The sequence below is a fragment of the Hyperoodon ampullatus genome (assembly GCF_949752795.1).
Source record: "Hyperoodon ampullatus genome assembly, chromosome: 12".
Classification (NCBI taxonomy): Eukaryota; Metazoa; Chordata; class Mammalia; order Artiodactyla; family Ziphiidae; genus Hyperoodon; species Hyperoodon ampullatus.
This window is the reverse complement of record NC_136925.1, coordinates 41,302,390-41,374,478: the sequence shown is the minus strand read 5'-3', so window position 1 is coordinate 41,374,478 and position 72,089 is coordinate 41,302,390. Positions and strand designations below refer to the sequence as shown.

General features: G+C 39.6%; 1 protein-coding gene and 1 pseudogene across 4 annotated transcripts; one reads left to right on the top strand and one right to left on the bottom strand.

Moving 5' to 3' along the window:
* Window positions 1-16,195: 16,195 nt before the first annotated feature.
* Window positions 16,196-37,909, bottom strand: AMD1 (adenosylmethionine decarboxylase 1). 3 transcript variants are annotated; one of them, XM_079716698.1, is made up of 9 exons: window positions 37,592-37,909; window positions 21,632-21,718; window positions 20,505-20,631; window positions 18,686-18,788; window positions 17,627-17,669; window positions 17,384-17,528; window positions 17,179-17,271; window positions 16,917-17,072; window positions 16,196-16,495 (listed from the first exon to the last, which is right to left on the bottom strand). In XM_079716698.1, the coding sequence occupies exons 1-9, from the start codon at window positions 37,756-37,758 to the stop codon at window positions 16,355-16,357; spliced, it is 1,062 nt and encodes a 353-aa protein (XP_079572824.1). In that variant the 5' UTR covers window positions 37,759-37,909; the 3' UTR covers window positions 16,196-16,354. The 3 variants fall into 3 exon arrangements, with proteins under 3 accessions (XP_079572824.1, XP_079572825.1, XP_079572826.1); XM_079716699.1 differs by having other exon boundaries at window positions 37,649-37,909; XM_079716700.1 differs by lacking the exon at window positions 21,632-21,718 and having other exon boundaries at window positions 37,649-37,909.
* Window positions 37,910-65,158: 27,249 nt separating this feature from the next.
* Window positions 65,159-66,457, top strand: LOC307061184 (small ribosomal subunit protein uS5-like; annotated as a pseudogene). Its single transcript has 2 exons — window positions 65,159-65,885; window positions 66,267-66,457. The product of its transcript is annotated as a small ribosomal subunit protein uS5-like (transcript).
* Window positions 66,458-72,089: the final 5,632 nt, after the last annotated feature.

Genomic DNA, 72,089 nt, shown 5'->3' with positions numbered 1-72,089 from the left:
GGCAAGAAGAGGGGAGAAGGAAGGGAGGGAGGGAGGAAGGAAGGAAGGAAGGGAGGGAGGTGAGATGAGATGAGATGAGAATGGGTCCTAGGAAGGAGGGATGGTGCTGTGTGAAGCTTTGGGGTGAGTGGGGATGACCTCTGTGTGGTATATTTAAATGACTGGGTTACTGGAGTGGCGCTCACGTGCCACAGCAGGTTAAGAGACTGGTAGAGTAAGGAGGAAGAGGTAAACTGAAAAGGGACCAGAAGGCTCAGTGTAAATTGTGGACAGTGTCTATGAGGAGCTGCTTACAGATGTGTGATGTATTCAAAACAGCACTTGAGGAAGATGAATTGCACTATAACAATAATAGCTAACATTTATTGAACACTTACTATGTGCCAGATGCATATATGTAAGTGATTTATGTATTAGCCCATTTCATCTTACAACAGCCCTATGAGGAAGACACTGACATCTCTATTGTACAGGCAAGGAAACTGAGGTGAAGATCTGTTAAAGTACTTCTGAATAGCAGACCTATAATGTGAACTTGGGCTGTCTGACTCTAAATCTGGTGTTCCTACCCCTTATGTGATGTGGCCTCTCTTTCCATAGAGCTCTTTTTTTAAAAAATTTATTCATTTTATTTATTTTTGGCTGCATTGGGCCTTCGTTGCTGTGCGTGGCTGTCTCTAGTTGCGGCAAGCGGGGGCTACTCTTTGTTGCGGTGCATGGGCTTCTCATTGCGGTGGCTTCTCTTGTTGCAGAGCACGGGCTCTAGGCATGCAGGCTTCAGTAGTTGTGGCGCGTGGGCTCAGTAGTCGTGGCTCACAGGCTCTAGAGCGCAGGCTCAGTAGTTGTGGTGCACTGGCTTAGTTGCTCCGTGGCATGTGGGATCTTCCCGGACTAGGGTTTGAACCCGTGTCCCCTGCATTGGCAGGTGGATTCTTAACCACTTCGCCACCAGGGAAGCCCTCCATAGAGCTCTTTACCTATGTGACAGAGAGCTAGGAGATTCCTGAGGAGGTTGTGGTAGTCTGAGGCATATAGTGATTAGACCCTGAGCATGAACTGTGATCACAGAAAAAGTGAGGAAGGGATGAAATTCTCCCATTGGAGAATCAATCAGACTTGCTAGATATATTTGAAAATGCAGAAGAGTGAGATTAGGAAGGTAAGGATGTTTGTGTCTATATGACTTAATTCCAAAAATATTTATTGAGCACTAACTATATGCCAGGGACTGTGTTACATGCTGGGGCAGGAAGAGTGACCCAAGTAGGCAAAGTCCCTGCATTTATGGAGCAAGATTGTGTTATTAGTTAAAAAAAAAAAACAGAAAAACAGTTATATGCATAGACTAAGTCTAGAAGGAATCCAACAAACTGGTAACACTGGTTGTTTAGGAGGGGAAGAAGATGGAAACGGGCATGTGTAGAAGGGAAACCAGTGTTATGCCTACTGGATTTTAACACATCATGTGTAATCTATGCAAAAGTCATAATTGTTTTTTAAAAACTGAGATAATAAGACTGTGTACTAAGACATATATGTGTATGTGTGTGTGTTTGTGTATATTTGCCTGTGTATGCATAGACTTTCTGGCATTTCATATGAAGAACTAGCAAAACTGGACGCTCTTGGAGAGGGGAATTGGGCAGGTGGGGAACAGAGGTAGGAGGGTGACCTTACATTCTACACTCTTTTGTATGATTTGCATTTTTATGAATTCAGTTACTGAATATATTATATATATATAAGTATTAATTTAAAATTTGAGATTTGAAAATAGTAAGCAGAAACCTAGGAATAGAGGTTTTATATACAAAGAAAGTCACTCAAATTTTTGACACGTTTTATGTACTAGAGTGCTTTCTCCAAGTTGTAACATTCAAGTTACAAACTTAACATTCAAAGAAATAGTATGTGTGTGTGCACATTTGGTGTAGGGAAACAAGCAAAAACGTTGGTGTTTGTGAAAATAAGGGAACTGAAGTATTCTGGCCTTTGGCTAATGTAGGAAAAACTTCTCAGCTATCAAAATTCTCTAGATAAGGTTTCAAAAGACGCCTGAGGCAGTTTCACTTCATACAATAGACACACTGTTGAAATAGGTTCAGCTGGTGGCCAACCTCCACCGAAGGCTTCAGGGGTTTTGTGCTTTCTCGTACAACTAACCCTGACAGGACAGCTTGTACTGGGCTTTTAATCTGAATTGATCCACTCAGTCCCAAACAAAGTTTGGATCATGAACCCCCTTATTCTTTCACAGAACTAGGAGGGCCAAATTTGGTGAAATCATGATTAGAAAATTTAGTTTTGTTGCAGATATTTTAACTTTCAGAGTTTTGTTTTTTTTTTGTGGCCTCTTCTGTTGTGGAGCACAGGCTCCGGACGCGCAGGCTCAGAGGCCATGGCTCACGGGCCCAGCCGCTCCACAGCATGCGGGATCCTCCCGGACCGGGGCACAACCCCGTGTCCCCTGCATCGGCAGGCAGACTCCCAACCACTGCGCCACCAGGGAAGCCCTAACTTTCAGAGTTTTAAACAGCTTTACTGAAGTATAATTGATGTACAAAAATTGCGCATGTTTTGGTATGGCTACAGCTATCACCACGGTCAAGATAACAGACATATCCATGCCTGTAAAAATTGTGCCATTTTGTAATCCCTCCCTCCTGTCACTCCAGGCCCTCTCCCCTCCCTAGGCAACCACTGATCGGCTTTCTATCACTATAGAATAGTTTGCATTTTCTAGAATTTTATATAAATGGAATCATTCAGTATGTACTCTTTTGTCTTCTTCTTACACTCAGCATAATTATTTAGAGGTTTATCTATGTTGTAAGTACATTAAAATATTTGAGATTATAGGTCCACATACAGTTGTAAGAAATAATACAGTGAGATCTTGTATACTCTTTACCCAGTTTACCCCAATGGTAACTTTTTTTTTTTGTGGTACGTGGGCCTCTCACTGTTGTGGCCTCTCCCATTGCGGAGCACAGGCTCCGGACGCGCAGGCTCAGCGGCCACGGCTCACGGGCCCAGCCGCTCTGTGGCATGTGGGATCTTCCCGGACCGGGACACGAACCCTTGTCCCCTGCATCGGCAGGCGGACGCTCAACCACTGTGCCACCAGGGAAGCCCATAACATCTTATAAAACTATAGTACAATATGACAACCAGGATTTTGGCATTGATACAATCTACTAATCTTATAGTCTTTTGTGTGGGTACATTTAGTTCTATAGTTTTTTCTAAATTTAAGAGTAATTTATTTGTTATTGATTCTTTTTTAATTTAATTTTTATTTTATATTGGAGTATAGTTGATTTACAATGTTGTGTTAGTGTCAGCAAAGTGATTCAATTATACGTATACATATATCCATTCTTTTTCAGATTCTTTTTGCATATAGGTTATTACAGAATACTGAGTTTCCTGTGCTATGCAGTAGGTCCTTGTTGATTATCTATTTTATATAAAGTAGTGTGTATATGTTAATCTCAAACTCCTAATTTGTCCTCCCCCCACACCAGTTCTATACAGTTTATCACAAGTAGGTTCATGTATCCACTACCCCCTCCAAGATACAGAACAGTTTTATCACTATAGAAGGGAAACCAGTGTTATGCCTACTGGATTTTAATACATCATGTGTAATCTATGCAAAAGTCATAATTGTTTTTTAAAAACTGAGATAATAAGACTGTGTACTAAGACATATATGTGTATGTGTGTGTGTTTGTGTATATTTGCCTGTGTATGCATAGACTTTCTATGTTCTCATTTTGCCCTCCTATAACCTCACCAACCTCCCAACCATACCACTCACATCAGTTTATTCCTTTTCATTGCTGAGTAGTATTCCATTGTGTGAATATACCATAATTTGTTTTTTCATTTACCTATTGCTGGACATTTGGGTTGTTTCCAGATTTTGACTGTTACAAATAAGGCTACTATAAACATTGCACCACATGTACAAGTCTTTGAATGAACATATGCTTTCACCTCTCTTGTGTAAATATATAAGAATGGAATGGCTGATTCATGTGGTAGTTGTATTCTTAACTTTTTAAGTAACTGACAAACTTTTGCAAAGTGGTTGTACCCACTAGCAGTACATGGGAGTTCTAGTGGCTACACATTCTCTCCAACACTTCAAACTTTTTTAAAAATCAGCTTTGAGGGACTTCCCTGGTGGCGCAGTCGTTAAGAATCCACCTGCCAATGCAGGGGACACGGGTTCGACCCGTGGTCCAGGAAGATCCCACATGCCGCGGAGCAACTAAGCCCATGCACCACAACTACTGAGCCTGTGCTCTAGAGCCTGTGAGCCACAACTACTGAGCCTGCGTGCCACAACTACTGAAGCCCACGTGCCTAGAGCCAGATCTCCACAACAAGAGAAGCCACTGCAATCAGAAGCCCACGCACAGCAACAAAGAGTAGCCCCCTCTCGTTGCAGTTAGTTAGAGAAAGCCCATGTGCAGCAACGAAGACCCAATGCAGCCAAAAATAAATAAATAAATAAATAAATGTATTTATAAAAAAATCAGTTTTGAGATATGATTCACATACCATACAATTCACCCATTTATTTAAAGTATACAATTACCTTGTCTTTAGTGTATTTACAGAGCTGTGCATCTGTCACCACAGTCAATTTTAAAACATTTTCATCATCCCCAAAAGAAACCCCACATCACAGCAAGGTCACTGCTCCTCATTTGCTCCCCAGCCCTCAACACCAGTCATATGCAACCATTAATCTACGTTCTGTCTGAGTGGATTTGCCTATTCTGGACATTTTACGTAAATGGAATCGTACAATATGTGGACTTCTGTGACTGGCATCTTACACACATTAGTGTTTTCAAGGTTCATTCCTGTTGCAGCATGTATCCGTACTTCATTCCCGTTTATTCCATTGTATGGTTATACCAGAAACCCACTCACTAGTGTATGGACATTTGGGTTAATTCTACACTGCAGCCTTTTATTTTTTAATTTTTAAATTATTATTATTTTTTGCTTTTTAAAATTTTATTTTATTTATTTATTTTTGGCTGCGTTGGGTCTTCGTTGCTGCATGCATGCGTTCTCTAGTTGGGGCGAGCGGGAGCTACTCTTTGTTGCAGTGCGCGGGCTTCTCATTGCAGAGCACAGGCTCTAGGCACGCAGGCTTCAGTAGTTGTGACATGTGGGCTCAGTAGTTGTGGCTCACGGGCTCTAGAGTGCAGGCTTCAGTAGTTGTGGCGCACAGGCTTAGCTGCTCAACAGCATGTGGGATCTTCCCAGACCAGGGCTCAGACCCACGTACCCTGCATTGGCAGGCGGATTCTTAACCACTGCGCCACCAGGGAAGCCCTACACTGCAGCCTTTTAAATTGAAGCCATTTTTATAAGTATGTAGTGATACCTCATTGTGATTTTTAGTTTGCATTTTCCTAATGATTAATAATGCTGTATGTCTGAAAAAGTCTTTATTTCATTTTGGTTTTGAAAGGTATTTTCAAAATACTGTGTAGAGAATTCTAGGTTTAGAAGTTTTTCTTTCATGCCTTTGAAAACGTTCCAGCTTGCACTAACAGGATATTTGTTCCCATCTTTAGCTTTGTTCCTCTGTAGGTAATGTATCTTTTTTCCCTTGGCTGTTTTTAAGATCTTTTTTATCACTGATTTTAAGCAATTTGATGTTTCTTCATGTTTCCTGTGTTTGGGGGTTATTAAAATTCTTGGAACTGTGAGATTTTAGTTTTTATGACACTTGGGAAACTTCTAGCCAGTCTTCCTTCAAATATCTTCGCCCTTCAGGAACTCCAGTTACATGTACATTTGGCCTCTTGAAGTTGTCCTGTGGCTCACTGATGCTATCTCTTTTTTCTAGTCTTTTTTGTTCCATTTTGGATCTTTTCTATTGCTATGTCTTCAAAATTTGATCATCTGAATTACTTCTAGGTCCATTTTGATTGATTTTTTCTTCTCAGTATGGTTGTATTTTCCTGCTTCTTTGCATGCCTGGTAATGTATTGGATGATAGCATTTCTTGAGCTTTGTTCTGGGACCCAGTTATCAATACTTAGAAGCAATTAGATCCCTTTGGGTCTTGCTTTGCAGGAAGCACTTGGTCAAGGGCTCACTATTGAAGCAAAAGCCTTCAGTCTATCCAATGTCCTGTGAAGTATATTGTTTTTTACTTGTTTCAGGTGAGAGGGTAAATCCTTTCCTTGTTATTCCATCTTGGCCAGAAGCATAAGTTTATCTCCAACTTTTACAGAAATAATATTATGTGTTTATAATACCATATTTAATTTATAATTTACATACGCAAAATGGCAGAGATGGTACCCTAGGCAACTTTATTAATGCTCAAAAATTAATGAACTCTTAGGTGTAAGACATGATTGGCAATAAAAGATGGGAGGGAATTCTGAGGAAGAATAACATTCCTTTCTACTTCATGTTACATCTCAAACTCAGCTTCTCTTCCTAAAATTTACCTACTGTATATCTGCTTACCTCAAAGCCTACGTCACTTTCTGCTAAGTGACAATAATCCTGGCTATTATTGATGAAAGTTGGGTTATTTCTGGCAGTTTTGTTCCTTCCTTCGTCTGTTATTTCTTAAATGCCTACTATGTGCCAGGTAAGTAGTTCTAGGTGCTTGGTACATTAGCTCTTACTATGTTAAATAGCCCCGAATTTAGCAGCTTAAAACAATAAACTTTCAATAAGTCTGAAATCTGGGAGCAGCTTAATTGGTCCTGGGTCAGGGTTTCCTGAGGTTGTAGAAAAGATGTTGTTGACCAGGACTGCAGTTATCCAATGGCTTGACTGGGTCTAGAGGATTTACTTCCAAGATGCCTTTTATGACCTTTCTTTGGAAGTCATACTCTATAATTTCTGCAATATCATACTGGCTACTTAAATCAGCCCTATCAATGTGAGAATAACTGGGGGCCATCTTGGAAGGTAGCCTCCACACTTGAGAAATAGAGAAACAAAACAGACAAAACCCCCTACCCTCAAAGTTTACATCCTAGTAGAAGCAGCTGGACAATGAATAATAACATGATAAATTACTCAGCATCTAATGGAAAAAAACTATTTAATAAAAATTAAGTGGTATTAGGATTGCTTTGGGGTCAGTTTGCAATTTTAAAATAAGATGTTCACAGTAGGTCTTACTGATATATTTAAACAAAGACTTGGGGTGGGGAGTGAGTGAGCTATGTAGGTATCTAAAGGAAGAACATTCTAGGGCACAGTGCAAAGGTCCTGAGACAGAATCATGCCTGATGTGTTCTAGGAGCAGCAAGGAGCCAGCATACCTGGAGTGGAGTGTGCAAGGGGAAAGTAGATGAGGTTAGAGATGAGGGAATAAAATTGAGTGAAATGGGAAACTATTGGAAGATTCTGAGCAGAGGGTTTTATACTTTTTTCATTCCTTCTTACAATGTCTTGCACTTCTGTTCAGCAAGTATTTGCGGACTGATTTCAATGGGAGCCATATGTGAAAATGCTGACTTAAGAGTTACATACTAATAGTGACGACTGCCGGATAGTCCTAGGGTAGCCAGAAGGGGAGTTGTTTTGAGGCAGATAAAACATAGTGGAACCTTCAGGCTACACCACGTAGCTAAAAATAATTTAGAAATACCATTAAGATAATTTACACACTTAAAAAAAGGTCTTCAGTCCCACTGTCTCATTCTTTTGAATGGAAATAAAGGAGGCTTCCCTTTGTCTACTCTGACAACACACGATAGCTTTTTATACTATGACCACAAGCAGTGCATCACAAATATAGTGTCATTGAGTCACAATGTAGTGTTTTTAAAAGGAGAGTACAATGTTAAGATCTGATAATTTAATAAGAAAGAATCTGATCAAATTTCCTTCCAGGGCATAGAACAGTTAGCTACTAGATTAGTGACTTATTGGTCATAATTGTCAGGTGCAAGAAAGGTTAGACTGTGAAGCAACCACTTTAATTAGGTTCTACAATGATAATTATTTGAAATGTGATGACCTGCTTTTCAGCTGTAAGAACTTTATGTTCTAGGAAGTGTGTTGTTACACTTGTTTATATGTATTTTAATAACATGTTTTATAAATGCCTAATAAATAAAATCTTCAAAAAATTACTCAGAATTATTCTGCCTTAGCATAGAGTTCATCTCCTCAGGACAGGTGGTACCAGAACTTCAGTGTTTTTTGAACAACCTCATGAATGAGTGAGCTGTGTGGTGGGTTAGCATCTGCCCCCAAATGCATTTGGATCCCTGTTTTCTTTATCAGGGTGGCACGGCTTCCACAAAGATGGGAAGATGACACTCGTGTCATGTCTCCCCTCCCCTATTCCCCAGTTTCTACATTCTAAAGTACAGAGCTATCAGCGCTACAAAACGGCTGACTCCTATCAGTCCCAAACTGTTACCAGCTTGCAACCAGATAAGTACAGAAACTGAGGGCAAGCGTTTAAGAGCTTTTATAATACTTGGCAGAGTAATTTTGTTGGTTGAACTTTTAAAAATCAGGCTATATCTTTTTAAAAATTCATTTTCATAGTAATTGACTTATAGCAGTTTACACAGTCATCCGTCCATGACAGATTGGAAACAAAAACTGGTCCTTCATGTCAAAAATTTTAACAAACACTGCTCTAGATGACCCTTTAGCCCAGATACCAACAGAAAAAAGGCCTAGTGATTCCTGCATCAATCCAGCCTTGTCTTTTTTAACGTGTGAATTCCACTGGCCTGTCTCTGAACCCACCTGGCCTTACTGCAACCGTGGCCTCCATCCTATATTTGCATCTGGGCTGAAACGCAATATACTCAGCCCAGCATGTCTTCACAGGGCTGTGCCTGCCCAGAGGGAGCTGTCTTCTAAATTCACACTACTGTCCCTGCATGGTATAAAGTATGGTAGGTGGCTCAAGGGGAGCAGTGAGCAACAGCAGGAACTTTTCTGTTAGATACTCTTATTTACTAGTTAGTTCTGTAACTTACTTTTCTCACTTAACATGTTACAAAAGTGTTATCATGCCAACATAGACCTATAAATTTTGATAGCTTCAACACATTTCAATGTACGATTATTTAACCAGTTCCCTACAGGCCCACAGGCCTATGTTAGGCAATTCTTTCAAATTATAAGTAAATAAATTGAAGAAGTTTGCATAAAAGTTTATTCTTTATGAAAGTGCCCATAATCTCACAATCTCAGCAGAGAAAATTTGGGTTCCTTTATCCACCTTTTGGCTCATTAAACTCAACATGTCCAAAAGCAGACCTGTTATCTCCTACCCCAGTCCTCTTCCTTTTCCCGAACTGTCAGTAGAGCCAAGCCAGAGAACACTAGGTCTTCTACTTACCTCTTTAGTGTCTCATGTTTATCATTTTCTGTTGCAGTGACTTCACTGCATTAGTTGTAACATTTCTTACCTCTCCTCTTGAAGGAGTCTAACTGGTCTCCTGATACCGTTTTTTTTCTCCCCCCTTGGCCGCATTTCACGGCTTGCAGGATCTCAGTTCCTTGACCAGGATCGAACCTGGGTTGTGGCAGTGAAAGCCTGGAATCCTAACCACTAGGCCACCAGGGAACTCCCCAGCCTAACTTTCTGCAATCCATTTTGAAGCTCCCTCCAGGACTTTTTGCCCCCAAATTAAGTTTCTTCAAAAATTTTTCCTTATTATACAGAACTCTTTAGCTGAGAACAATTTCTAGAGTCAGCTATGAGCCGCCAGTAGCCAGTACTGGGGTGGGGGTGGGGGGCAAGCCAAGGGGGAAATGAAATTCAACTTTAGCACCAAAGTACCCACTGGCAATCTTTCCACCATCTTAATCACTTTCCCTCCTCCCTCCACCTAAATGGAGATTCTTGCTATTTCTATAGCAATTCACCTGGAACTCTTTCAAAAAAGATCTGCTTAGAAGGCTACATCCTTGTTACTTAGTATATTCCCACAGCTCTTAGCTCAAAGATGACCTTCGTCCGTTACATCTTTCCTAACCTCCCTGGGTAAGAGGCTCTTGCAGAACGTCACTATCAGATCACTGTTTTTTGTTTTTAAATACAGCAGGTTCTTATTAGTTATCTATTTTATACATATCAGTGTATACGTGTCAATCCCAATCTCCCAGTTCATCCCACCACCACCCCCATCCCACTTTCCCCGCCTGGTGTCCATACGTTTGTTCTCTACAGCAGATCACCTTTTATAATCTACTTCCTCTACTAGAATGAGATCCTAGGAGGGACAGTGATTATGTCTTACTCATTTCTATATTCTCAGCATCTAGCACTATGTCCTGCATTGAATTCACACCCAGCATTTTTAACTATTCATGTAGTTTTACCTAGTTAGTATAGTGAGCACATTTCCTTTAAAATTTTAATGTACTTGCATAGACATTATGACCAGATTAACTGGGACCCTAATTTTTTACATCTAGGTTGTTTCTACAAGTGACTCTGTATATGGCTATCTACCTACATATTCCCTCAAGTTAAAAATGCACTGCCAGATCATCCTTCTGAGGAACTATTTTCCAAGTTACCATCATTGAATTGGTATATATTTCCATAAAAGCTTCACCAGCATTAGATTTCATTATTTTCCCTTATTTTGCAGGCTTTTAATCCTTGCAAAATATTGAGGGCTGGTTGGGGAAAAAGTTGACTGGGAGATACCATGAGCCTGTGTGGAGCATCAGGGTGAAGGACATCACAGGGTTAATGAAGGCGGCGAACTTCCAGGGTTCACCTCAACCTTACTACTAAAATGCTAAAACTGAAGTCAAAAGAAGCAAATGTACTACCAAGAATGGGGAACTAATTCTTGAATTGTAAATAAAGTAGGTGAAATAACTGAATCCCCAAGTTTTAGGTAGCTATAAAAGGGAGACTTATTTGGAAAAGAAGGTTTAGCTGAGAGGCTGCATAGTCATTAAGAAAATGAGCCAGAGTTTTGAATCTAGACATTTCTACTTGTGCAACCTTGGGCAAGTTACTTTAAACAGGAATTTGGGGAATGTGTTTCAGTCTTAAGTTTCCATTAACTAAATCCTCCTCCCCAAGGACAGGAATAGTATGTTATCAGAATAAAGGAGACAAACCATATGGTCATTTCAGTGGATGCAAAAAGTGGGTGGGGGGGACAGGGGGAAGGAGTCTGCCAAAATTCAGTACCCATTTATGAGAAAAACAGAGCAAACTAAACAGAAGTAGACTATGTAAAAGGTATCCATCTAGGCATCTACATAAAACCAATAGCATTTTTCTTATTTAATAAATATTTATTTAATACAAATACATTTTTAAAAATTTAGTTGGAGTAAAATTGCTTTACAATGTTGTGTTAGTTTCTGCTGTACAATGAAGTGAATCAGCTATATGTATACCTATATCCCCTCACTCTTGGGCCTCCCTCCCACCTCCCCCCATCCCACCCATCTAGGTTGTCACAGAGCACCACACAGAGCTGAGCTCCCTGTGCTATACAGCAGGTTCCCACTAGCTACCAATAGCATTCTTGATGGACTGCTCTTTTCTTCCTAAAATTGGGATGAGCATGCCTTAACAGAAGACCAGGATAAGGCTGAGGTGAGGAAAGCCCCTAGGGAGCAAAATGCAAGGATGCACTCACTCCCAGATGCCCACTTACATCACCCTGACACTACCTCCTTGAATTTTGCTCCCTAGGTTGTCTTCCCAACCTCATCTTAGTAGGCCTGCTCTTACCACTTATACTCAACATGTATTAGAGGTCCTAACAGGGCAATAGAGAAGAAAATAAAAAAATTGTAAAACCAGTGAGCTTAAGCAAGGTCTCATGATACAAGAAAAAAAAATTTTTTTAATTGTGTAAGTTAGCAATTGGAAAAAAAAACAATCCCATTGATAGGTTTTTAGCATCAAGAAACCTAAAATAGTTATGACATAATCAAAATCACACATTACACAAAATATTGCTGAGAAAAATTAAAGATGACAGATGGATTCAACTCAATGCTAATTAATCATAATGCCCATCAGGCTTTTAAAAAATAGAAATCAACAGGCTTACTTTAATATTTACACAGAAATACAAAGTACACGAAATAGTCAAAGCAATAAGCAGACCTACACTTATATAGTCAACCTAATTTATTAAAAGGCACCAAAGTAATTAAATGGAAAAAGCACAAATGGTGTTGGATTAACTGATCATATGGATAAAAATGAACCTCGATCCCTACTTTGTATCACTTAGAAAAATTTGAGATGGATCATAGATGTAAAAGCCAAAAATTATAAACTTTTACAAGAAAACAATACCATCACAATGTGGAGGAAGGCAGATTTATCCACAGAAAAGATCCATTAAAAAAGTTGATAAATTAAGACTGTTGAAATTAAGAACTTCTACTCATCAAAACACTTAGAAAAATGAAGAAGACAGACTAGAAGATATCTGCAAAATACTAGACCAAAAAATTGTATCCAAAATATATAAAAGTCCTGTATCTCATTAATAAAAAGCCAACCTAATTTTAAAATATACAAAACTTATTTTCATTCAAATATAGTAATGGCTAATTGACACAGAGCATGTTCATTAGAGAAATGTAGATTAATACAAGATACTATTACATACTCAGAAGCCACAATGCTTATATGCAAATGTTCATAGCAGCTTTATTCATATTTTCCCAAAACTGGAAACAAAATGTTCATTAACAGAATAGCTAAACAAATTGTGGTACATTCATACAATGGAATACTACTCAGCAATAAGAAATACATGGTTCAACCTCTCAAAACTTTATACTAATGAAAGCATTAAGTGATTCAATTTAGTTTCAGAGCTGGGGGGGGGAGGGAAACCCTAGTCTATGGTGAAATAATATGGATAGTAGTTAAACTACCAACTAAAGTAGGGGTAGTGCTTTGTCACTTAGGTAGGGGTATAAGGGAACCTTCCCTTGTCCTGATATGGCTGTGGGCTGAAAGTATCCATTTTCAAAATTGTAGTTAAAATTTGTGTATTTCAATTTTTTTAATAAACCTTACCTAATAAGAGGTGTGCATAGTGGACAGATGAATGTACCAAAGCAGAACTGAGGACTATCAAAGCTAGGGTGTGAAGGTTCAAGGTACAATTTTTTTAATATACATCCAATTAAGATGTTTAATTACAAATCTCGACCTATTTTTATGGGCTCCTAGCTCACATATCCAACAGCATATTGGACATCTCTTGACTCTGCCAATGGTTTTCTTCCAATCTTAGTCACATAACAGATATCTCTATGACCCTGCCTCAATTTCATCCTAGGTTTCTGGTTTCAACAACTCAGGAAAATGCTAGATTGCAAGAAGTAGTCTGAAGAGGGTTCAGTCTGGGGTAAGAATGGACACTTGTCATCTTGTGAAGGACTAATAAAGTAGACACTAAGGAGCAAACACAAGTGGGAAGAAACTAGAAAAGTAAAACAAACTGATGGTGATCAACAGTGGACATGCTTGCAGTGAACTCAGAAAGTCTCTGAAGGTAGGAATGGGTGGATAGAATCCAAAGGACCAATACTTCTTCCATTATGACAAAAAGGGTAGATGAGAATGTCAAGTTTGAAGGTGGGTAGCCAGGAAATGGTGAGTTATCTGGCTAGGACAATAAAAGCCTTTTATCTTTCATAGTGTGATATCACATTTACCATATTTTTCAGATTATGTCCCTGAATCTGATTAACACCAAGTGTCTGCCAAACTCAGTTACCTGTTCATGTAAAAGAATCTGGTGCTGTAAGTATTGCACACATATGTAACAACCTGCTTTTCTACGATCAACCCTTTTTAACTCAGATGATGAGATATGTACCTGCATGGCACAATGATCAAAAGCTTGTAACTCTGTTCTAGTTAATAGAAATAACCATGAGTTAAACTCTGCTCCCACCCCACCATCAAGAGCCTATTTCATAATAAATGTTAGACTATTCCACCTTCAAACTTTTCACTTTTCTAGCTCCAAACTCTAGCATTCTTATTCTTACTACTTACACCCTTCCTGGTATATAGCCCGGATGATTTCCTTTGAGCTTCAGGTATGAAGCCACTAACAAAAAAGTGTTTAAATCTGTTCTCCCAGAAGCTTAGAGATCTTATCTTTATGACAACTCCCATAAATCTTAAAAAATGATCATTAAATATTGATTTACTCAATTAATTATAAAAACTTTAGATGTCTAGTATTTGGTCATGTATACAATTTTAAAAAATACATCAACAGAAAACTTTCTGAATGTCACTAGACAATGAATTAGGCAAACCTTTATTGAAGCTTAAATTGTGGTACAGAAATACATTTCAACTGATTTAAGTTCAACACCATGAAGAGAGAAATTATGGCACCAAAATTTTCCCTCCTCTATCATACACACTAGGATTAATTTAGATTACTATTCAATCTATAGTTTTTATTTTTCTAGGCTTTGTTCCATACAAATTTGTGGAGTTTCTCAACATTAAATAGAAATCTTAAATCTATTGGGCTGGGGCAGGGATCAGACCTCAAGCCAATAAATGTTCATCAAATCTACTGGGACACTGTTCAAGAACAAAATCCACTTTGAGCATTGGTCCTCATAATAGCACCAAAACATTAGGTACTGTGCACTAATTACAGAATCGGACTGATCCATTGATTGAAAGCTTCTTCAATGAAGCTCTGAATCAACATGTTTAAAAGTCAAAAGTGTTCCAACCACTTGATTTCAAACCAAGTAGAATTTATGTTTAGAAACACTAAAAAAAAGTGTTTCATTTATAAATACGGAAGGAACAAAAACATCACTGCATCAATCCAGAAAGAATCAAAAATTGTTTGAGGACAAGAAAAAATACAAAACTGAGTCAACTTTGCTGTTTTCTCAGCTGCTTAAATAAATGTCCGTATTAGCAAATACAGCTAAAAGATGCCAACTCTTTTAAGCCTGTATTTCTAGTCATTTCCCATTGACCATTTTGGAATTTTGTATGTTATGTTTTATGGATAGCACTCTGCTTCACTATGTAGTATGTCTGAATAACCTGAACAGTCCTTGTTCATCACTTGATGTTACTCCATATGGAGAAAGAAAATACCAGTGAGAGGAACCGTCAGAACACTATCACATGCATCACAAAGTCACAGAACTTTTTAAGTCACAAAGATGGCAAAGACATCGATTCTGCTTTGAACGAAAGTTTATGGCATATCATTAATAGAAATTAGTGGAAATGGCTATCAAAGTAAAAGTTGAGGTGAATCATCTGAGCTGACTTAACTTGTTGAATCCAACACAACCTTTATCTTAAATCTCCTTGCTAACAAACTTAGTGATTATTTTTTTATACTACTACTTAGCAAGTTAATAAAGACATGGTACCCATGAGAAGCTAATCTCATTTAATGGGGGGCACAGAATGGCATACAGTTTCCATACAGTTCTGCCAATATTCCCTAGTATCAATCTACACCTTCTTCGCTAATCAACACCAGCTTATTCCAAAAGAGCTCATGGTAACGAAAAATGCCAAACTCCCTTGACCTTAAAAGAAAATTAAGCCCAGGGTCCACCCCCACCCCCGTTCCCCCTCTGGGGTAATAAGGTTAGTGTAAACCCACAGTGTAACAGTGTATTGCTTTATGGAGGGGGTGTGGTTGGGAGGGAGACACCATGGTGAGGAATGAATCAAAGTCACACTAGTATAGGAAGCAGTGAGATAGTAATACACAAAATGGATAACTGCAGTCATTTTCGTAGAGGACTCGACTCGTGGAAGAAGAACTTTGATTGGTGCTGCAAAAACATCTGTATGAAGTAGAAATTGGTTTCAATAACATTAGTAAAGAATATGTTCTAGAAAGTGGAGGTAACTGGATGCAAAATCCTGGTAGCAATTTAATCGAACAGTCCCAGATGGCTAGGCTGAGGCCAACACCTAATGAGGACGAAAGCCTTGTCTGTGGGGAATTTTGGATGATACCTGGAGAAATATTACACTGTGCATAAACCAAATTGAGTTGTTTTCACAAGTGTTGTAAAGTTTCATACAGTAAAAGGTTTTTTCTACATGCACTTCAATTTCACAGCAAGAGTGGCATAGGATACCTAAACACAGAAGAGAGCATTCATGCAAGATATCTAACTCCTTGATATAATAATGCATACAATTCAAAATGATTACACTATCATTACATCTAGGGCTTTCTGCAACTACAAGGTGGTGGTTATGGAAAGCATGGCCCTTGGTATCAATATCTAAAAAGCAGCCACCACCTTCTTCTATGTGTGTTCTCTTTTTGCGTTTTTTCTTCATTTTTCTTAATCAACTCTGCTGTTGTTGCTGCTTCTTAGCAAAACTGGTAAAAACAAAATTGTAATCATTGAACATAGCGCTCTGGCAATCAAGACGTTTAAAACCTTCAATCTTCTGGGGTGAAGAAAGCACTGTGCGACATTTAGAACTCTGGGGAAAAAATTAAATTAACCATGAGTGCTTCCAATCTGCAGAAGTATTTTCAAACAAATCAGTCATGCAATAAATATTTAAGACTACTATTTTAGTCAAACTGTGGCACTGAAATATTTTAGCTGACTTCTTAGGGGTGGGAGGAAGTGGGGTACCTTATGTCCCCCGGCACCCCCCACCCCAAGGTCTATCAACAGGGAAAATAGGACAAGAGGAGCCCATGAACTGGGTTAGATATAAAAACAAGGACCAACAGAAGTCTAATGAAACACATAAAGCTTCTCATCTACCAAACACCTCAATTAGTAGTACCTCTGAATACATGACTGATTACGTGCCATCTCAGAATACATTTTATGACATGCCTCACTATCTTTATTTTCTGTAAGATTTTATTGTTGATAATAAAATACATTACCTGATTTACAAACAGGGTGGTCACAAATTTTCCTGGCTTGAAGACTTCCACAACTTTCCTGATCAGGTCATCATAGGAGGTCTGACTTAAGTTTGTTTCAAAGCTAACATAAGAAAATTCTGGTTCTGGAGTGATGTGAATAGTCCAATAAGTTCCCTTCGAGAAATAGTTTTGTATTAATAATGGAAAGGGCTTTAAATATTTCAATTATTTCAAATTATTTCAAAATATTTCAATTATTAAGCAAGATATTCTTACTTACATCCGATTTCATTCCATTCATTGAATACCCACAAGGATTGAACAGTGTGGCATCAATGACAGAACCTGGTATCAGGTCACGAATTCCACTCTCCTAGAAAAAAGCCCAAAGACTGAATTAAAAACAAATCTGAAAAATAAATGGAGAATGAGTTAAAATATTTAGTCACCAAGCAGAATACAGAATTATTATTGAAAATGCTTACACGAGTGACATCCTTTGCAGTAACACCATCTTTCATGTAGAACTGGTCCATAACTGCTGGGTCAAGCTCACTCATCAGAATTTCCAGGGTTTGATCTGGCTGATTGATTACCCGACTCTCTGGGAAATCCAAAGTATACAAGTACCTATATAAAAGTACAAAATAGTTTCTAAAAATGACAACTCCAAGTTCAAAGTAAATCTTATGTAGAACAAAACTTCCATCAAATTGGGTCCAACATACCAACAATCAGAATTCATGCGTCCCATACAATATGCTGCTCCATCTGTTGAAGGAGAACGTAAAATAAATTTAACAGATCCATTCGATAGCAAGTAAGCAGGATCCCCCTCACCTTTTGAGAAAAAACTTTACTGGCTGTCATTTAGAGATGCACTTCAGCTAGTGAGTCAGTCTAAATGGTGCTGAGAAAACTATGGTTTACTCTCCCCTAAAACTCCATTAGGAAATGGAATTTGGTCACCCATTTATCTACTCTCGCAAGTGAAAAGTTATTTTATGTAATACGTCCTCCTGTCCATAGTGTTTCAAAGCCTCATTAAACACAGTAAATTAATAGTTGGTAGATATTTAAACTAAATTATACTCAGCACTCTTATTTATATAACTAGTACAATTTCATATTAGTAGATGAGATAAGAACAGTAGGATAGAAATCTGATTTTCTTTTTAAATCATTCCTGTGAACAACTTTGTGCCATGTTACTAAAATCATCTAGGTTTTCAGCCTCCTTTAGGATATGAGGGTGTTAGATTAGATAAACTTTACTTCCCTGTCCTTGAAGCTCAAAAAGGAAGGTCTATAAATAAAAGCTTAGCAAATGGATGGAAAAAATCTTGCCAATTTAGTTGAAGTGACACTATGCTCTCACTAAGTTGACCATTTTTAAGCTAGGTCAATTCCTATATAGAATGCTCAGAGTTTCTTAACATGGACCAGTGTCTTAGCATGGGTTTATGAGGTGACTGGGCATTTTTCTGGATGAAGGGATTACAGCCTTCATAACCACTAAGTTAGATATAAATGAGAGCAACTGCCTAGATGAAGATGAGCTCTCCCTCTGGCAGGTGATCAATTCCTTGATTCTTCCCCCATCATTTCAACAACACTTACACAACATACTCCAAAAATTGTAATCAGCTACAATGATATAGTTATCTTAACTATATAATGTGCTGCATTTGATACATAGGCGTGCACGCACGCACACACACACACATATTTGAGAGAATATATCTTCTAACTTTAAGAAAGCAGGATTCAATTCTATTTAAACTTACTTGGGAAAATTGCATTAAGAAACTCTATTTCTTCCTGGAAATTCCGGTGTGGGTACCCTTGGTGAGAAGGCTTCATGAAATTCTTACGAGAATAAAAGAAGCTCTATAAAAAGACAGAGAGATAACTTCATACACTGAACTCTATCACCTTTCCTAAACCAATCAACTATTTTCTACATATACATATCAAAATCAAAACTATCTCCACAAATATTTTCCCCAATGACACCTAATATAGTGTTTTTCCTTTAATATACTTAATAGATGTGTAGTACTTTGCTGGCCGACAAACAAAAGCAAAGGCCACTGTGTCAAAGAGCAAGGTTTCAGACCAATACCCATGGGTTAGTGTTATACAGAGCAACTTTGTTTTTCAGCTGTGAATAGAGTCTAAATAGAACATTAACCATGTAGATTGTTCCACTGAATTTCTAGAAACTAAAAAATGCCCAACTACTAATGATGGGTCATCACAACTGTAGAGACAAGGTACAATATTTATTTCTAGAGCAGAAGTTTCTTTTTCTTTGTTTTTTTTCTGTGCCATATCACGTGGCATCTGGGATCTTAGTTCCCCGACCAGGGAATTGAACCTGGAACCCTGGCAGTGCGAGCATGGAGTCCTAACCACTTGATGGCAAGGGAATTCCCTAGAGCAGGAGTTTTCTTTTTTTTTTTTTTTAAATTAATTTATTTTGGGCTTCCCTGGTGGTGCAGTGGTTGAGAGTCTGCCTGCCGATGCAGGGGACACGGGTTCGTGCCCCGGTCTGGGAAGATCCCACATGCCGTGGAGTGGCTGGGCCCGTGAGCCATGGCCGCTGAGCCTGCGCGCCCAGAGCCTGTGCTCTGCAACAGGAGAGGCCACAAGAGTGAGAGGCCCGCGTACCGCAAAAAAAAAAAAAAAAAAAAAAAAAAATTAATTAATTTGTTTTATTTAGTTTTTTGGCTGTGTTGGGTCTTCGTTGCTGTGCGTGGGCTTTCTCTAGTTGTGGCAAGCGGGGGCTACTCTTCATTGCAGTGCGCAGGCTTCTCATTGCGGTGGCTTCTCTTGTTGCGGAGCATGGGCTCTAGAGCGCAGGCTCAGTAGTTGTGGCGCACGGGCTTAGCTGCTCCATGGCGTGTGGGATCCTCCTGGACCAGGGCTCGAACCTGTGTCCCCTGCATTGGCAAGTGGATTCTTAACCACTGCGCCACCAGGGAGTCCCTAATCTGAGCTTTATAACAGGCATGTAAGCAAAAATTTCGTGGCAGAACATGTGTATGTTTAGTTTCAAAAGAGCCAGTGATCCAAAAATTAAGAACATATTGCTAAATTTAGATCTTCTTAAAAGGGTCAATAATTAACAAAAACTGTTTTAGGTCCTAATGACAGCTATCCTTTGCCATAGTTAAGTAAATTATTAAAATTCAACATTTGCTTATCAGAACAATTATACCCTAAGTATAAATTCTGATAGCATTCAAGAATTAACTGACTATTGCTCTTTAACATAATCAATTCTTTATTATGAAGACTGGATGATTTTTCTTGCTTTTCTTTTTCTTAGTTTCTCTACCATTCATAGTAATAATATTAAGGAATTAACTACTGAAAGTGTCTGGTTTTCTTTTCTCCCATTTGAGTTTTATCCCAACTCATTCTCTGGTTCCTCCATATTTTTTGCTATTAATGAGCAACAGGCACTCTTTCTCCCCATGTTGTGAACGTCTTTACCCATTAAAACTGAACAAGTATACAAATTTATTTACCAGGCACATCACCGGACCCTAATATTTATGCCCCACCCCACAAAAGGATAAATGTTTTTTGATTACTTACTTGAATTGAGTCAAACCCACTGTAATCCCTAGCAAGTTTCAACAGGGGAACCAGTGCTTTCAGCAAGAGGGTGGTACCACATGTCTTCAAAATGAAACGTCTCTTGGAGACAAACATGCTACTCTCACTGCAGTTTAAAAAAAAGTCACAATATTATAACAATGTTTATGTACTACTGAGATGCTAAATCTATTGTTGCACTGTCATTTACAATGTAAATTTTTGGCTAATAATTTTAAATGTTAAGATCTCAAGGAGGCAAATAATGTACTGTAGTATTCTTCCTCTTTTATTATATAAAAATCAGTGTAGGGTTCTAGGACCCCACAGAAACAGAACTTAAATTAGGTATAAAGCATATTAACTCTCTTACACAAACTCTCTTTTGGTAGTCAACTTTCCTCCTCACCTAACCTAACCTAACCTAACCTAGGACACTAAATTCATACTTTACCTCATCTTGACCTGCTCGCTCTTGTGTATTTCTGTAACCATCTCATTACTTTTCATTAGATAATAAGCTCTATGAGGAAAGCAATGTTTGTTTTTACTCACCATTATATCCCTAGGATCTGGCACATAATAATCATTTGATAAACATCTGTATATGCCAAGCACAAGCTTTGTAAAAAGCAGGCACCATGTTCAATACAATAGCCCCAAGGCCCATTATAATATTATTATAAGAATTCAATATAGTATCTTTGTACCTATAAAAAGGTTGCATGGCTTTCTTCTCTTACATACAGCAATCCTATTTGTATGATGAAGCTAATTTTCACTTTGCCTGAAGTTCTGAGAGAGAGGCATATACTAAAAAGGAAGACCTGTATCAGGGACTGTGGTCAAGGGAACAGTGCCAGTCTACCCTCCCCTCCTTCACAGACATTTCCTGCTAAACTCAAGGAGGTAGTAAAGATGGCAACCATCTTGAAGAGCTATTAGGTAAGACTTCAAAAACCTATTGCCTAGGGACATTGGAAGTAAACATTTTATTTTACACCATATTTTAAAAAATAAGATGAAAACAATTATAGAACTAAGATCCAGAAAAATGATTTGCTATTCCATGTAAAGTATGATTCAGACTGAAATTGGTTAACCAACACTTGCTTTACAGGACTTACCTGAGTACATAAGCTTCCTGCTTGTCAGTTTTTGTCACACTTATGATTGAACATTGCACATCCTTCAAAAGTATGTCCCACTCGGATCTATTATTTAACCAAAAAGAGGATGATTAATTCATAACAGTACTCTCATAAAAATTACAAAGGTCTCAAAGGTTTCCAATGATTTAAGATCACATTTTATATTTGTTGTCACATTCTTGTTCCAGCTTCTCTTATGAATACCAACATTTAGTTTTGTTTCAAAATAATTTATACTGGGGCTTCCCTGGTGGCGCAGTGGTTGAGAGTCCGCCAGCCCATGCAGGGGACACGGGTTCGTGCCCCGGTCCGGGAAGATCCCACATGCCATGGAGCGGCTGGGCCCGTGAGCCATGGCCGCTGAGCCTGTGCATCCGGAGCCTGTGCTCCGCGACGGGAGAGGCCACAACAGAGGCCCGTGTACCGCAAAAAAAAATTAATAATAATAAAAAAATAAAAAATATATATTGACATACCCACCAAATAAGATGGATACATTTTGCTATAGTGTGTAAAAAACAAAAAAGCAAACCAAAACCCAGAAAATTATACTACATATTTGCAATTTATTAAGAAAAAGACAAATGGGGGGGAGGGACAAATGGACAAAATAATGTAAATAGACCATGTACAGAGGAAATACCAAAGGCCAATAAACCAAGGGAAAACATTACCTTTCACTAAGTGATTAAAGAAATACAAGTTAAAATGAGATACTTTTTTCCCCTATCAAATTCTGATTTTTTTGGGGGGGTGGGGTGGGGCGGTGCACCGCACAGCACATGGGATCTTAGTTCTCCGACCAGGGATCAAACCTGCGCCCCCTGCACTGGAAGTGCAGATTCTTAACCACTGGACTGCCAGGGAAGTCCCTCAAATTCTGATTTTTAACCTTACTATATGAATTACAATTTAAAAAGCAACATTTCCTTCACCAATTAGATTGGCAAAGAGATTTAAAAGTTTGACAGCAAAAGTAAGCTGGTACTCTCACACAGTTTTGCTACTATTTTCTTCTATCAAATTGGCAGCTAATCACAATGCCCAGTGCTGTTTAAAGGTCTAGAAGCATTGTCAAAAAAACCCAAAAATGCCTTTGGCTGACAATTCAATAGTACAAGCATACCCGTAAGATCTTGGGAATACTGTTACACTCTATCTAATGTGATGACAAAATGCCCATTTCAACGAAGTTGAAAGGCAGTAAGGCAGTAGACAGCAAAAAGGAAGTCATGGGCTAGTCTTAATCTACCCAACTGAGACCTAAGGTAGTGCTTCCTCTTCAGTGTGACCACTATAAAGAGAAAGTTAACATAAAATATTCCCACAGGACAGCTTAAAATGGCCAGATTAAAGGCTAGAAATATGTTTTAAGCCTCTTAATATCTGGCAACTCACTCTTGTATACCCAAGAAAATGGCACATTAAAATTTTCTTTTCCAGTTAAGACCTTGTGCGAGAAATCCTCAACAGCACAGCCAGCACAGAAATAGGTATGCTTATTCTTTTGTATTAAAGGCAAACATAATACCAATCAATCCTGCTAGAATTTTGTGCCTGTTTCATCATTTTTCTAAAAGAAAATGTTATTGGCCCAATGGGCTATTGGATGACCAGTCACAAGGCAGTAGTAATTCCTCCCACTGGTAGATTAAATTGAACACTACTCAGACCCATCTGAAAACTTAAATGATTTAGCCTCGCTAATGATTAATTATAAAGCCTATTTGCCCATAACTTTATCAAGCAACTTTTTTTTTTACAAAGCAACTTTTAAAAAGAGCTAACAATTACTCTTTTTAAAAGGTGCTAATGATTGTTTATCTAAAGAAGAAAATACATATTAGACTTGGCCATGTTTTTTTTTTTTTTTTTTGACTTGGCCATGTTTTTGCAGTTTGTTTCAAATTTTAAAAATGGTTCAATCTGTTGTTTAGGGAAGGAAAAACAGTTGCAATTAAGACCCAGTTCTGAGTTAATACAAATTTATAGATTGTCTTAGGTACTGAAGTAGTAACTTTCAGTTTCATATTTCTAAGATTCAAGGTCACTAAATGTGCAAACAACATTCCAGAACCCACAATATTTCAATTCCACAAAGAATATGCCTTCATGCAAAAAGGAATAACCAGAACTAAAGGAAAACATGAGGCTCTTATTGAAGCTATTGCTTTTCTGCTTTGTGACATTTCTTACAATTACCCCTGGGCTTGGTTTAATAAAACCTACCTCACATGACTGATAAGAATAAATTACATAATGCATACAAAATTTACCTACTAGATAATAAGAATTCAAATACTGAATATGAACGTAAATAATAAAAATACCCACTATAAACATTAGAAGCATTAAGTAAAATTCTGGAGCACAGGGATCTCTTTAGAGATCTAATTCAGATCTTCCAATAATGCTACTGGCTAATGTCATTACCTACTGACTTCCCACTAGAATTAAGCACTCCTGCAAATATTCTCTTCTATCCACGGGACATAACATAAATAGTGAATAGAACTGAAAAGGGGTGATTAAAGTTAACTACCCTCCCCCCAGTTTTATTCAGATATAGTTGACATACAGTTTCAGGTGCCCATCATCATAGTGATTTCACTTATGTATACTGCAAAATGACTACTGCAATAAGTAGTTAGCTTTCATTACCTCACATAAATACAATTTTTTTAAAAAGGCATTAAAAGAAAAAAAATTTTTCGGTGTGTTGAGAACTCAGGGTTTATTCTCTTAACATTTTCTTCACATTATCATACAGCAGTGTTAACTATAGGATGTTAAGACTTAAACGTGTTCTGTGGCTGAGCTAGATATAGTATAACAAGAACTTTTCCTCTCTTGTATAGCTTTCTTTTCTGGACTTAGAAGCTGTCTTGCTTTTTCATTTGCTTCTGTTTTCTACACACTTATCCAAATTTATCCTCAGATGTTCCCCCAAATGTCTCCTCTTTCAACGTTTCTTTTAAGTGGTTCTTGGCCAAGAATAGGGTGCTAAGACTTAGCTAGTCAGAAGAAGTTCTATGCTTGTTTAGTGGACCTCTCTCTATCTAGGCTGTTTTACTGGGGAACTCCGTGTTTTTTTGCTGTTGTTCTTTCCTGGGTAGGTCAGATTACCCAAATATTCGGTTCTCTTGCCTGGAAAATATTAAGATTTCTGGTAGGTAAAAGAGCTGATAAAGGGCTAGGGATCTCACACTCAGTATAAACTTTTTATTCTGTTTTCAGTTTAGTGACTCTACCCCTCAACTGTACCTGCTTCCCTTACTTCAGAAAGATCCTGTTTTACTCTCTCCAAAGAGTAAACTATTATCTAATCTTCAGATCTCCAGGGATCCCTCCCTTCTCATCTGACACATTATATGATAAAGACACAATGAGGGACTTCCCTGGTGGCGCAGTGGTTAAGAATCTGCCTGCCAATGCAGGGGACACGGGTTTGAGCCCTGGTCCGGTAAGATCCCACATGCTGCAGAGCAACTAAGCCCGTGCGCCACAACTACTGAAGCCCTTGTGCCTAGAGCCTGTGCTCTGCAACAAGAGAAGCCACCGCAATGAGAAGCCCGTGCACTGCAATGAAGAGTAAACCCACGGCTCACTGCAATTACAGAAAGCCCGCGGGCAGCAACAAAGACCCAAGGCAGCCACACACACACACACACAAAAGACACAATGAGAAGAATAATTAAAGCAAATAAAGTGTACATTGACAGATATATAGATAACTAATTCACCCAAATCAAGCCACCTGAGAGTGAACAAGAACCTTATAATTATGCTGAAACAACAGGTGCAAACTTTGACTGTTCTGGATACTGCTGAATGGATTTCACTCTACCTAGAACCTCTGTCCCCACCTCCCTTCCTCCAGCTCAAGCCACCCCACTACCCCCACCAGATCAAATCTGCCATTAAAATGTTTTAAAACTCAGAAGGCTTACCTAAGTGCCTTAGTTGTATGGCTATTTTGGTATTCATGTTAATCCCACCAGAATCATTCCACGTAGTTAGGGATTGAATGTTTTACTGATTCCATCCTCAGTGCCTAGCCCAGTTCACAGCAGGCCCTAAAATATTTGTTGCATCTGGCAATAATTTTGATTAGATCTTACAAACTTGCTAAAAAATCAAAGAGCCTTAAATTTAAAAAAATCTAAACTGCTACATGATCCCATTCAGTTTTTTAAATTTGTCACCATAATAATTCAGGTATTTAGAGGGTGAGTTCTTAAAAAGAAAAAATAAAAGATTCATTTAACAGAATTATTCTGTTAATGAGCTACAGATATATCTTCCACTTGAAATGCTATCTTAACCTGCATAAATGAAGCTTAGTCATTTCACTGTCCAGTATCTTAGCTGTTATAGAACCCATTCATTATAATGAACCTAGACGTGGACTATTTGCTCAATTATTTTTTCTGCATCACACTCCTCTTTCTGTGAATCTGACACAAAATGTTAAAACTTTTGGTTTGTCCCACCAGGATCTGTTCATTTTCAGTCTCAATATTTTCTCTGTTGTTCACACTGGGCAATTCCTACTGATCTGTTTTCAAGTTCACTCACTCTTCTGTCATCTCCATTCTACTAAATAAAGCCCATTCAGTAAACTTTTTATTCCAGTAGTTATTTTTTAGTTCCATCTTCTATTTCTCTGCTAAGACTTCTAAGTGTTCTCCTTACTTCTTATAGAATGGTTATGATAGATGCTTTTAAATTTTGATCTGCATCACCTAGAGGCTGGAGTCTATTGATTGTCTTCCTTTGAAAGAATTTCCTGGTCATTTATTTGTATGTCGAGTAATTTATGATCGCATCCTGGACATCACACTATATGATTTTACATCTCCTTTAAATCCTATGAAGCATGCAGATTTTAAAGAACTGTGTTAGGGGACTTCCCTGGTGGCGCAGTGGTTAAGAATCCGCCTGCCAATGCAGGGGACATGGGTTTGATCCCTGGTCTGGGAAGATCCTGCATGCCATGAAGCAACTAAGCCCATGAACCACAACTACTGAGCCTACGCTCTAGAGCCCGCGAGCCACAACCACTGAAGCCTGTGCGCCTAGTCCGTGCTCTGTAACAAGAGAAGCCACCAATGAGAAGCCCGTGCACCACAACGAGGACCCAACGCAGCCAAAAAAAAAAAAGTGCTAGCAGACAGTTGAAATGGTTAAGTTCAGTCTTGTTCTTATCCAACTTCTATGGGTTATGTTACGATTTCAGAGTTATTAAAGCCATTGCTATGGAATTCTGAGCTGGCCTGCATATGTGCCACCCAGTGGCCAATCTGTCAGTTTTCAAAGCCTTTGATACACTGTTTAGGGTCAGATCCACACATGAGCAGCTAAGGAGTGTTCATATAAATCATTAAGGGATCACCTTCTTCACCTCTTTCTCTCCATAATCTCCACAGCAACTTCTGGCTCAAGGGGGGGGGGGGGGTGTTGCGGGGGGTGCTGGGGTGGTAGTGAAGATGGCCTGCTTCTTGGTCCTCTGGCTAGAAAGCCAAGGCTTTAGTTTCCCCACTCTGCAGCAGTCTGCTACAGGACTGCCTGAGCTGTGGCAGGAAAGAACAGAAAAAAAGCAAAGCAATACGAAAATAAAAAAGGGATTTTCCCCACTCTCTCTAACCCAAAGGGGCCCCCTTCCCTTCCTTCTTTGCATTCCAGAAAAAGTCCTCTCTCAGCTCAGTTTGTGTGCAGTTCCAGGTTTCTGGCAGCTTTTGAGACCACCCCAGGAGATACCAGAGAAAAAAAGAAACAAACTCACGGCTATTTCAGTGATATTTTGAGTTTTGGCTTCCTTCTCCAATTCACCTAACATTTACTTTTCAGAGTTCTCAGATAGCTGCTCCATGCATTCTGTCCAGGTTTTTAAGTTGCATTTAGTGAGAATAGAGTGTGCTTATTCCATCTTGATGGAACAAGAATGCTCTTGCACTCATTCATCACTGTTAATAAATTCTACAACCAAACTCTTCCCCACCTAATAGAAACCTTCAAGTAGGATTTTTCAAAGTCACAGTATGAAAGGAATTGCTTTAAAACACCCTAAGCCAAACACAGTTGAACAGTCTATCAACCAAGTGATTATAAAAACACAATCTTAGGAGAACTGTTGGCTCAAAAAAATAATATATCAAAGGGCAGGAAAGATGCAACAGAGATACAGAATTGAAGAAGTTAATACAATGCCATACATGAACACAAAGAGGAAGGAGAAAACCAAACAGCTGAGAATTTCAGCAAATTATTAATATCACATTTCTGAGGGGAAAATAAGCCTCCTTTTGTAAATAAAGCTTTTTTTGGATCCTAGCCACACCCAGATCATGATAAATATCCCAAATAGTATGCTCTTTACAAATGACAATACATGGATTGAATGATCTTAGTCACTATGCCAGAAAAGTAAAACATTAATGGCATGCCATATTTTATATTATAAATTTTCTTAAAGAGTCTGTGGTCTAATAAAAATAGAACAAACTGGGGTGTTAACATGGGAAAAGAGGCAATTAAGATGACAAGAGGGGCTTCCCTGGTGGCGCAGTGGTTGAGAGTCCGCCTGCCGATGCAGGGGACACGGGTTCATGCCCTGGTCCGGGAGGATCCCACATGCCGCGGAGCGGCTGGGTCCGAGAGCCATGGCTGCTGAGCCTGCGCGTCTGGAGCCTGTGCTCCGCAAGAGAGGCCGCGACAATGAGAGGCCCGCGTACCGCAAAATAAATAAATAAATAAATAAATAAGATGACAAGAGACTTCTATGTCATCTGATTCAATAACACTTGTAATGGCTAACTGAGTACTTTTTTTTTTTTTTTGGCCACACCACACGGCTTGTGGGATCTTAGTTCCCCGACCAGGGACTGAACTGGGCAACCGCAGTGAAAGAGTCTAGTCCCAACTACTGGACCGCTAGGGAATTCCCCTGGCTACACTCTTTAATGTAAAAATTTAAGAAGTAAACACCTCAGGTCAAATGACCTTTAACAAAAGTGCAAGACTAATTGGGAAAAGAGTCTCTTGAGCAAATGGTGTTGAGAAAACTGGATCTGCACACAAAAGAATCAAATTAGATACTTACTTTACACCATATAACTCAAAATGGATTTAAACACCTAAATTAACAGACTTCCCTGGTGGTCCAGTGGCTAAGACTCCTCGCTCCCAATGCAGGGGGCCTGGGGGTTCGATCCCAGGTCAGGGAACTAGATCCCACATGCCACAACTAAGAGTTCGCATGCTGCTGCAACTAAAGATCCGACATACAGCAACGAAGATCCCCCGTGCCGCAACTAAGACCCAGCAAGCCAAATAAATAAATAAATAAATAAATATACAAATAAATAAATATACATATATATTTTAAAATGTTAAACACCTAAATTAAGACACAAAACACCTATAAGAAAACATAGGGAAAAACTTTAGGACACTGGATTTGGCAAAGCTTTCTATGGAACTACATAAAACTTAACTTTTATGTATCATAGGAAAACACTCAGAGTGAAAAGGCAGAATTGGAAAAATATTTGCAAATCATACACCTTACAAGAGATTAATATCCAGAATAAATAAAGAACTCCAAAAACAAAAACAAATAACCCAATTTAAAAGTAGGCAAAGACTTAGACAATTCTCCAAAAACAAAGATACACAAATGGCCCACAAGCATGTAAAAAGATGCTCAACATCACTATTCATAAGAGAAACGCCAATCACATTCTTGATACCACCTCACACCCATCAGGATGTCTGCTATTTAAAAGGAAAAATAAAATAACAAGTGTTGGCAAGAATGTGGAGAAATTTTAACACTTATGCACTATTGGTGAAAATGTAAAATGGTGCAGCCATTATGGAAAACAGTATGGACATTCCTCAAAAATTTAAAAGTAGAATTTACCACATGATCCAGCAATTCTACTTCTGGGTATATATACAAATAATACAAAACAGGATCTGGAAGAAACACTTGCACATCCATGTTCACTGTTACTCACAACTGTCAAGAGAAGGAGGCAACCCAAATGTCCATCAAGGGATTAATGGATAAAGACAATGTGGTATAATATATAAAATGGATTATGTGGTCTTAAAGGAAATCCTATCACATGCTTCAACATGGATGAATCTAAGAATTTTATGCTAAGTGAAATACGCCAGTCACAAAAGGATGAATACTGTAGGTTTCCACTTAAATGAGGTAATCAATACATTCATATGAAGTATCTAAAGTAGTCAAAATCATAAAGAAAGGTGATTGCTAAGGGCTGGGGGAAGAGGGGAGGGGAAATTAGTGTTTAATGGGTAGTTTGTTTTGCAAAATGGAAAAGTTCTACAGATCTGTTGCACAACAATGTAAACACACTGAATACTGCTTAATTGTACACTTTGTTAGACTTTTTAAAAAATCAAGTAAAAGAAGTAAATGATGGAGGGAACAGAATGCTGCAAGCAGGTGGAAGAAACCCTTTAGAGCAGAGTTTCACTCTTATCACTTAGATTCTACCCTCAGATACTGTAGGTCAGATACTCTGCAGATGGTGCCTGGAAACCTGCATTTACTTAAAAGGCCTCCATGTGATTAGATTCCTCTAGTGGATTTCTTCCTTTAAGCAAAAATCACTGGTTTCAGGGCTATCAAGTAATTTACCCAAAAAGCCACCCAACTGAACTATTTGAAGCTTCCCTGAACTGTGACCTTAGCTAATAGCTTGACTTACCTGTTTCAGAGACTCTCCTTATCACATTACTTTCAGGCCTCAACACCATATCCAAGGTAGTAGTACTAGTAATGGTAGTCTGAGTCAAACCCACCCTAGAACATGAGATTATTCTTTAGCAAAGTCTAGGCTGACCAGAATTTAATTCAGATTATCCAGAGAAACGTTTTTATCTTTTGTTCAAAGAAATCAACCCAGAATGCACTGTTAATTATAATCAGAGTACTAATTTCTCCACCTCAAACTTTACCTAAAAATTAAATGAGTATAATTACTGCTACATTCATTTGATTATTACTTTCAATGTGTACCTCTCAAAGAAAGGTGGTTTAAAGATAGCAGTTCAAACTTTTCTGAAACTGCTGTGAGGAGTGTAATAAGAAGCTTAATTCAATAAGAAGCTTTTCACTCTGAAACATTTACGCTAAAAGGTTTTTTGGCAATGGGTTGTAAATTCCTTAAATGTAAATTATTGATATTGCAATATGGTGCAGTCATTTAGTCAAGTAAGGCATGAGTTCTGGGAAAGTTAATGCTGAGGTGTAATTTACTATTTTTGCAACTGCCCCCAGTCCTTTACTGAAGATTTTATTTTAGCTTACAAATTTGAGTGAAGGAAAGAATGAATAGCAGAACATGCCACTAGTCCTAAATGTCTTTTCCAATATTAAAATTATAGATGGTAGTTTTCATCTAACCTTCCCACAATTATTAACACCTCTAACCTTCCCACAATTAGTAAAATATTTATTCTCTTCACCTCCATCCACTACAATTTCCCATGTGAACCTACCTCATTACTAAGAATATATAGCTCAGGTCTGAGATGAATTCTAAAGCAAAAAGGAAAGCCAATTTTAGAGTCCTGAAAGATCAGATTAAACTATCTTTCCTCACCAAAATTTCTTATTTTCTAACATACTTCCTCCCCATAGCTGCCATTTCTTATAAAAAGGCTTTTGTTTGGTCCAAGATTTTAGTCCGGCAATTCTAAGACATTATGGAAATAGACATAAATGGTCTATTTCTATTCAATATCATTTGAAATCTCAAAAATTCAGTAGGGAAAACTGCAGGTTAAACCTAATATACTACTCCCTCTTTTTATATTTCAACTTTAATTACTGTGTGAAATAAGTCAGTTTTAGAAGACATCATCTGTTCCTTATTCATTTGGATGTCTGGACTACTGCTTTTCTCCAACATATTGTTAACCAGTATTATTTAACCCAAGCCATACCAGAAAAGATTTTCTTTCTTAAAAAAATAAAACAAAATCTATATAATGTGCCCCTTTTGTCTCCCTTGAGAAATTATTTAAAAAAAAAAGATTCTCAGTATTATTTCATTTGTTCAGATTACACTGAAGGTAAATGCTACAATTCTACTAAATGGCCTACAGGAGAGTGGGAAATATTTAACAGAAAGTGGGTTCCAGGGAATTAACTCCCTGGCGGTCCAGTGGTTAGGACTACACGCTCTCACTGCCAATGGCACGGGTTCCATCCCTGGATGGGGAACTAAGATCCCACAAGCTGCGCAGTGCTGCCACCCCACCCCCCAAAAAAGAAAGAGAGTGGGTTCCAGCTTGACTTGGAGTTAAAGCTTGGAAAGATGGGCCAACTTTGCTTCATGTGCTTTCTATTCCCTCATACCATATTAAAATATCAATTCCAGATGGATTGCAGATCTAAATATGAAAAGTAAAACAAAGTTTAGAGGGAAAAAATAATATCTTCGTTACCTCAGGATGAGCAAAGATACCTTAAATAGGATACAAAACCACTAACCATTAAAGGTGAAAACACTGATAAATGGGACTACATTAAAATTATGAACTTTTGTTTCTAAAGCTATCATTAATAAAATGAAAAAGGAAACCAGAGGGTATAAAATATTTGTAATACACATACTGGACAGATAATTCATCCATAATATATAAAGAACGCCTGCAAACTGAAAAATGATCCCAAAAGAAAAACAGGCTGACTTGAACAAGCATTTCACAAAAGATAGCCAAATGGTGAATAAAGATATGAAAGGATGCTCAACTCCATTAGTCTGAAGGGAAACACATAGACCACTATATACCCACAATAATAACTAAAATTAAAAAGACAATACAAGTGTTGGATGAAGATATGGAGCAACCAGCATCCTTATGCTGACTACATGCACACCCTATGACTTAGCAATTCCATTCCTAGGTATGTGTATATTTAACAGGAAAGCATACATATTGCTCACTAAAAGACACTTACACTAGTGTTCACAGCCATATATTTGTATTAGCAAACTGGAAATCACTCAAATACCCGTATTAACAATAGATTTGATAAACTGTGGCATATGGACACAAAATACAACATTGAGAATGAACTAAAACTCAAACATAATGCTGAACAAAGGAGGCATAATGCATACTAAATGACTCCATGTTATATATAAAATGGGGAAAACTAATCTATGGTGTGTCAGAAATCAGGATAGTGGTTCCCCTAGGTGGATGGGAATAGGTTATAATTGGAAGGAGGTACAGGGGGATTTCTGGCTAGTTACATTCCTTAGATTTGAGCGCTGGTTACATGAATGTGATAAATTTGTGAAAATCAGAGATGTACTTATGAGTATTTATTTATTTAGGCTGTGCCGGGTCTCAGTTGCGGCACTTAGCATCTTCGTTTCGGTGTGCGGGATATTTTTGCTGCAGTTCCCCAACCAGGGACTGAACTTGGGCCCTCTGCATTGGGAGCACGGACTCTTACCCACTGGACCACCAGAGAAGCCCATGATTCTCTTAACTTTTGTGTTATGCTTCAATAAAAAGCTCAAAAAACCCAAAATATCTGTATTCAGAAGATATGCTGTTTTACTATTAGTCAGATTTTTCATATCATATTGTTTTATTTTGGCAGATTACCACTTTCTCCAGCTCTGCTGGAATATTTCCTTCAAAATGGCCCTATGGGTTTTTTTTCTCTTGGTTCATGTCTGTGGAATAATTTTCATGTCACAAATTCTTCAAACCCCACACGGCTTCCAATTAAGTATTTTTTTGGATCCTTATACCTGATGATAGCAGAATCTTTTCTATAAAACTATTTCAGCAGCTTTTCAAATTCTCCAAATTCATATTCATCGTTGTTACTGTACAAAGAATTTGGGGACATATAGTACTCTAAACTTCAAATTCATTTGAATCTTTTCATTTACATTAAATCCACAAGATTCTTGACATACACGTATACCTGGGAAACTATCACAAAACACTGACCGCATGCATCACCCCTAAAAGGTCCCTCATGCCTCTCCATAATCTACCCTTCCCCCTTAACTCCATCCTCAGGCAACCACTGATCTGCCTGTCAGATTCTTAAGAATTTTCTGGTTTTATAGACATGAAATCTTACAGTATAGTACTTCTTGTGAGGCTTATTATTTTTTCTCCAGCACAATTATTTGTTGCATGTATCAATAACAGTTCATCTCTTTTTTTTTATTACTGAGGAGTATTCTATCGTATGAATAATCATAATTTGTTTATCTATTTGCTTGTTAATAGAGACCTGTTTTCAGTTTGGGGGCTATTGAAAAATAAAGCTGTTATGAATACATTCATGTAAAAGTCTTTGTATGGACACATTTCCTGTTCACTTGGGCAGATACATGAGTGGACTAGACTGGTTGGATCATACGACAGATGTATTAACTTATTAAGAAACTGCCAAACCATTTTCCAAAGTGGATATACTGTTTTCCATTCCCATCTGCAGTGCATGAAAATTCTGATTCCTTCACAGCTTGTCAGGGGTCTGATATCAAAATTATACAAACCCCAAAAGGAACTGTGATGTGTATTCCCTTTCTGTTAACTATTAGAATGTATGAAGAAGGTTGGAATTATTTCTTCCTTGAATGTTAGAACACTCCAGTATAACCATCTGGGCCTAGATTTATATTCATGGGATGATTAATGATTAATTCAATTCATGCAATGGTTATAGGACTATTAACATTTTCTGTTTCTTCTTGCATCAGTGTGGAAAAGTATTTTTCTAGGAATTTTCCCATAATATCCTTGTTATCTTTTAATCAATAGTGATGCCCTCTTAGGACATCTTAACCCTTTCCATAACCTTAAGTTTTATGTTTTATAAACAGTGTAGTTAAGTTGTTAACTGTATTCCAGTCTGTTAGTTAATGTCTTTTGACTATGACTTTTGTCTATTTGCATTTCGGCAGTATTACTGAGGTTGGAGATGTGAGGTAAGGACAAGGAAGGATTTTCTGGCTTCCAAACTTTTATATCATTAAAACAAGAACAAAGCTACTAAAGACTGATTATTCCATGGAAGAATTAAGGTTTAACTTCATTAAGCAATCCAAAACTCACCATCTCCTCTACTTGAATAAAAATACATCAACTTGGTAGAGCACCCTTTTTTTTTTTTTTTTTTTTTTTTTTTTTTTTTTTGCTGTACGCGGGCCTCTCACTGCTGTGGCCTCTCCCGTTGCGGAGCACAGGCTCCGGACACACAGGCTCCGCGGCCATGGCTCGCGGGCCCAGCCGCTCCGCGGCATGTGGGATCTTCCGGGATCGGGGCACGAACCCGTGTCCCCTGCATCGGCAGGCGGACTCTCAACCACTGCGCCACCAGGGAAGCCCTAGAGCACCCTTTAATGTTAAGTATCTGATATACTTTCTCCTCCAGCCTGGTTTGCTTAAAGAAAAGAAAAAAAGATTCTGTCCTTAAGGGTAAAGAATCAAATATAAAGATGTTAACACTTATGGTTACTATTTGTCAGTCAGTTTTTAAGTACTATGTATGTATTAAGCCACTTAATCCTCACAATTACCCTATGAGGTAGGTACCATTATTTTCTCCATTTTAGAGACATGGAAATATCAAACAGCTAGCTATTAGATGATATTTGAATTCAAATCTAGACATGCCATAGGTCATGCACGAACCATCTTATTATGCACTACTCTTCTGGATGACGGATAACTCTTCTGTGGTCTCTAGGGCCTGCACCTCACCTCCTCGGAGACCAGAAGCTAGTGATTTTCTCTGGCCAGGCCATTGATTTTAGGTGATGTATCAAGCATGTATTGTTTTCAGGTACTTTTTTTTAAACCTCCGAATAAATAACCTAACCAGTTGATCTCTGCCTGAGAGGTCACTGAAAAATATTCCTCGAAGGTTACCAACGGACATCTCTGTTAAATCCAATAGGTGTTTCAACAGCAGAAATGTGCTAAACTCTAACAGTGACCTAACAAATTTTAAGTGTCTACAAAACGTATGGCACTAAATCACGAATTCAACAAAACTGAACATCCTGTCCTTGAAAGTATAACTTTTGCCATCATTTTAAGATCCACACTGAAGCAGTAAAACAATTTCAGCTGATTAAAGTACAAAAGCGGTTCTCAAACATTTAAAGAAAGCAAGTTGCCCATTTATAAGCCTTTCTCCTCCTTGATTCAGGGAACTCTTAACCAAAAAAGCCCAAGCTTAAATTCTGGCATTTTTGCCCAAGAACTCGGGGAAGAAACACTCCCTTCCCTTTATTAAGAACGTGTGCTTACAAATAAAGCTTCAACCCATTTAAAAAGCCAGAACAGAAAATTTTGTTATTCATTTTATAAGACTGTTCTTACTCATTAGTTCTTCCTGACAACATTTTCTAGATAATCCCATCACAATCGTTTTACCAAAGACGTATTACCAACACCAGGGAGCTTTCCCATCTGTGAAATGGAGGAAATACTAAGCTTCCCCATATTTTGTAAGTAACTGCTTCCTATAAACATAAAGTGCTTAGAGTAAAGGGCTACATTAAGACATTTTTAAGTGTCGCACAAAGCTTGAAAAATGAAACCGGTCACACTTTAGCTAACGCGATGCTCTTCTACAGGAGATTCCTTCAACATACATCGCCTTAAAGTCCCGGCAGCACGTGTCCGCCTGGATTCCCTTCTCCAGTTGCTTTTTGTCAGAGAAGGCGGCGAGCGCAGCCAACATTCCTGAAACGCCCATTGGCCCACACCCCGGGGCCAGGCTCCCGGTCGGGCCAACGAGCTCATTGGTCGTCGCCTCTCAATGAAGCGGCCGCGCCGGCTCCGCCGCCGCCGCACGGCCACTCTAGCTAGCTGCACTTGTGCGCGGAGAAGCCTAGAAAGCCGAGGGGTGCTTAGCGAGCCCAGCCGGGGGGAGCCGGCCCAGCCACCCCAGGGGTCGCCTGCGCCCTCGTCTGCGATTGGATCAAGGCCACTACAAGACCTCTCCTTTTCTGCGCGATCGCCCAGCTCTCTCGCGTGACTGCCCGGGGTGGGAGGCTGGGGCCCCAGATTCCTTTGCTGGATTAGGCATTAAAGGTATTATGTCCGAGCTCGGACGGGCCTCTAGCCCGTGAATATAGGCAAGCCTCACTCTACCCCGCACCTCGCCCGGACCCCGCCGACTCGGTAACAGGTTACACAACCCAAGGTCAAGAGAGTCGGGAGCAAGCCTCGGTGGGCTCCCCGGGCCGCCCCGAAAAGGCTTTGGTGCAGAGCACGTTAGGGCGGCGGTGGGGCCCAGCCACTGCGACACAGCTGCTCCCGCCCAATCCCCGCCGCCCGGGCGCCACATGCTGCCAGCGCCGACCGCGGGCGGGAGGCCTGCTCGTCAGCCCCTCGGCCCGGCCCCCTCCTCCCGCAGCACGCGGAGAGAACGAGTCGGACTCCGGTCCCGCTCCCTCCCACCTCCATTCCCGAGGCAGACACGCCCGAATTAGCGCCTGACTAAGCCCGCCGAGCCACACCTGCTGGGAGGGAGCCCGCGCAGCCCCCACCCCCGGGCACCTCACCCGGGGCCCCGAACCGCCAACTCCCGCGGAGGGGGAGGTAAGTTGGGAGGCGAGGGCCGCAGAACCACCCCGAGCGGCGCCGCCCGCTGCCCCGCACGCCGCGCGGGGGACGTTACCTGAGCACGCGGCGGCGCCGGCCTTCTCCCCTCCCCCCGGGCAGCGCCCGGCCCTGCAACGGTGGCGGGAGAAGCCGGCTCGGGCCGCGCGTGGACCTGGCCGCTCCCGCCAGCGCCGGGGCCGCCCTCCACGGCCGCCCAAACGACCCCCGCCCGCGAACCTGCCCTCACCTGAAGGCTGCGGGAATCCAGCCCCCCGCCCCCCAGCCTGGGGCTGGTGCCTCCCTGGCGGCGACAGCCCCCAGACCCGACTGTGGGCGAGAGCCCCGAGCACCCACCTTGGGATGGTGCGAAGATCCCCAGATCCTTGGTTTGCGTCGGGTTGCTGCCTGGAGAACCAAACCTCCAGCAGCTTCTCGGTCCCTTCGAAAAAATGTGCAGCTTCCATCACCGTGAGACTAGCGAACAACCAACAACCACAGAAAATCAACTAAATTAAATCTCTTCTCCCGCCGCTGCCGCCGCCGCTGCGGATTGTTCCAGCTGTGTTACTAAAGTTCAGGTTCCTTTTCTGCTATAATTTTATATTAACTTTTTAAAAAAAGGGTTAATAAAATTTTCCCGGCTTCTTTTTTTGTGTGTGTGTGTGAGCGAAAGTTGAACGTGAGTCTGTTGGAAATAGAGGCAGATACAGCTCAGTCTCTTGTAGTCCGCTGTTTCCCCGTTAGAGAGAGTAGAGCGAGCGCTAGCTAATGTCGCCGGCCATACTGTGGGAGCGAGGCCGCTGCGTGAGCACCGAAATTATATACCCCGTCTGCCCGAAAAGCCAGGAAGTGACGCAGCGTCCCGCCCCTGCGGCTCATTGCTCCAGCCTCCTGTCAATCACCAACCACCCAGTTGCGGCTGGCTGGCCGCCCGCCTGCGAGGAGCGCGGGGAGCTGGCTCCCTCGCTGCGGTGCGGGTTCGGGCTGGCAGCTGGGCGGGAGGCGGCGGTCTGTTGTTCGGCTGGGGACTACAAACCTGGGGTCGAATGCGGAGTGGGTGGGAGAGCGGGGACAGAGTGAGGAAAGGCTGTGTAGCCCTGCGTAAAACAACTGGTTATCGGGGAACATGGGTGGGTCCTCTGGAGGGTTGGCGGGGTTCGGTGGGGGCGGTGGCCACTGCTGGGCTGGCGTGGGGGTTTTGATCCTGTGCACTTCGTCGCGATTGTCGAGGTACTCGGCCATTCTCTCAAGTAAGCTTCCCCAAGGCGAACGAAGCCAGGCATTAAAACTCAACATTGGTCCGTGACGCACATGTTGCCAAGGGTCGGATTAGAAGGCGCTTTAATTCTGCTCTCTCTTTAGCTGATGTGCGAATGAACGCAGTTCTCGACCGGTTTACACAATAGCCAGAAGCGTTGTCTCCCTATTCAAAAAGGGAAAAGCAACGTGGCGCCCAGCCTCGAAGGGCTCCGGCTCTACCTACCTCCCAGCATGTGGCTCGCCAAGCCTCCGAGTTGGCCCAGCGCAGTAGCTGCCGTGAAGCACTGGCGACTCCGCGCTCAATTAGGTCAACTGGTGGGACTTTATTCTGCAAAACTGTTTCTAGAACCTGATTTATTAAGTATAACTTGAAAGTGGGACATAAAGGGGTAGGGGGGAAAAGGGTTATTTTGGGATTGTATGAAATCATCTGTGTGAGACTTTTGAAAACTGTGAAGCACTATAGAATTTAAAAACTCCATTCAATAAAAAAGAACCAAAAATAAATATAATCTGAAATTGTTTGCAGGGAAATGAGCGTAACAGGGATTCAGAGCTATCACTAGTCGTGATTTAGAGTCATGAATCTGTAATTTCAGTAATCAAATAAACTGTAAAAGTTGTCGAGTCGTAGTCAAACAGTTTAACCTGAGGTGGCAAAACTGTGGTAACAAAGTTGTGACTTTTACTCAGAAATATGGGAGAAAAAAACCAACCAGACGTAAAAATCAGCACTGTCACAAGACAAAAGACCTTTCCTTATCATCCTTAGAGAAAGACTTACCTCAACTACAAGTGAAATAAGACAATGTTGTAAGCGTCAAAAACTTGATGAAGAAGACGTGCTTTGAGTTTGTACTCTAGATTCCCTGCAGGGTAGTAGTTGTCTTTACAGGAGCATGAGTTTGTTCGCATTTCTACGTCAAACCTGTTGAAAGAAGCTATGTTGTGCACTAGGTATATATGCTACTCTTGCCTTGTTTTTAAAAGCATCCAACTCAAACTGGGGATTGGGACAAAAGATAATGAAAGTTGCTTATTTTATTATAATAATTCAAAGAGAATGCGGTGCTTACACTTGGAATAAAGATAAAAGAAGTATTTATGTGTTTTACAAGCTATTCTATTATTTGATAGTTGCTTATTGAAATGAAGAATCAGTCTACTAAACCACCTCAAACACTAATTTTGGTATAAACATAATTTGGCTTGTAATTGCTTATAATTAGTTGCTTTTCAGTTACTGTTATGCTTTTTCCCAATGCAATTTAAGTGAATATAAAAGTGCCGAGAATCCTGGCAAGGTAAGTCCTTGTTAATTTGATATAGGATAATTTTTTTTTTGGCCATGCCTTGCAGCATGTGGGATCTTAGTTCCACTGGACCACCAGGGAAGTTCCTAGGATAATTTAAATGGTGTCTACCAACTGGACTGATCCTTTGTAAAATATATTATTTTTCTTAAGGATCATTACTATCTTGAAGCTCAAAGTCTCTTGTACTAAGTTGGTCAGTTAATCTTATTTAAATATTTCACTGAACTTAATATGTCCAAAACATATGTCACTCCTTTATCATCTGCCCTGTTTTTATCACTGATGATTTTTCCCACTTTACGAGTTTAAAAAAGAAATTCGTATTGAACATTTTTTGCTTTGCACATGAAGGATTGCCTAAAGGACTTAAAGGATTCCCATCCCCTAGACCTTCTTAAGACACCTCTAACTGTACCCCTCACTCCTCATTCTCTTTAGTAGTCCTTCCTGTTGAAATCTTACCCAAATTAAAAAAAAATCCTTACTTGACCCCACTTCTGCCTTCAGCTAGCACCCAATTTTTCTGCTCTCCTTCAACAGCAAAACTCCCTAAAAGACATGTCTGTACTTTTGGTCTTCACCTCCTCATCTCTTCTTCGCCCTTGAAATGGATATTTCTCAAGGCCCACATCTTGTCAAAGCCAGTGGTTCAAAGAATGATGTCAGTCCTCGTTTAACTGTCTTTCAATAACTGTTGACACAATTAACTACACCTTCCTTCTTGAAACAATTCTCCAGGCTTTTGTGACACCTCTCTTTTTTGGTTTTCCTTTGACATCTATATATTCTATCCAACACTGCAGTGCCCTTGGCTTCTCCTCCGCCCTCTTCTCCATGTGCACTTTCTCCCTGAGTGACCTACTTCATCCAGTCCATGGCTTTATAACACATCCATATACTAGTGACTTTCAAATCTGTATCTCCCACCCAGACATCTCCTTTGAATTCCAGACCTTTGGGACACTTGCCTACCTGACATTTCAGATTGAATGTCTAATAAGCATATTGAAGCTAAAGTGGCTAAGAGAGCTATTCCTTTTCACAGCAAAACTTGCCCCCTCCCCACAAAAACAAAAACAAAAGATCCAGCTGTCCTCAATTCAAGCTCCCTGGCTGACGTTTCTGCTCTGCTCTTGCATCCTTATGGTCCATCCTTCACGTAGCAACTATCTCATTAAATAGCAGTTGCTCAAGCCCAAAGACATCCTTCATTCCACTCTTTCCTGCACTCCTCCTACCAATCCAATCTATCATTAGCCTTCTTGATGATACTTCTAAAACATTTCAAGGATTTATCCTCTATCTTCGTTGCTACCTTAGTTCAGAGCACTAAAATTTGTTCCCCTGGACTACTGCACTAGCTTTCTAAACAATCTCTCTGGAACTTCCCTGGCGGTCCAGTGGTTAAAAACCCGCCTTCTAATGCAGAGCACTAGGGTTCAATCCCTGGTTGGGGAACTAACATCCCTCCCACATGCCGCGGGGCAACTGCGCCTGTGCGCTCTGGAGCCCATGCGCTGCAACTAGAGAGAAGCCCGTGCAACGCAATGAAAGATCCCACGTGCCACAACTAAGACCCAACATGGCCAAATAAAGATTTTAAAAAAAATCTCTGTGCCTTCACTTTGCCCCCTCGGATGACTTACCACTGAGTAGCCAGAGTGATTTTTTTTTTTTTTTTTGCGGTATGTGGGCCTCTCACTGTTGTGGCCTCTCCTGTTGCGGAGCACAGGCTCCGGACGCGCAGGCTCTGGACGCGCAGGCTCAGCGGCCATGGCTCACGGGCCCAGCCGCTCCGCGGCATGTGGGATCTTCCCGGACTGGGACACGAACCCATGTCCCCTGCATCGGCAGGCGGACTCTCAACCACTGCGCCACCAGGGAAGCCCCAGAGTGATTTTTTTAAAAAATCCAATTATGACACTTCTCTTACTTGAATATTTTAAAATTCTCGAATGGTTTTCTATAACATTTAAACTAAAAATTCCCTACCTTAACCTTGAAACCCCTATGTGATCTGGTCCCAGGCTAATTCTCCAAGCTTATCTCTGCCCTTCACTCCCTATGCCCCAGCCATACCGACCTTTCTCCATTTAGGTCCTTTTCATTTGTCTGAAATGCTCTTTCTCTTCTTCTTTGTATGGTGTGTTCATTCTTGTCACTTAGGTCTTAGCTTAAATGTTGCCTCTTCTGAGAGGTCACCTGTAGTAGCAGGGCATAGGCTCAGTACTATAACGAAGAGGTTCCCAAATATAGTAACTCAAAAATATTAAAGTTTATTTCTCTCACATAACAGTCCAGAGGTAGGCAGTTGGTAAAGGGTGAGTGGGCAGCTCTGCTCCATGAAATCATTCAGAGACCCAGGTTCCTTCTAGCCTGTTCTGGATTGTTCAGAAGGTTCAATCTTTGTTCACATGATTGAAGCTGTTCCACACTTGTCTACATTTCAGCCTGGAAAAGGGGGAAAAATAGAAAGTGCAGAAAAAACAATTTCCTTATGAAAACAAGATCTGGAAATTGTAACATCAATCTTGCTCACTTAGTCACATGTTCACACCTAGCTGCAAGGGAGGCTGGGAAATATGGTTGCTACCTGGGTAGCAAGTTGCCTGGTCAAAACTTGGGGGATTCTGTTACTAGAAGGAAAGAGGGAGAAAATGGATGCAGGCGACAATCTACAGGCCTGCCACACCTTTTCTTACCACCTAATCTACAGTAGCCAGCTAGTCACTCCCTAACACACCATTCTGCTTTAATTCTCTGCATAATCGTATTGTTCTCTTGTATTTACTTGTTTGTTGATTGCCAGCTCCCTCTTAACCGCGATTAGATTTTAAGCTACATAAATCTTGTTTGTCTTTTCTCAATACTGTATAACATTGCCCTCCAAAAGTATTTGGCATAAGGTTGGTATTAAATCATTATTAGTTGAATAAATGAATTTTTATTTTTATTTTTAAAAATTTATTTGTATTTTTAATTTTTGTTTTCAGCCATGCTGCACAGCTTGAGGGCTCTTAGTTCCCTGACCAGGGATTGAACCCAGGCTCCAGCAGTGAAAGCGCTGAGTCCTAACCACTGGATTGCCAGGGAATTCCCATAAATGAATTTTTAAGTGCCTTCTTAATAGACCCTACTCTTTCAAACTAAGCTTATCTTCCAATGTTCCCTCAAAGCCCCCTCCAATCCCTGCACTATCAAAACTCATTAAAATTTAAATTTCTAATACTACAATCCCACATAACATTCTCTAGGACAATACTCCAATACACACTGACTATATTAGTTATCTATCACTGCATAACAAATTACACAAACTTAGTGGCTTAAAACAACACACATTTATTATCTCGTTATTTGTGGGGTCAGGAGTTTGCACATGGCTTAGCTGGTCTTCTGCTTCACGGTATCTCACAAGGCTGCAATCAAGGTATTGGTCCATGCTGCAGTCTCATCTCAAGTTCTAATGGGAAAGGATCTGCTTCCAAGCTCACACAGTTGTTGGCAGAATTCAGTTCCTTACAAGCTGTTGGACTGAGGACCTCAGTTCCTTGCCATGTGGGCCTCCCCATAGATCAGCTCACAACATAACAGCTTGCTTCATCAAAGCCAGAAACAGAGTCTGCTAGTAAGACAAAAGTTACAGTCTAACATAACATAATCACACAAATGGCATCCCATCACCTTTGCCATATTCTGTTGGTTAAGGAAGTTAGAAGAAAGTAACAAGTTCTGCCCACACTGGAGGGAGTGGATTCCACAAGGGCATGAGTACCATGAGTTGGACGTCATTGAAGGCCAGTTTAGAACCTGTCCATCAACTCGCTACCCTCTGAGAACTCCAAAAGCATTTGTAACTGAGACCACATATATTGATAATTTACCACTTAATAGCTTCATTGTTGGTTTAATCCACCAACTACATTGGCATATCCAATTTTTTTTAATTTTGATAATCTTAATTTCAAAACAAGGCACATGTGCAAGTATATGTTTCATATACTTTGGATTCAACTTAAAGTGACTGTTGGTGTGCTGGAGCTCACTTCCTCTTGTTTGCAAGAGCCCTTTGTTAACTTTTCAGAACTTTTAGGAGCCAGTTGACATCACATAGGTAGCTTGACATTGGCCATGCTGGGAGTAGTCACTTCAAGGAAATTGGTAAACTCTACAAGCAGGGCTCTCCATATCCTCCAAGAGACAGTTGTTAAACATTTACCAGTATACCACTGGTTGTCACAAATCTGTCACTTTGATGGTGTTGAAAACATGGTTTTCTCTAATGTAAATGTGAGTTCTACCACCCATGGCTGTTGTGGGGCTTCACTGGCATTACAAGTAATAAAAGTGATTTGGAAACTGTAGATAAGGTATGGTATTATTACAACAAAATACAGAAGCAAAAGTACCAAAGAAAGGAACAATATTGCAATGCCTGAGATGTTTTACATTAAATCGTGAAACAAAAGTGCCCAGGTATAATCTGTCCCAAAAGCTATTTGACTTCTTGGGTGTGACTAACATGGATAAGAGGAGATATGCCAAAAGTCAAAAAGCAGTTTTGTTTGGAATGACTCCCCTTCATCTTCTGTATTGTATTCAACTTATCAGACACAGGGGAAAGACAAGTAACAGAAGAAAGTGAAACTACTAAGAATATAACAAATTTAGTGATGATGGTGTTTCCTAAGCCGAATTAAATATTTAACAGTAGATGCAAAGTTAAAAATAAGAAAAGATATACAATGACCTTAATGTAAAAGGACAAAGTCATTTATAAACAGTGTAGTTGACCAGTGTCCTGACAAAATATGTTAACATAAGTTTCTTCGTCACTTTCATCAATAATTAAATATTCAGTAAGCAAAGAATTTGTAATGTGCTGTTTGCAAATTTCATGTGGTTCATGAACACTTTCATTGTTTCAGTTTTTAAATATTCGAGCAGGTAGCCTCTTTGAAGGTTTTTTAATTTATTTTTCCTTTTGAGAGTTTTTTTTTTTTTACTGTTTTTGAGCTCCACTCTTCTATCTTCTTTTTCTGTCATGATCTCAACTTGTACTCATTCTATCATCCAAAGGATTAAAAAAGTGATTATTTTGAATGTGTATAAAATATAAATTAAAGTAAATGTAAAAAAAATCACAAATTAAAATTATTTTCATAGACATTTCTCCAAAGAAGATATACAGACTGCCAACAAACACATGAAGAATGCTCAACATCATTAATCATTAGAGAAATGCAAATCAAAACTACAATGAGATATCATCTCACACCAGTCAGAATGGCCATCATCAAGAAATCTAGAAACAATAAATGCTGGAGAGGGTGTGGAGAAAAGGGAACACTCTTGCACTGCTGGTGGGAATGTGAATTGGTACAGCCACTATGGAGAACAGTATGGAGGTTCCTTAAAAAACTACAAATAGAACTACCATATGACCCAGCAATCCCACTACTAGGCATATACCCTGAGAAAACCATAATTCAAAAAGAGACATGTACCAAAATGTTCATTGCAGCTCTATTCACAATAGCCCGGAGATGGAAACAACCTAAGTGTCCATCATCGGATGAATGGATAAAGAAGATGTGGCACATATATACAATGGAATATTACTCAGCCATAAAAAGAAACGAAACTGAGCTATTTGTAATGAGGTGGATAGACCTAGAGTCTGTCATACAGAGTGAAGTAAGTCAGAAAGAGAAAGACAAATACCGTATGCTAACACATATATATGGAATTTAAGAAAAAAAAATGTCATGAAGAACCTAGGGGTAAAACAGAAATAAAGACACAGACCTACTAGAGAATGGACTTGAGGATATGGGGAGGGGGAAGGGTAAGCTGTGACAATGTGAGAGAGTGGCACTGACATATATACACTACCAAATGTAAGGTAGATAGTGGGAAGCAGCTGCATAGCACAGGGAGATCAGCTCGGTGCTTTGTGACCGCCTGGAGGGGTGGGATAGGGAGGGTGGGAGGGAGGGAGACGCAAGAGGGAAGGGATGTGGGAACAGATGTATATGTATGACTGATACACTTTGTTATAAAGCAGAAACTAATAAAAAAATTATTTTCAGATAACTCAAAAAGCTATTTTCCTACCAAATGTATAATTACCCATTAAAATTAAAAACAATAAATATATGAATTTTATTTAATATTAACAACTCAGATTCACAATTATAAAGTTTTTAAATTTAATTTTTGAAAATTTAATGAAACCTTATTACATACTTTTATGAAAATCAAACTATCTGCAATTCTAGTATAACACGTCCATTTTGCTAATGTAGAGTTTGTATCACACTTCATGTATGCTATGTCTACACCTACATACACACAATTTGAAAAATAATATAAAAGTGTTCAGTATTGTAAAATGTTCCTCAGCCACTATGTTCAACTGTTTGAAATTTTCTTTAATTTGTGAGTATCTCTGGTGTCCTGAGAGAAGCAAGAAAATGGATACTTGGCACTAGGGAAGATACTTCATTAGGCCAAAAGCTATTGCATTCACAATGAGAGGAAGAATTTGACAAGTTAATTATTTTGTCTTTTCTCTTATCTGTCTCTGCTACTCAAATCCTCCCCACATTCCAAAGCAAGTTCTTTCTCCTATGTCAACTGCACCATAAACCGTATTCCACGGTATTTGTATTCAGTTGCCTTTTGTATTGTAGACATAGGGCAAAAGATGTGGAGAATTATTTCCTTGGGTACTAAATGGTGTTATTTCCAGGATTGGATGTTTATGAGTCACAATTGTACCAGCAATATGCACTGGATTCCAAGTATCAGAGGTGCCTGTGTGTTATTTAATAAGTTCATTTTAGGTATGTTTGTGACATGTGGGGTCCAGGGCAGGGCTCTTCCACCTGGGTCTCAGGTACTGGTTCCAGAAAGTTCACACAATTGTTATTTCTAGATTGCGGCTTCTAAAAAAGCCTTTTATAACTGTGGCTTAAAGCCCCAAATCCCCAGTTCTCTTCTAGTCTTCCAATGCCGCTGGTAAATATAAAGTTTTCTTAGAGTAGAGGTTTTTAATCTTTTGGGTCCCACTGTCCACTCCATCTTAAAAATCCTGTCAGATTGAAATTTAAAAGTCCGCATTTTCTAAGGGCAAATATTTAGAGAAATTTAGTTATTGTGTCTATTGCTTATGGTAAATTTTTAAGTCAAGTACTACAGGAAGTAAGTTCTTTTGAGTATTTAATTTATAAATCTTAGAGAAAATTAGCCCTATTCTCCCCCTCCCCCCAGTGCTAATGTTTAATATCAGAAACCAGAGTGAAGTTTATATCCCAGAGTTTGGAGGCTTCTACTCTGTAGACACTGAGTAGCTCCAAATGAAAGAGCTCTATCTACATACTGACATTTGAGGCTCATTTCAATTTTAAAAAATGCAACCTGGTCTTCCTATGGTGAGGTCCAGAATCCAACAGCTTACAATCTGTTCTGTTGTGCTTCACACTTAAATACTAATAGCCAAGTATCAGATTGAAGGAAGCCTTCAGCGTTTGAAGGGAGATCAAAGTAAATAGGAAAAAAAGGAAGCCAGAAAAAACAAATAATAATAGGAAGTAGAAGTAAACTTCTCAGAAAAAAAGACCATAATTATACTCCATAGGGATAAGAGAGTCCATCCATAAAAACTAAACAAAACAAACAAAAATAGAATACTACATAAAATATATAAACAAGAAATGTTCAAAGAACAAGAAAGAGTACTTGGAAATTAAAAATAGGATAGCTGAGAGTGATTAAAAAAAAAAAGGTGGCACATAAATTTAAAGAAATCTCTGAGAAAGCAGAGTAAGCCAGAGATGAAAGATAGAAAAGATAGGAAAATTAGTTGATCAGTCCAAGAGTCCCCATACCCAAATAATAAGAGAAAGAAAGAAGAGAGAGGAGGCAATTATCAAAAAAAAATAATAAAAAATTTCAGAACAGAAGGATATTGATTGAAAGGACTCACCCAGTACCCCACACAATGAAAGAAAGAAAGAAAAAAAAAAAAAAGACCCAAAGCAAGGCATATAACTGTGAAATTTCAGAACACATTGGGTAAAGATTTTGAAAGCTTCCTAGTGGGGGGAAAAAAAAGGTCAAAATCAAAGGATAAAGAATCAGAGAGCACTGAACTTTTCAGCAGCAGCACTGGAAGCTTAAAGACAAGGGAGCAATATCTTCAAAATTTTGAGGAAAAAAGTATTTTTACCTGAGAACTCTATACCTAAGCTTGCTTTCTTTCTTTCTTTCTTTCTTTCTTTCTTTCTTTGTCAATTATTTATTTTTTTGTTGAGGTATAATTGACATATAACATTATATTAGTTTCAGGTGTACAGTATAATGATTGAATATTAGTATACATTGCAAAATGATCACCACAATAAGTCCAGTTACCATCTGCTACCATAAATAGTTACAAAATTTTTTTTTCTTTTTCTTTTTCTTGTGATCTGGACTTTTAAGATCTACTCTCTTAGCAACTTTCAAATATGGAATACAGTGTTATTAACTACAGTCACCATGCTGTACATTACTACCTTGGTTTCTGGATAGGCACTGTGCTAAACTGAATGTATCATGTTTTATGCAAAGCACTAGTAAAAGCAAATTGTCACTACAACTTATTATAACCTATTAACAATTAATTAATAAAAGGAAGTGATCCCTCAAACTATTAAAAATCAGAAGTAAAATGTGATTTTTCTGTTTTCATCACACATAGAATGGTATTACAATTAGGGCAATGGAACCAAAATATTAAAGAATTAAGTTCTGTTCGTGGCTTATTCTCTTGTAATCTTCTTGTTTGAGAAAGTTAATTAAAGGAATAATTGGATCAATAAACTATCAGTATCAATATGTTATCTCTCTTAGGATGTCTTTTTTAAAAATTAATTTATTATTCTTGGCTGTGTCGGGTCTTTTTTTTTTTTTTTTTGTGGTATGCAGGCCTCTCACTGTTGTGGCCTCTCCCCTGCGGAGCACAGGCTCCGGATACGCAGGCTTAGTGGCCATGGCTCACGGGCCCAGCCGCTCCATGGCATGTGGGATCTTCCCGGACTGGGGCATGAACCCATGTCCCCTGCATCGGCAGGCGGACTCTCAACCACTGTGCCACCAGGGAAGCCCAAACTGAGTTATCTTTTTTTTTTTTTTTTTTTTTGTGTCGGGTCTTAATTGTGGCACATGGGATCTTTCCTTGTGGTGTGTGGGCTTCTCCCTAGTTGTGGCCCACAGGTTCCAGAGCACATGGGCTCTGTAGTTTGTGGCATGTGGGCTCTCTAGTTGAGGCACAGAGGAAATATAGGAGAGGAGAAGACATTTCCTTTGCAATGTCCTACAGAAGAGATGCCTGGATCCTTCTAGTCACAGATATTCATAGGTTCTTAAAGGATCACCTTCATCAAGACTCAACCTGCTCTTCAGTAGTTCTGGTAGATGCTAGAAGAAACCAGATGATCAGCCACCGGATTAATAATCCATATAATTTGATGCCATTTATTAATTTATAATTATGTCAAACTGTAATTTATAAGTAAATGTTGTAATAAAGTTATTAAATTTATTATGGTTTGTAAAATAAAGCCATTAAATCTTAGTTGCAGGTCCCTACCATCAGTTTTTCTATAGATTTAATACATATAGTTACAGTATTTTAAGTATACATGAACATTTTTAGAAATTTTTCATTTATTTCCTTGATCTCGGGATTCTTAAAAATCTGGAAAAAAAAGGAATTTTGCAAAAAGCAAAATGAATTTGATTAAACTATCAACCAAGATAGATTTTATCTGATAGAGAGAGCAGATTCTAAAACAATGGAGAAAGTTATTGCTTAAAATTATAACCTTAAGACACTCAGTAAATTAAAGTCTAAAAACTCTCCTTTATACATTGACATAATTAATGGAACTGACAATGCTTTGCTGGACAAAAATACTCCCAGCTCCTCACCACCAGACGTTGAAAACACTGCTCCACATCAGGCAAGGTAGTTACTTTTAAATTTTATTTATTTATTTATTTATTTGGCTGTGCTGGGTCTTAGTTGTGGCATGTGGGGTCTTTTAGTTGCGGCATGCCAACTCTTAGTTGCAGCATGTGAGATCTAGTTCCCTGAACAGGGATCAAACCTGGGCCCCCCGCATTGGGAGTGCAGAGTCTTAGCCACTGGACCACCAGGGAAGTCCCTTTTTTGTTGTTTTAAAAAATGTAAAATTACATTTTGTGGGGGGGAATTCCCTGGCAGTCCAGTGGTTAGGACTCGGCTCTTTCACTGCCGAGGGCATGGGTTTGACTCCTGGTCAGGGAACTAAGATCCTGCAAGCCGCACGGTGTGGCCAAAAAATTAAAAAAATAAAATCACTTTTTTTTTTTTGGTAGGGATGCAGTTTCCTTCTTGGTTCCTTGTTGAAACTTTATTTTAACAAACTATGTGGTATTGATATCTCTATTTGAGAAAGCCTCTGCTGAGAAATTATCAATTTTCAGCCATGTATTCAGAGAATGTGGAGAGAACATTCTCTGATATTCATGAACAAACCTAACCTTCATAATTTTTACAGAACCAGTTTGGTATTACTCATTCAAAATCCACAACTGTAGTTCTCAGCTTAGCAAAACTTTGTTTTGTCTCCTGTGTGCTTCGTACTATGTGAAAGCATAAGATCAGGACCCTTCAAAGGACTATACATAAAATGCATGAAACTAGGAATTTATACATTTCAGTATAAACTCAACTAATGGATTTTATTCCACAGAGTGTAAGAATTACAAAAATTTGAAGTAGGGGAGATGCCACTGTTATGAGTAGTAAAGTGTGTAAAGTATGTATGGGTAAACATCAGATAATTATGTAGACTTTTGTATGAGGTCATAGCACAAAGTATGCACTTTTAAAGCAGCTTCCTCTTTAAATGACTTTCAAATTCTGAGATAATTAAAAACCATATGTTTATTTATAAGTTGGTCACACTATTTACAATCATTAAATTTTTATGACAGTAGGGAAGACCAAAAATGAAAATCATCATAATTTTGGATGAAAGGAAATAAGTTATTTTTATCCTTAGTTAATTAAAAATTAGAATATTTTACATGTTTAACTATATATGACAATTCTTATCTACTCTGAATAGTGAAGTCACGATACTGTTTATTTAGTTTCATACCTAAAGGAAACGTGAAACTTTCCCATTCACCTTGATATTTCTACAACCTACTTTATATCTAGCATTATTTTCACTTAACCTTAAAAAGAGTATAAGTGGGACTTCCCTAGTGGTGCAGTGGTTAAGAATCCACCTGCCAATGCAGGGGACATGGGTTCGAGCCCTGGTCCGGGAAGATCCCACATGCCGTGGAGCAGCTAAGCCCATGCGCCACAACTACTGAGCCTGCGCTCTTGAGCCCGTAAGCCACAACTACTGAAGCCCACGCACCTAGAGCCTGTGCTCCACGATGAGAGAAGCCACGACAATGAGAAGCCCACGTGCTGCAACAAAGAGTATCCCCCACTCACCACAACTAGAGAAAGCCTGCGCACAGCAAAGAAGACCCAACGAAGCCATAAATAAATAAATAAATAAATAAATAAATAAATAAAGGGTATAAGCTTTTCCTAACAAAAACAATATTTAAGGAGGTAATCAATTCATCTATTTTTTATTTTTATTTTATTTTTTTAATTTTTTGGCCATGCCATGTGGCATGTGGGATCTTAGTTCCCCAACCGGGGATGGAACCCACACCCCTTGCATTGGATGGGCAGTCTTAACCACTGGACTACCAGCAGAGTCCCGAATTTATCTAATTTAAAAAATTTAAGTATAGTTGATTCACAATATTATATTATTTTCAAGTGTACAACATAGTGATTCAATATTCAATTTACCTAATTATTACTTTAATTTTCCATTGGATATTTTAAAGCTTAATTTTTTTTAAAGAAAGCAATTATGTGAACAAAGTGTTGCAGTTATTCTATTCTTTCTATTCTATTCTATTCTATTCTATTCTATTCTATTTTTCGGAGCAGAGGATGTTTTATTGCAGGGCCAAGCAAGGAGAATGGGTGGTTCATGCTCAAAACCCCCAAACTCTCTTGCAGTAAATTTAGCCTAGCTTTGTCCAAATAGGCGGGTGTTGATGTACGGTTGACCCTTTAGCAGTCGGCCCTCCATATCTCCAGTTCTGCATCCACAGATTCAGTCAACTGCAGATCACATAGTACTGAAGTGTGTACTTAGTGAAAAAAGTCTGTGTATAAGTGGACCCGTGCAGTTCAAACCTGTGTTGTTCAAGGGTCAACTGTATATAGTTTATCCACTCAGAATTCTAATTACACTCAAGGAATATTTACTTTATCCACTCAGATTTATACTTCTGTGTAAGGAGTTACATAAAAAGGAGTGATTCCTTTCTCCTTTGTACTCGTTTATTTTCCTACATAAAAGTTAGTTGTCACTCAGCTACATGTAAAAGGATGAAATTAGAACACTCCCTAACACCATACACAAAAATAAACTCAAAATGGATTCGAGACCTAAATGTAAGACCGGACACTATAAAGCTCTTAGAGGAAAACACAGGAAGAACACTCTTTGACATAAATCACAGCAAGATCTTTTTTGATCCACCTCCTAGAGTAATGGAAGTAAAAACAAAAATAAACAAATGGGACCCAATGAAACTTCAAAGCTTCTGCACAGCAAAGGAAACCATAAACAAGACGAAAAGACAACCCTCGGAATGGGAGAAAATATTTGCAAATGAATCAACGGACAAAGGATTAATCTCCAAAATATATAAACAGCTCATGCAGCTCAATATTAAAGAAACAAACAACCTAATCCAAAAATGGGCAGAAGACCTAAATAGATATTTCTCCAAAGAAGACATACAGATGGCCAAGAAGCACATGAAAAGCTGCTCAACATCACTAATTATTAGAGAAATGCAACTCAAAACCACAATGAGGTATCACCTCACACCAGTTAGAATGGGCATCATCAGAAAATCTACAAACAACAAATGCTGGAGAGGGTGTGGAGAAAAGGGAACCCTCTTGCACTGTTGGTGGGAAATGTAAATTGATACAGCCACTATGGAGAACAGTATGGAGGTTCCTTAAAAAACTAAAAATAGAATTACCATATGATCCAGCAATCCCACTACTGGGCATATACCCAGAGAAAACCACAATTCAAAAAGACACATGCACCTCAGTGTTCATTGCAGCACTATTTGCAATAGCCACGTCATGGAAGCAAACTAAATGCCCATCAACAGACGAATGGATAAAGAAGATGTAGTACATATATACAATGGAATATTACTCAGCCATAAAAAGGAACGAAATTGGGTCTTTGTTGAGACGTGGATGGATCTAGAAACTGTCATACAGAGTGAAGTAAGTCAGAAAGAGAAAAACAAGTATCGTATATTAACACATGTATGTGGAACCTAGAAAAATGGTACAGATGAACCGGTTTGCAGGGCAGAAGTTGAGACACAGATGTAGAGAACAAACATATGGACACCAAGGGGGAAAGCCACGGGGGTGTGGGGATGGTGGTGCGCTGAATTGGGCGATTGGGATTGACATGTATACACTGATATGTATAAAATTGATGACTACTAAGAACCTGCTGTATAAAAAAATAAATTAAATAAAATTCAAAAATTAAAACAAACAAACAACAAAAAACGTAGTTGTCACTTATTTCAATTCAAGTCTCCAGTGTGAAGCAGGGTATTGCTTAACTCAACAGGGCTGTAACCCGAAGTGTGAGAAGGGGAGTGTCAGCGTTTCCCAACAACAACGTCTTTAGCAATTAAGGCGTGGCACCACCGGTACTAAATAACCCAATTCCAGTCAAACATGTTCCTGTTCCTCATCTTCCACTGTGCAGGAAACTCTCTGATATATATGTTCTAATCCTTAAATAAAGGGAAAAAGCTAGAAAGAAAAAAGAAAAAACACCATCCAAAAACCAAAAGTCGTCTATATCAGTCATTGGATTTTCCTTCATCCCTGCCAAGTTCCACAGCCTCCGAGCAGGTTTCCCAACAGGAGATGAGAGAGGAGGGGCAGGGAAATGTTGCTAAGTAACACACGGGGTACAGTTCTGTAGTGGGCCTATCAGATGACACAAGCTTGAGCCTTCTGCTGGTTCACAATCTTTCCACAATATAATAAAAGAGCTGCAATATTATACAGATACAGAGAGGCAAAATAGAGAATTCCTAACCTCAATTGTTAGTTCTAAAAGATCAGGTAGTTTAAGAATGATATGGTTACTTATACCTTTGAATTTTTCTTGTTAGTCTTATTTTTCTTGTTAGTCTTGTTTTGCCCCGGACACTTTTAGGGTTAGGTATCATCTTTTTGTATTCATGAACTTATGAATTAGTTCAATCATTTATTCATTCAACAGCTATCCATCGAGTACCTATTACGGCAGTGTTACATCTTAAGTACTAAAACTGAGACTCATATATTGATATCATGAGGTTTCCATCAGAAGTTTGTTATCAAAATGAAAAAGCATAAAGATCAAAATCAGCAATTCCTTGAAATATTTATGATCGTTGCAATAATATTTATTATTTATTTTTAAGATAAGGCTAGAATATATGCTTTTATTTGATATGGCTATGGGTTACAAAACAGATATTTCCCAATTATTATGGAAGGTGGAGAGGAAATCCAAACATCAATAGCTACATAATACACATTGGAAAATATATTGTTACAGAAGAATTTACCAGAGTTCCCTTTTAAACAAAAAATTCTTGGTTTGACTTTAATCCAGTTTACACACATTTTAAAATAAATACATATTGTTGTCTAAAGTGACCTGTGCTTGTTATTTACTTTTGCATATTCATCCCCTATTCTATGTCTAGGATAACTTTCCTTTTTTTTCTGGCAAACTTAATATGCCTAAAATATATAAACACTGCTAATATTGAGCACCTAATTTATACAAGTTGGAGAGATGTTAATTCTGCATGCTTCATCTCCTTTACATTCTAAGTAGATACTGTCATTATCGTCACTTCACAGATAGTAAAAGTAAGGTTAAGTAAGCTGCCCAAAGTCATACAGCTTGAACTACAGAATCAAATCTGAGCAGTCTGTCTCCAGAACCCTCCCCATTAATCACTATGCTATACAACTCCCCATGAGCTTCATTGCATTTCCTGATCAAAATTTCATGTGGTAGGGACTTCCCTGGTGGCGCAGTGGTTAAGAATCCACCTGCCAATGCAGGGGACGTGGGTTTGATCCCTGGTCCGGGAAGTACCCACATGCCACAGAGCAACTAAGCCTGTGCTCCACAACTACTGAGCCTGTGCTCTAGAGCCTGTGAACCACAGCTACTGAAGCCCAAGTGCACCCTAGAGCCCACGCGCAGCAACTACTGAAGCCCGCATGCTCTAGGGCCCGTGCTCTGCAACAAGAGAAGCCACCGCAGTGAGAAGCTCTGCACCATAACAAAGAGGGGGCTCGCTGCAACTAGAGAAAGCCCGCGTGCAGCAACGAAGACCCAATGCAGCTAAAAAAGAAAAAAAAAAATCATACTGTACATCAAGATGTCTCTAACACTTAAAAGTGTTGAACTAGAGACCTATAGTTTAGTAAATGTAGTTTGACTTCTCATTTATTGAGAATAAAATCCACCTGTATCCACAATGTGTTAATCACAGAGAAGTGCTTAAAAATAGCAGCCTAAAACCTTTTCTCTTATAGCATTTAGAAACAAAGCACCAAAATTTATAAAAATAAACTACATTACTTTTTAAGGGCAAAATTCATGAATTCATATATCAGGACATAAAAGCAAGTTTGTTTGTTTGTATTTATTTGCCCTTGAAGCTATGACATGAAGTTTAATTTCAGCCTACATTTTATACACATTTTGTCTTTTAAAAAACATTTTTAAAAATTTATTTAATTTATTTATTTTTGGCTGCGTTGGGTGTTTTTTGCTACACGTGGGCTTTCTCTGGTTGCGGTGGGTGGGTGGGGGCTACTCTTCATTGCGGTGCGCGGGCTTCTCATTGTCGTGGCTTCTCTTGTTGCGGAGCATGGGCTCTAGGCACGCGGGCTTAGGTAGTTGAGACATGCAGCCTCAGTAGTTGTGGCGCGCGGGCACAGTAGCTGTGGCTTGCGGGCTCTAGAGTGCAGGCTCAGTAGTTGTGGCACATGGGCTTAGTTGCTCCGCGGCATGTGGGATCTTCCCCCACCAGGGATCGAACCTGTGTCCCCTGTATTGGCAGGCAGATTCCTAATCACTGCACCACCGGGGAAGCCCACGCATTTTGTCTTAAACACAAGAACATGCCAAAGATTTTTAAAAATCAACAAACTATGCTTTTTTTTTTTTTTTTTTTTGCGGTATGCGGGCCTCTCACTGTTGTGGGCTCTCCCGTTGTGGAGCACAGGCTCCGGACGCGCAGGCTCAGCGGCCATGGCTCGTGGTCCCAGCCGCTCCGCGGCATGTGGGATCTTCCCAGACCGGGGCACGAACCCGTGTCCCCTGCATCGGCAGGCGGACTCTCAACCACTGCGCCACCAGGGAAGCCCTATGCTTTTTTTTTTAACACGATGAATTTAAAGTAAATTAAACAGCATATTTCTCTTGTGAAATGGGAAATGTTTTCTTTTCTGTGAAGAGGGATTCGCTAACCTAACAATCCAATCTACTTTCCCCTATGCCTCTTAGCTAAGGTAAGTAATTTGATTAATGAATTTGGGGGAAGAAACCAGGTTTGTGTATCCCACTCAGTTCCATTTTCCTGAGAGCTGGCAGCCTCTAGGTGTATCCTGACTAATGTCATATGGGGAAAGGGGCTGGTCTCTTCAAGTGTAGCCTGTAGTTTTTCAGCATTACCTGTGACAAGACAGGCAAATATGTCTACATTGGAGTTCAGAGTTAGGAAGCCCTCATGCCCACAGATGTAAGCCATATTCTCTAATATCTGCTTTTATTATTAATAAAGAGGATAACTTGGTTCTTCACATACCTACTCTGTCTTATCTCTCAATTAGTTGAGATCGCAGGTGGGGAAGAGGGATAATGCTTACTGGGTTCCCTCAGACACAAACATGTGTGTGATCGATATTATTAAACAACATATTAAAATGAACTGACATTATTTTTAATAATAGTTCTAAAGTATTTTATATTTAAAATCAGCTCTTCATCACAGACCATAATAAAATCGTGAAATAATTTTTTAAATTTCTAAGGAGTGATAAGATTACATATTTCTATGAAAGGGATAGTCAAAAAAATCATAAGCAAAGCTAAGGGCGATTAGGATTCAGGAGCCCATTTCCTCTATACTTTAGTTTCCCAAACAGCCCTAGAATCTGGGCCACTTGTCATATTTGCAGATTATCAGGTCTCTACCCTGGACATCCTGATTCATCGAGTCTTGACTGGGGCCCAGGAATCTGTTGCTAACAATGTCTTTGATATGCCTCACCATTTGGGGAACTTGGAAAAACACTGTCTTTCACCAGAAATGAAGAAAACGTGTTTTATTATAGCTGTGCATGAAAATTTAGGATGAAATTTAGCTTCGTATTATGACATCCAATAAATAAATTTGGGCTTGGGGAGTTCCCTGGCAGTCCAGTGGTTAGGACTCTGCACTCTCATTACCAGGGCTTGGGTTTGATTCCTGGTCAGGGAACTAAAATCCCTGCATGGCATGGCCAAAAAAAAAAGAAAAAGAAATTTGGGCTTGTTTTCCTAATACTTCCAAATAGATTACTTAAGAGAAATATTACAAAATTAAGCACAATATAAAATAAAGAAAAAAACTATCAAGATTTCTGGCTCACATAATTTGCGCACAAAATGATAGGTACTGTAGCATTTGAATTCAAATCCCAGCACTGCCACTTTCCAGGTAAATGACCTCATGCGAGTTACTTAAGCTCTGTATTCCTCAGCTTCCTCATCAGCAAAATGGAGATTGTGTTAGTAGTAACTTCCTACAGAGTCGTTTTGAAGATTAAATGAAATAATTAAAGACTTCACAGTATATAAAATGAATAATTATTTGTTGTGCATCTTATTAAACCTTGTTTTAATTAATAGAAATAGTTAATACACGTAAAGCCCTTAGAAGAGTGCCTGCACATTGTAAGGTATTATTACACAAAGTAATATTGAGATAATAATGACCTTTATTTCTATGATGATTTATGTTTTAAATCCATCTTCATATAAATATCCTTTCATTTGCTCCTTCCATTAATCCTGTGAAGTAGGTGTTATTAGCCCTTTTTTATTAAGGAGGAAATTGAGGCTTAGAGAGGTGAAAAATTTACTCAAAACTTCACAGTGGGGAAGTTTTCCCTGGTGGTCCAGTGGTTAAGACTCTGCTCTCCCAATGCAGGGGGCATGGGTTTGATCCCTGGTTGAGGAAATAAGATCCCGTGGCCAAAAAAAAAAAAAAAAGAAAGAAACTTCACAATGTATTAGTTGAGCCCTAATTGGAAGGCTGAATTTGCAGGATTTCATGAGGTGGATCTGTTTATCATATGAGGGCCAGGACACAGGGAATATTTCATAACTGTTTGCAGGATACATCCTTTGTCAGATCTGTAACTGTTCCAACTCCAAATCAAAAATAAATCAAGTACAAACTCCTTTGAGCCTGTAATTTCATTGCCTTGCCTTTTCTTACCTAATATTATTCATCTGATACACATTTATCTACTCCCTCTGCATAATCAGATCATTATGTATCTAGTTTCTGAGTCCTAATTATGATAACCATATTCTCCAAATCTAAGCTTGAGACATTTGATTTGATTGATAGTCCAATAAGGGGGTAGAATATTGAAATCAGTTTCAGCTTAGAAAATTTAGGATGTAGAGTCCTTGTAGTGATGACACTGAAACAGGAGGGAAAGGGGCAGGGCACAACCTTTAAAAGAATGACATAGCCATAAGACATGACAGAAACTGGTTAGAGGTCTTCCCTGGTGGCGCAGTGGTTGAGAGTCCGCCTGCCGGTGCAGGGGACACGGGTTCGTGCCCCGGTCCGGGAAGATCCCACATGCCGCGGAGCGGCTGGGCCCGTGAGCCATGGCCGCTGAGCCTGTGCATCCGGAGCCTGTGCTCCGCAACGGGAGAGGCCGCAACAGTGAGGCGCGCGTACTGCAAAAAAAAAAACTGGTTAGAACTAGGTCCAAGATGGCGGAATATTCGACTTCCAGTGCACCCTGAGCCTCATCATATGCTCATTATAATACATTAGCATGTCAATGACACACCCGCCAGCGCCATGACAGTTCCGAGGCTAACCATAAAAGGCCAAAAAGTGGGTGGTGGCCCAATTCCTGGAAATATCTGCCCCTTCCCCCCAATAGTTGGAATAATCCTCCCACTCATTAGCCTATGAAATTACCCAGCCCATAAAAACTAACCACACCATATTTTGGGGCCTCTCTCCTCCTGAGATGGCCCAAACTCTGTGAAGTGTGTTTCTCTCTAAATAAATCCAACTTCTTACCTATCACTTTGTCTCTCACTGAATTCTCTCTGAGACAGGACATCAAGAACCTGAGCTTCATTAAGTCCTGAGATGAGGTGTGTGATCTCAATTAAAAGACCAGGTTCAAGTCCCTATCTGAGTTGCAGTGTTTCAACATTCCTTGCATTCTTTCCTGCATTCCTGGTAGTAATGTGATTTATTCCTACTCTCAGTCCTTATAAAGTATATCTTTGTATTCACATACAATATAAAACATATTTACATACACATTAAAAAAAGATTTGGAAGATACACAGCAAACAGTTAACAGTGGTTACTTCTGGGGAATGAAATCTCCAGTCTGGGTACTAATTTTTATATTATATAGCTTTTTACTAGATAAATGGTTTTACAATAATCATATGTTTCTTCTGCATTTCAAAAACTACTTTGAATATTTAAAAAATCAATCACAAATAGAACTTAAACCAGATGTCTTCTTTTCAAATAATCACTGCTCAGTCTAGGTTTCAGTCAACTAATCAAGCAAGCTGTTAGTTGCTAATCAAGCAAACTAATCTCAGCTGCTCCAGTTTGAATGTTGAATTCAGACTCACAAGTCAGAACCTTTATATTGATAAATTTTGCCCAACTTGGTGTTATGTTCCATCTTCCTTGCTCTAAAACTCTCAGAATCCCTTCTCACAAGTTTCCCAGTTTCCTATTAACACACATTTGCATATCTCTTTGGAACAGTGCGCTTTCCCCCTTAGGGCATCCTGGGAGCTAACTGGCTTCTGGCGGCAGAAAGGAAGGTGGGGGTGGGTCTTCAGGAGATTAGGCATCCCCTAGAGCAGGGGGCCCCAACCCGCGGGCCACGGACCGTAGCAGTCCGTGGCCTGTTAGGAACTGGGCTGCACAGCAGGAGGTGAGTGGCGGGCTAGCGATGAAAGCTTCATCTGTATTTACAGCTGCTCCCCATCGCTCTCATTACCTTCTGAGCTCTGCCTCCTGTCAGCATTATGGTGAGTTGTATAATTGTTTCATTATATATTACAATGTAATAATAATAGAAATAAAGTGCTCAATAAATGTAATGCACTTGAATCATCCTGAAACCACCCCCCCACCCCGACCCCGTCCATGGAAAAACTGTCTTCCACGAAACCAGTCCCTGGTGCCAAAAAGGTTGGGGATTGCTGCCCTAGAGCAAGATTACTGCCTTAAGGCAAGGTTTGGTAGATCCTTAAACTCAGGCAGGGAAGGAGGTTCTGTCTTCACCAGCAAGGCAGATGCAGGGAAATTTTGAAGGTACAAGATTCCCAGTTTTGTCTGAGTCCACCCAAATATCCCCAACTCAATTCTCAAGAATGTCCATCTTTGCCAACTAATATCCTAATCTTAACATAAAAGACTTGGTGAGGTTGTGTATTCTGTTGTAATTCTATCTGCAAAATTAAATTTGGAGCCTTGTCTGCCAGGCAGTTGCGAGATCAATTCTTTTAAGATTATCATAGAATTTCTCTATGGTTCTCTACCTGTTCCTTGAGCTCAGAGCTCAACACCCTGACATTTTCATATTCTTACTGAATATTCTTTTTTATTTTTTGCTGCGTTGGGTCTTCGTTGCTGCACGCGGACTTTCTTTAGATGCGGCGAGCAGGGCCTACTCTTCATTGTGGTGCTCGGCCTTCTTATTGTGGTGGCTTCTCTGGTTGCAAAACACAGGCTCTAGGCACATCGGCTTCAGTGGTTGCAGCACGCGGGCTCAGTAGTTGTGGCTCACGGGCTCTAGAGCGCAGGCCCAGTAGCTGTGGCACAGGGCTTAGTTGCCCTGCGGCATATGGGATCTTCCTGGACCAGGGATAGAACCCGTGTCCCCTGCATTCTTAACCACTGCACCACCAGGGAAGTCCTGAATATTTTTTTATTCTCCAGTACAACTAAAAGAAATCTCACCTTGTGGTCATCTTTATTACTATACTAGGCTAGGCCATACTTGAATTCTCAAAGCCTTGCGTTTTTTGGACACTTCCTCCCAAACAGATTACATTTTAAGGAATCATGTCGTTGTCCCATCCTGTAATGCTTAGTTTTATGTGTTAATTTGGCTAGGTTATAGCACCTAGTTATTCAATCAAACACTAACCCAGATGTTGCTATTAGGAATTTTGTAGGTGGGATGGGATTAATTTCTGTTGTCTTTGACTTTAAGGAGATTATCCTCTATTATTGTTATTAATTAGATGATTACTCATCCAGTCAGTTCAATGGCCTTAAGAAAACACCTAAGGAAGACATTCCATCTAATGGGCAGTAGCTTCAGTTTCTGCCTGAGTTCCTAGCTTGAGGGCCTGCCCTACAGACTTCAGTCTTGCCTAGCCAGCCTCCAAGATTGCTTAAGGTAACAGTTCTTTGCAATATACATATATATATATATGTATGAGAGAAACAGTACATATATGTATATGTTATATATATGATGGGTTCTGTTTGTCTGGTAGAACCCTGACCGATACACATGCCATGGATTCAGGGCCAGCTACATAATTTGCTTGGCCCAGTACAAAATGAAAACATGAGAACCCTTGTTCAAAAAGCTGGAAACAAGCGCTATTAAAGGTACTAAAATATAAAACTTTATCCTTTAAAAATTTTTTATTATTTATAAAACATACAGAGGTGAGTCACAACATAAACTTACTAAAAACTGATTTTTGTGTCATAATGTTTAATAAATAATACTTTATAAATGTGATATCTTGATTGATCACAAGATTTTTCTGGCTTGCTTGTCTGCAAATTCATTATGGTAGGCCATCATGATACTTTCAGCAACTTCATTTTCAATCAATGTAATTGAAAGCTACACCAGGTGGTCTTGGTAAATGCCAGATGGCAAATAATTTTTGATAATTTTAAAATTTGAAAAGGACTTTTCTGCTGATGCAACTGTTACTGGAGCTGTTAAGAGTATATTATAGAAAAAAAGGCATTATACAGACTATGATAACATTGGGCTAAGTTTCTGATAAATTATTTTTAAATATATCTTTTAATTTGTATAAAGTTAATAATTCAGATGGAATAATTTTTCTAAAAAGACAACTCTGCATATACATCAGTTTCATTTAAGCCTGAATTTCATTGTAAATGAAAATTTATGCAATGGAATTTTAATGTTTCCTCTGACATTTCCTGTAATTGTAACAGTCATATAAGAAGTTGAAAGTGGGGCTTCCCTGGTGTCGCAGTGGTTGGGAGTCCGCCTGCTGATGCAGGGGACGCGGGTTCGTGACCCGGTCCGGGAGGATCCCACGTGCAGCGGAGTGGCTGGGCCCATGAGCCATGGCTGCTGGGCCTGCGCGTCTGGAGCCTGTGCTCCACAATGGGAGAGGCCACAGCAGTGAGAGGCCCGCATACCACAAAAAAAAAAAAAGAAATTGAAAGTGGTTTTCTGATTTGTATAAATTCAAGATGGCTGTCTATGCATTCTATAATTGTCTTCAATTAAAAGGAAAAATTAATTTTAAATTGTCTTCATTCTTAATAATTTGTTCACCTGAAGCTTTGTATGAAAACAGTTAAATGTGACAATGTTGAAATTCAGTTTTTATTTGTAAACTCTTGGAATTGTTAAAAAACAAAATTCAACTAAGTAAATTTAAAGATCTAACTGACTTCATTCAATGATTCATGAATTGGGCTGCATTCCATCTAGCAAATAGAAAGGAGCTCCCTCCGAAGAGCTGTACAAAATGAAAGGCTTTTATATGCAGAAGGGGGTGCCACCTCTGCTTTCTGTGCTGCCGCTACCACCATCACCAATACCAGTCTGGACCCAGACCCTGGCCCAGGCATAGGCAAGTGTGCTGGGTTGTCAGACCAATTGCTCAACACCCAGGCTGTCTGCTATGCCCACAGGTCTGAACCTGTGTCTGCATGTGCTGCCTCCTTTCTCCCCAGGTGTATCTCCCTTACCCAAAGGACTACTTTATTGTCCTGTTGAACTTCACTTACAAAACACAAGTTCAAAGATAAAATTAAGTATGAGGCCTTTCTGAGAGTGAGGCCCAGAGACCCATGAAGCAGCCCCGCATGTTTTACTAGTGTTCCAATTTCACTTCATTTATGCTATGCTAGGTAAGCAATCTAATCCCCAAATTCTCTTCTTGAGAGTCTGTTTACTGAAAAAGGAATATATGGTCAGTGTTTGTGAAGACTGGGTCTTGTAGGAAATAGACGTCAAGAAGGAATTAGGAGCACAATAGATTTATTGAGAGCAATGTCTATGAAAGATAAAAGGAGGGGGAACAGGAGTAGACAGGGAAAACCTTCAGACCCAGTGATTCCTTTAGAAATCAAGTAGCCTTAATCTAGATATTATAAAAATATTAAACTAAGTTTTAAAAAAACCTTTAATTAAAGAAAATTAAAATAAGGTTTTCTAATCTTTTAGTTTCAAAAGAACTTTCAGATATAAATAGTCATGTTTCAATGTAAATTTATAAAATTCATTTCAGAACTTCTCATAAAACTTTAAAAAACATTTTAGGTTCAAATATAAAAGCAGATAGATAACTTATGAATTAAAAAAATATCTCTGCAAGAATATACAATGGAGAAAAGACAGTCTTTTCAGCAAGTAGTATTGGGAAAGCTGGACAGCTGATGTAAATCAAAGAAGTTAGAACTCACCCTCACACCATACACAAAAATAAACTCAAAATGGCTTAAAGACTTAAGTATAAGACATGACACCATAAATCTCCTCGAAAAGGACATAGGCAAAACATTCTCTGACATGAATTGTACCAATGTTTTCTTAGGTCAGTCTCCCAAGGCAACAGAAATGAAAGCAAAAATAAACAAATTGGGACCTAATCAAACTTATAGGCTTTTGCACAGCAAAGGAAACCATAAACAAAAATGAAAAGATAACCTTCGGACTAGGAGAAAATATTTGCAAATGATGCAACTGACAAGGGTTTAATTTCCAAAATATACAAACAGATCATACAACTCAATAACAACAACAAAAAAAACAACCCAATCAAAAAATGGGCAGAACTAAAAAGACATTTGTCCAAAGAAGACATACAGATGGCCACAAGGCACATGAAAAGATGCTCAATATCACTAATAATTAGAGAAATGCAAATCAGAACTACAATGAGGTACCACCTCACACTGGTCAGAATGGCCATCATTAAAAAGTCTACAAATAGGGCTTCCCTGGTGGCGCAGTGGTTGAGAGTCCGCCTGCCGATGCAGGGGACATGGGTTCATTCCCCGGTCCGGGAAGATCCCACATGCCGCAGAGCGGCTGGGCCCGTGAGCCATGGCTGCTGAGCCTGCGCGTCCGGAGCCTGTGCTCTGCAACGGGAGAGGCCACAACAGTGAGAGGCCCGCGTACCGAACAAACAAACAAACAAAAAGTCTACAAATAAAATATGCTGGACAGGGTGTGGAGAAAAGGGAACCCTCCTAAACTGTTGGTGGGGATGTAAATTGGTGCAGCCACTATGGAAAATATTATGGAAGTTCCTTAAAAGTCTAAAAACAGAGTTGCCATATGACCATGCAATCCCACCCCTGGGCAAGTATCTGGAGAAAACTCTAATTTGAAAAGATACATGCACCCCAATGTTCATAGTAGCACTATTTGCAATAGCTAAGACATGGAAGTAACCTAAATGTCCATCAACAGATGAATGGATAAAGAAGATGTGGTATAGCTTCTTTGCTGTAAAAACACCAAATGGTGGATGACGGCAGTGCTGCAGGAGGGCCCAGAGGCCCCGGGGCCCTGGAATGGGAGGCCCCAGTGTCTTCAGCAGAGGCTTTGGTAGCAGGGACTGGGCCCGGGCCCGGGGTTGTGGTCTGCATCTCGGTGGGGGCAGAGACAGCAGAGCTCACGGAGGCAAGGCTGAGGACAAGGAGCCACAAGGAGTGGCTCCCCATCACCAAGCTGGGCTTCCTGGTCAAGGACATGAAGATCAAGTCCCTGAAGATCTATCTCTTCTCTCTGTCCATCAAGGAATCTGAGATCATTGACTTTTTCTTGGGGGCATCCCTCAAGGACAAGGTTTTGAAGATTATGCCTGTGTAAAATCACACCCGTGCTGGCTAGTGGACCAGATTCAAGGCATTTGTCACCATTGGGAACTACAATGGACATGTTGGTTTGGGTGTCAAGTGCTGTAAGGAGGTAGCCACTGCCACCCATGAGGCCATCATTCTGGCCAAGCTCTCCATCGTCCATGTGTGGCGATGCTACTGAGGGAACAAGATCAGCCAAGCCCCATACCGTCCCTTGCAGGGTGACTGGCCACTGTGGCTCTGTGCTGGTGTGCCTCATCTCTGCTCCCAGGGGCACTGGCATCATCTCAGCCCCTGTGCCCAAGGAGCTACTGACGATGGCCAGAATTAATGACTGCTATACCTCTGCCAGGAGCTGCACCACCACACTAGGCAACTTCACCAAGGCCACTTTTTTTTTTTAATTAAAAAAAAATTTATTTACTTAATTTATTTATTTTTGGCTGCATTGGGTCTTTGCTGCTGCGTGTGGGCCTTCTCTAGTTGTGTCGAGTGGGGGCCACCCTTCATTGTGGTGCACGGGCCTCTCATTGTGGTGGCTTCTCCTGCTGCAGAGCACAGGCCCCAGGTGCGAGGGCTCCAGCAGTTGTAGCATGTGGGCTCAGTAGTTGTGGCTCATGGGCTCTAGAGTGCAGGCTCAGTAGTTGTGGCACACGGGCCTAGTTGCTCCACGGCATGTGGGATCTTCCCAGACCAGGGCTCGAACCCATGTCCCCTGCATTGGCAGGCAGATTCCCAACCACTGCACTACCAGGGAAGCCCCCAAGGCCACTTTTGATGCCATTCTGAGACCTACAATTATCTCACTCCTGATCTCTGGAAAGCGACGGTGTTCACCAAGTCTCCGTATCAGGAATTCACTGACCATCTTGTAAAAACCCACACCAGAGTTTCCCTGCAGAGGACCCAGGCTCCAGCTGTAGCCACCACATAGTTTTATATGAGAAAAATAAAGTGAATGAAGTGGTTTAAAAAAAAAAAAGATATGATATATATACACAATGGAATACTACTCAGCCATATAAAAGTATGAAATAATGCCATTTGCAGCAACATGAATGGACCTAGAGATTGTCATACTAAGTGAAGTAAATCAGAAAGAGAAAGACAAATGCCATATGATATCACTTACATGTGGGATGTAAAATATTACATAAATGAACTTATTTACAAATCAGAAACAGACTCAAAGATATAGAAAATAAACTTACGGTTGCCAAAGGGGAAAGGGGATGGAAGAGGGATAAATTAGGAGTTAGGAATTAACAGATATAAACTGCTATATATAAAGCAGATACAGACCTACTGTATAGCACAGGGAACTATATTCAATATCCTGTAATAAGCCATAATGGAAAAGAATATGTATATATATGTATAACTGAATTACTTTGCTGTAATGCAGAAATTAACACAACATTGTAAATCAACTATACTTCAACTTAAAAATTGTCTCTGTATTTTGGAGACCTATCTTCAAAAGGCCATGTTAACAATAGAAAATTATTTTGTTATCAACAGGCCAAGTGAATTGAAAGGTTTAGTAGGTAAGTACAGGTCATTTTAGATACATTTACTTTAAAAATCTATCAAATTCTCTTCTTTCTTTTTTCCTCCTTTCTTCCCTCCCGCTCTCCTTCCTTTTTCTTTTTTTTTTAAATACTTACTTATTTGGCTGCGCTGGGTCTTAGTTGCGGCACGTGGGATCTTTTTTGCTGCAGTGCGTGGGATCTAGTTCCCTGACTAGGGATCGAACCCAGGCCCCCTGCATTGGGAGCGCAGAGTCTTAGCCACTGGAACACCAGGGAAGTGCCTCTCTCTTTCCTTTAAAGTGCTGAACTATATTATTGGACATGTACTAAGTACTAACATTTGCTGGGCTCTTTGGCAATTATGAATGCAATCCATAACTGTAACATACTTACAATTCATAATGGCAATTATGGTTGATTTATGCATCTCTTTAGCAAAAACTTCTTGTATTCCCTCTTGGTATTAGGCAAAGCACAAGCTACCAGGAATTCCATAGTGAATAAAGTATGCTCCTTGCCATTCCCCAAAGTACTTGCAATCTAGTGGGAGATACACACACTGGTCAACAGTAGTTACTTCCCCTTCAGCCCTTGCACCCAGAATGAGACAAGAAGAGCAAGCCTGAGCCCAACCTGCAGCCTGAAGCTTGATGCAGAGCTGAGGCAACCTAGATTAGCTATACCATAGTGGGCCTGCAGACCAGTAAGCATGAGAATAAATGCTTATTGTTGGTAAATTTATGGTGTGGTTTAATATGCAGCACATTGTAGTAAAAGTCTGGCTAATGCATATTCTGCAATTTCTTTTTTCATCATTCTTTCTTGCATCTCAGATCCATGTATGCTTAATTTCAGCCTAGTGTGCCCTTTAGAAGATCTTGAGTGTCTTTGAGTGGAAAATTCTGAGTTTACACTTGGTTAGAAAATTGTTTATCACGTGTTCTTTTTTTTTTTTAGATTTATTTAAGAGTTCCTTCCGCCATAAAACACACACAAAACACTTCTGAAATCAGCAAACAATCAAAGTCACCCAAAGGGTTTTTGTTTTTTGAATTTTATTTATTTTTTATACAGCAGGGTTTTTTGGTTTTGTTTTTTTTTTTTGCAGTACACGGGCCTCTCACTGCTGTGGCCTCTCCCGTTGCGGAGCACAGGCTCTGGATGCGCAGGCTCCGGATGCGCAGGCTCCGGATGCGCAGGCTCAGAGGCCATGGCTCACGGGCCCAGCCGCTCCGCGGCATGTGGGATCCTCCCGGACCGGGGCACGAACCCGCGTCCCCTGCACTGGCAGGCGGACTCTCAACCACTGCGCCACCAGGGAAGCCCTACAGCAGGTTCTTATTACTTATCTACTTTATACATATTGGTGTATATATGTCAATCCCAATCTCCCAATTTATCCCCCCCATCACTTGTTCTTAAAATACAATTTTTGGGTAAATAAGTGTAAGTTGACTATTATTTGTTCTTAAAAGAATAAAGATATTCTTTTGTCTTTGACTTGAGTTGTTGTGTTAGGTCAACTATTAGTATAATTATTGTCCACTTGTAGGAAATCTCTCTTCTCCCTGGATGTTTTCGTATATTCTTTGTCTTTGGCATTCTGAAGTTTCATTATGACATGACTAAGTGTGGATTTTGACTAGGCATAGATTCTTTTTATTCTACTTAAAATTTATTGGGATTCTTAGACATGTAGATTAATGTCTATGGTAGGCAGATTAATAAACCCTCAAAGATGTCCATGTCCTAATCTTCAGAACCTATGAATATGTTAGGTTACCTGACAAAGATGGATTAAGGTTGCAGATGAAAATAAGATTGCTAATTAGATGACTTCAAAATAGAGAGATGATCTTGCATTATCCAGGTGGGCCCAATATAATCACAAAGGTCCTTCATTATGGAAAAGGGAGGCAGAAAAGGAAGGGTCAGAAATGACGTGATATGAGAAAAATTTGACCTGCTGTTGCTGGTTTTGAAGATGGAGGAAGAGGGCCAGGAACCAAGGAATATAGGCAGCTTCTAGAAGCTGCAAAGGTCAAGGAAACAGATGTTCTACTAGAGACTCCAAAAAGGAACACAGACATGCCAACATCTTGATTTTAGCCCAATGAGACTTGAATTGGACTTTTCACGTACAGAATCGTAAGCTAATAAATTTGTGTTGTCTTAAGCCATTAAGTTATGGTAATTTGTTACATTGTGGTAGGAAACTAACAGTTTCTTTCACCAATTCTGGAAAATTTTCAGCCATTATCACTTTAATATTGCCTCTTCATTCTTTTCTTTGGAACTCTGATTCAACATATATCAGCCTTTTTACTCTATCTTTCATGGCTTGTAATCTTGCTTTCATATTTGCTCTCTATTACATTCTGGGTAATTTCTTTAGATCTATTTTCCAGTGTACTAATTCTCTTTTCAGCTACATTTCTAATGATGTTTAACCCGTTCATTAAAATTTTCACTTCAACAATTATATATTTCATTTCTAGAGGTCTTATTTGGTTCCTTTGCAAATTGACTGGTCATTTTTTAACAACTTCTTGTTTCTTACTCAAATTTTCAACCTTGTCTTTTATTTCTTTAAAGATGTTAAACATATTTATTTTATATTCTGTAATAATTCTAATATCTGAAGCTTTTCTGAAATTGCTTCTGATTCATAGTATCTTTTTTTCTTGTGTGTTTTATAAATTGACTAAAAGCTCATGGTTCCTTTACATTATCTGTGGGAAATGTTTGAGGCCTGAGTTGAAGGGTGTTTTCTAGAGAGGATTTTCTTTTGCTTATACTAGCTGTCTATGGGTACTACCAACCTAGGACCAATTTAAAATAAAATTTCAGCATAAAGTGTTTGGGGCCACCTAGACATTAAGAACTGTGAAAGGTCTGAGATTTTACCTGCCACAGTTAGCCTGCCATAGTTGCATGGATTTTTAGCAGAAGACATGCTACTCTTGTGATAGAGACTAAGGGCAGGTTATTACTCAAACCAATAACAGAGTGTCAGCATTTGTGTTGGTTCCCCAAGTCCCAATTCCCACAGGGCACACAAAGCAGGCTAGGTGACATCTATACATGCAGTAGGTCTCACTACAGGAAAGGAACACAGAACTTACAGAACATGGATATTTTATAATGGGCAGTAAGCATGCCTGCCTTTTTTCCCAGAGGTAGACATATGGCTCTCTTCCAAGGTTGTAAGCAAATCTGTCTCCAGAGGGAGGTGCTATCATTATCCTCCAAGACTGCTTACTATATAAACTGTTGAAAAGACAGTCAGTACCTCTGCTCACAAGATGTGCAGAAACTTGACAGAGTCATGAAGAATTATCTCCTAACAAGAGGTAGTTTGAATTGGGCCACGAATCTTTGCTTGTATTTGCAAATTATTTGGGTAGCTTTTCCTTCCCTTCTATCTAGAGCCAAGGTCAAGACAGGTAAGGTGTCCTAGTTTGTGAGGATCTCCTATTAGACTCCCTACCTTGGCTGGGGTCTTTGCCTTGTTTCCTGTTCCCATATCCTTCATGACCATTAGAACTCTAGTTCAAGGTCACCAGAATTTAGAAGATACCCTCCACCCCCCATAAAATCTTCCTTTTGTGCTTGTTTTCCTCTCCAAATTCCTGCTTTCACTTGGCTTTTGGCCTCTGAGTGTTCCTTAACTTTTTGCTAACTCAGTAATGTATTTGAACAGATGTTTCTTATGTTCTATGCAGGGGTGTGTGTGTGTGTGTGTGTGTGTGAGAGAGAGAGAGAGAGAGAGAGGGTTATTCTGTGTCTCTAATCTCCCATACTGCTAGGGTGGCTGAAATGGAGGGAAGATAATAAAGATTGGAGCTTAGGGTATCATGAATCATCTGTATGAATGCTGGATTCATCCAGAAATCTGGCAGGCTTGGAAAAGAATATACTTAACCAACATGATTAGGAAATGAGTTTTTTTTAGTTGACTAGATTTTTCCTCTAGTTATCTGAAGAATCGTCTGCTTTGGGAATAATACCACCCCACATAAGGCTGTTATACACAGGAAGCAAAGCCTCAGGATTCTCTAAATTGTATATAGTCACTGCACACAGTTGTGAAACAGGAGGGAAGGGGGCAGGGCACTACCTTTAAAAGAAAGACACAGTCATTGAGGATAAGACATAAACTGGTTAGAACTGATTCGGCCCAAGATGGCGGAAGATTCGACTTTCAGTAGACCTTTAGCCTCATTATATGCTCATTGTAATACATTAGCATGCTAAATGACACACCCACAGGTGCCAGGACAGTTACAAGGCCAACCATAAAAGGCCAAAAAGTGGGCGGTGGCCCAATACCTGGAAATCTCTGTGCCTTCTCCAAAATAGTTGGAATAATCCTCCCACTTGTTAGCCTATGAAATTACCCAGCCCATAAAAATGACCCACACTCTGTCTATGGAGTGTGTATCTCCCTGAATAAACTTGCTTTCCCACTTAGTTCTCAGGGCAGAGTCCCCTTGCCTGCCTGCTTGTATCCCTCACAAGTGTCCTATATTAATAAATCTACTTGCCTGTCACTTTGCCTCTCACTGAATTCCTTCTGTGCTGAGACATAAAGAACCTGAGCTTCAGGACTTCCCTGGTGGTGCAGCGGTTAAGAATTCGTCTGCCAATGCAGGGGACATGGGTTCGAGCCCTGGTCCAGGAAGATCGCACATGCCGTGGAGCAACTAAGCCCCTGCACCACAAGTACTGAGCCTGCGCTCTAGAGCCCGTGAGCCACAACTACTGAGCCCACGTGCCACAACTACTGAAACCCACGTGCCTAGAGCCCATGCTCCGCAACAAGAGAAGCCACCGCAAAGAGAAGCACGTGCACCCCAACAAAGAGTAGCCCCCGCTCGCCACAACTAGAGAAAGCCTGCGCACAGCAATGAAGACCCAACACAGCCAAAAAAAAAAAAAAAAAAAAAAAATATATATATATATATATACATATAAAAGAACCTGAGCTTCGGTAAGTCTGGACAGCACGTGAGTGATTTTTTTTTTTTTTTTTTTTTGCGGTAGGCGGGCCTCTCA

Coding starts and splice junctions, on each gene's coding strand:
- AMD1 (XM_079716698.1), bottom strand. CDS start 37,758: ATGGAAGCTGCACATTTTTTCGAAGGGACCGAGAAGCTGCTGGAGGTT. Junction 21,719..37,591: donor GGGCTGTCGCCGCCAGGGAG/GCACCAGCCCCA, acceptor GTTAAATAATAG/ATCCGAGTGGGACATACTTT. Junction 17,272..17,383: donor CTGCAAAGGATGTCACTCGT/GTAAGCATTTTC, acceptor GCTTTTTTCTAG/GAGAGTGGAATTCGTGACCT.